General features: G+C 45.2%; 3 protein-coding genes and 1 non-coding gene across 10 annotated transcripts; 2 read left to right on the top strand and 2 right to left on the bottom strand.

The window, feature by feature from the left end:
• Positions 1–10,220: 10,220 nt before the first annotated feature.
• Positions 10,221–29,580, bottom strand: PRXL2A (peroxiredoxin like 2A). 7 transcript variants are annotated; one of them, XM_032423791.1, is made up of 7 exons: positions 29,413–29,580; positions 26,773–26,908; positions 19,319–19,498; positions 17,314–17,405; positions 14,139–14,279; positions 13,323–13,487; positions 10,221–10,540 (listed from the first exon to the last, which is right to left on the bottom strand). In XM_032423791.1, exons 3-7 carry the CDS (start codon positions 19,494–19,496, stop codon positions 10,427–10,429), a joined length of 690 nt encoding a protein of 229 aa, XP_032279682.1. In that variant the 5' UTR covers positions 19,497–19,498; positions 26,773–26,908; positions 29,413–29,580; the 3' UTR covers positions 10,221–10,426. The 7 variants fall into 7 exon arrangements, with proteins under 7 accessions (XP_032279682.1, XP_032279687.1, XP_032279681.1 ...); XM_032423796.1 differs by having other exon boundaries at positions 19,319–19,481; XM_032423790.1 differs by having other exon boundaries at positions 26,798–26,908.
• A 3,862-nt stretch (positions 29,581–33,442) lies between these two features.
• On the top strand, positions 33,443–33,590 carry LOC116644413. Its single transcript, XR_004301736.1, has one exon. It is a non-coding gene; the product is annotated as a U4 spliceosomal RNA (small nuclear RNA).
• Positions 33,591–49,257: 15,667 nt separating this feature from the next.
• DYDC2 (DPY30 domain containing 2) lies at positions 49,258–59,000 on the bottom strand. Its single transcript, XM_032423862.1, has 6 exons — positions 58,919–59,000; positions 54,941–55,023; positions 54,081–54,236; positions 53,615–53,737; positions 50,635–50,734; positions 49,258–49,471 (listed from the first exon to the last, which is right to left on the bottom strand). The coding sequence occupies exons 3-6, from the start codon at positions 54,225–54,227 to the stop codon at positions 49,404–49,406; spliced, it is 438 nt and encodes a 145-aa protein (XP_032279753.1). The 5' UTR covers positions 54,228–54,236; positions 54,941–55,023; positions 58,919–59,000; the 3' UTR covers positions 49,258–49,403.
• Positions 58,991–70,245, top strand: DYDC1 (DPY30 domain containing 1). The gene is made up of 6 exons (XM_032423863.1): positions 58,991–59,072; positions 62,028–62,190; positions 62,869–62,970; positions 68,217–68,309; positions 69,386–69,442; positions 69,916–70,245. Exons 2-6 carry the CDS (start codon positions 62,044–62,046, stop codon positions 70,090–70,092), a joined length of 576 nt encoding a protein of 191 aa, XP_032279754.1. The 5' UTR covers positions 58,991–59,072; positions 62,028–62,043; the 3' UTR covers positions 70,093–70,245.
• Positions 70,246–70,618: the final 373 nt, after the last annotated feature.

Here is a 70,618-nt window from a genome sequence, read left to right as displayed (position 1 = left end):
ACTGCATCCCACAAATTTTGATAAGTTGCATTTTCACTTTCACTCAACTAAAAATATTTTCATATTTCTCTTCAGGTTTCTTCATTGGCCCATATGTTATTTAGAAGTGTGTTGTTTAATCTCCAAGTATTGTGAGATTTCCAGCTATTTCTGTGTTATTGATTTCTAGTTTAATTCCACTGTGGTCTGCGAGCAGACATTGTGTAATTTCTATTCTTTCAGATTTATGAAGTTGTGTTTTATGCCCCAGACTGTGATCTATCTTGGTGAATGCTCCATGTGAGCTGGGGGAGAATGTGTATTTGCTGCTCTTTGATGAAGCAGTCTATAGATGCTCATGATATCCAGTTGACTGATGATTATTGTTGAGTTCAATTATGTCCTTACTGGTTTTCTGCCTGCCACTTCTGTTTCTGATACACAGGTGTTGAAGTCTCCAACTATAATAGTGGATTCATCTATTCCTCCTGTGGTTCTATCAATGTTTGCCTCATATATTTTGATCTCTTCTTAGACACATACACATTAGGACTGTTTTGTCTTCTTGGAGAAGAATGCCTGTATCATATGTAATACCTGTCTTTATCCCGATAACTTTCCTTGCTCTTAAGTCTGCTTTGTCTGAAATTAATACAGCTACTTTTGTTTTCTTTGGATTCATGTTAGCATGGTATATCTTTCTCCCTCTATTTACTTTTAAAGTATCTGTGTCTTTATATTTCAAGTGCATCTCTTATGGATAACATACGGTCAGGTCTTGTCTTTTCATCCACTCTGACAATCTCTATTCTTGGTGTATTTTGACCATTGCATTTAAAGTGCTTATTGATAGGGGTGCTGGGTGGCTCAGTCATTTGGGCATCCAACTCTTGGTTTCGGCTCAGATCATGATCTCAGGGTGGTGGGATCGAGCCCTGCATTGAACTCCACACTCAGCACAGAGTCCACTTGAGATTCTCACCCTCTTCCTCCCCCTCTGCTCTGCCCCCTGCTCGTGTGCACACGCGCACTCTCTCTCTCAAATAAATAAATAAAATCTTAAAAATATAAAGTGGTTATTGATATAGTTGGATTAATATCGATCATATTTGTTGCTTTTTTGGTTATTGTTTCTATTTTTGTCTTCCACTTGTTTTGTCTTTTGTGGTTTTAACTGATCATTTTATGATTCCATTTTCTCTTTCCTAGTGTATCAGTTATTCTTCCTTTTTTACTTCTTTCAGTGATTGCCCTAGAGTTTGAAATATACATTTGCAACTAATAAAAGTTCAGTTTCAAATTACACTACTTCATGAGCGCTGTGAGTACCTTATAATGACAAAATCCCAATTCCTCTGTCCCATCCACTGCATCATTGCTGTCATTCATTTTACTTACACATAAGCATAGATATAAGCATATATAATTGAATGTACTCTTACTATTGTTTCGAACAAACCTATGTTAGATCAATTAAGAATAAGAAAAATATTTTTATTTTACCTTCACTCATTCCTCTGATGCTCTATTTTCCTTTATGTAGATCTGAGTTTCTGATCTATATCATTTTCCTTCTCTCTAAAGCGGATATACTTGCAAAAAGTCCCTCAATTTATGTTTGTCTTAGAAAGTCTTTATTTCTCCTTCATTTTCAAAGGATAATTTCACAGGATACAGAATTTTAGGTTGGTGGTATTTTTCCATCCCAACACTTGAAAAATTACACTCCACTCTCTTCTTGCTTGCAAGGTTTCTGAAGAGAAGTCAGGTGTAATTCTTATCTTTGTTCTTTGATAGGTAAGGTATTTTTCCTCTGATTTTTCAAGCTTTTTCCTTTACTTTTGATGTTCTGCAATTTTAATAAGATGTACATAGGTGCAGGGTTTTTGTTGTTATTGTTTATGTGTTTTTTGTTTTTGTTTTTTATTTGCCATTCTTCCTGCTTGGTGTTCCTTGGGTTTCTTGATTCTGTGGTTTGGTATCTGACATTAATTTGGGGGAAATTCGCAGTCATTATAGTTTCAAATAGTTATCTTATTTCTCTCTTCTCCTCCTTGTATACGTTCTCATTATGCCTATTGTTATACCTCATTTTTAGTTGTCCCACAGTTCTTGGATATTCTGTTCCATTATTTTCAGTCTCTTTTCTTTGCTTTTCAGTTTGGAAAGTTTCTATTGAGACATCCTCAAGCTCAGAGATTCTTTCCTCAGCTGTGTCCAGTCTGCTAGTAAGCTCATCAGAGGCATTCTTCATTTCTCTTACAGTGTCTTTTATCTCTAGTTTTTCTTTTTTATACTTTCATAAATTTCCATTTCTCGGCTTACATTGTCTGTTCTTGCATGTTGTCTACTTTCTCCATTGGAGCCCTTAGCATATTTATCGTAATTGTTTTAAATTCTCAATCTTATAATTCTAACATCCCTACCATATCTGAGTCTGATCCTGATGCTCATTTTATCTCTTCAAACTTGGACTTTGGCCATTTAGTATACCTTGTAATTTTTTTCTTGGTAAAAGGGCTGGACAGGATGCAGTGGGTAGAAGGAATTGCTGTAGCAGTCCTTTAGTAATATGCTGATAAAATTTAGTAATATGTGTGTGTTGGCAGGGGACCATATTCTATAGTCCCATGATGAAGTGTGAGTCTCTTATTGAGCCTGTGGCTTTGGACTGAGAACTTCACATGTGCTTCTTAGTGCACCCCAACTCTCACCAACCCCCATAAATGGCACAGGATGGCCACAGTGGGTTGTGGTTAGGCGTTTCCCTTCTCCTACATGGAAAGCGAAAGCCTGCTGGAGTTAGATATGGTACTCCCTCCTTATTTGCAGGGGATATGTTCCAAGACCCCCAGTGGATATCTGAAACCATGGATAGTACTGAACTCTATATATGCTGTTTCTTCCTGTACATACATACTTATGATAAAGTTCAATTTATAAATCAGGCACAATAAGAGATTAATAATAATAACTAATAATAAAATAGAATGATTATAACACCATACTCTAACAAGTTATATGAATGTGGTCTCTTTCTTTCAAAATATCTTATTGCACTGTACTCATCTTTCTTCTTGTGATGATGTGGGATGATAAAATGCCTATACGATAGATGAAGTAAAGTCACTGACATAGGCATGTGATGTAGCAGTGGGTTACTGTTGACCATCTAATGATAGGTTAGAAGAAGGATCATCTGCTTCCAGAGGATCATCTGTTTCCATAGGTAAATGAAACTGCAGAAACTCCACAGATAAGGAGGACTAATGTATTTCTCTTTCCTTGGGTCAGTTAGGATCTGATAAAACTGCATCAGGTTAGGCTCCAGTTAAATGGTTTTTTTCCCAATAGTTTGTTGGTCTGTTGACTTTGCTTATGGTTGTTATGCCATCCAAGCTCTATTATTTATTGAGTGCCAGGCTCTGTCCTGGCTGCTGGGGAAGCCAGAGTGAACATTTCCCTGCTTTCCTGGAATGTCCAATCCATTGATCCAATGGAGGACGGAACAACAACACAGAGATCTGGGCTGTAGGTTTGGTCCTGATGAAGAACCTGTGGGGCCTGTGGCTACATGGTACAGATGGAGAAAGGGGCCTAGAGAAGGAAGAGGCCAGCCCAAGGTTTCATGGCAAATTGATGGTCCAGTTCTGGAAGCTTAGTTAGAGCTCTTTTCTATCAAAAAGCTGTTCCTGACCAGCATTGGGTCAGAACTCCACAGAACTGCCTTCCATGAAGTGAGGGGGTAGGATCAAGATTTTAACTGATTTGATCTGTGTTAGGGAACATTTAGAGTAGGAAGCAGCCCAGCACATTTTGCTGGATGAACAATGCTGGTAGAGGCCTCATCTGCTGGCGGGAAAGCTCTGCAGACAGCTGCCCTATAGACAGAGCCAGCGAGGCATTTCCAGGGATTTGGCCTCTCCCACACCATTTCTAATTATGGCCAGACCAGCCCTGAGGGAGTACTTCTATAAGGAGAAACTTTTCTCATCAAATCTTCTGTTACTTTGAAGCAAGAAGGGCAGGTTAAATGCTTACCTCTTTTTTCCCCCGGGTTTTATTTTTATTTATTTATTTTTTTTTTTTATTTAAGATTTTATTTATTTATTTGACAGAGAGAGAGACAGCGAGAGAGGGAACACAAGCAGGGGGAGTGGGAGAGGGAGAAGCAGGCTTCCTGCCAAGCAGGGGCCCGACGCGGGGCTCGATCCTAGGACCCTGGGACCATGACCTGAGCTGAAGGCAGACACTTAATGACTGAGCCACCCAGGCGCCCTTCCCCTGGGTCTTAAAATGAACTGATTTTGGGGCGCCTGGGTGGCTCAGTCGGTTAAGCCGCTGCCTTCGGCTCAGGTCATGATCCCAGCATCCTGGGATCGAGCCCCACGTCCGGCTCCCTGCTCAGGGGAGAGCCTGCTTCTCCCTCTGTCTCTGCCTGCCGCTCTGCCTACTTGTGCTCTCTCCCTGTCTCTCTGTCAAATAAGTAAATAAAATCTTTAAAAAAATAAAAAATAATAAAATAAAATGAACTGATTTCTTATCATCATCCAAAAATTTTCTTTTGTTTTTTAAGGATCATTATGAACTTACGGTTTTAAACATATCTGACATGTTTTAATCCATCGTAATTACGATACTCAAACTGCCCCACCTTTAGCAAGAAAGAACCTCATTCCAGTGGATCCTGAGTCTTTTCTTACAAGGCTTTGGTGGTCTTTGAGAGCTTGATTCACATTTGGTACAAGATGGTCTAGGCTTCTCTTGTACACTTTCTGCCCCAAGCCTGCAATCAGCCATTTCTCCAAGGAGTCCATTGGATGTCAGAAGACCACAGGCTGAGCTTGGCTGCCTCGTGGGAGAGTTTCTTCATGTTTCCCGGCTGAACAACATGGAAATCAGGACATGGGTGTCTCTTGCCTAACTCTAAAACAGATACTCTGCCCAGGGGCGCCTAGCTGGCTCAGTTGGAGGAGCATGCGACTCTTGATCTCAGGGTCATGAATTTGAGCCCCATGTTGAGTGTAGAGATTACTTAAATAAACAAACTTTAAAACAAAAAAAATAAAATAAATAAAACATACTGTGTCCAAGGCTTAGACATAAAAAGGGAAAATTCCGTGTGCTTCTCAGATTTCACAGTCATTTCTCAATTTAAGGCAGTGGTTTTCCACCTTGCCTCCATAGTGGAATCCCCAGAGAGCTTAAAAAAAATGACACCTGGGTCCATCCCCAGACATTCTAGGATCTGTCCTGAGCAATAGGATTTTTTAAAGTGTAAAGCAACCAGATGGTGCTCAACCCTGGCTGCACATCATTTATCATCCCATACATGTTTTTACACTTCACTATGTATATATGGAGTTCTAAACAATACTGTTGTACATGTCTTAAAAATTTATGAAAATTGCATCCTATTGAATGTACCATTTGGAAGCTTGTTTTCCACCCTAGCGCTGTTTGGATGCATCCCAAGTTGATACTTACATGTCTGGTCCATTCACTGTAACTGTTGGAGCACATGAAAGCCTTTCCTCCAGCTTATCATCTTCTGTCCCCTCTACTGAAAATTCATGTGCAGTTAGTTGCTCGGCCCCAGATCTTGGAGTCATCCTTGACTTTCTCTTTCATCCCACATCCAGTTGTTGATGAAATCCTCTTAGCTCTGCCTTCAAACATACCTGGCATCTGGCAGTTTCTCACCCCTCTACTGGTACCACCTGGCTCCACCATTATCTCGCCTGGATTTGTGCAACAGCATCCTAAGTGGTCTCCCTGGTGGAACCTTTGATCCTCTACAATCATTCTCTCAAAGCAGTCAGGATAATATAAATCAGATCATTTTACTCCTCTTCTCAAAACCCTCCAATGGATTCCCATCTCTTTTAGTAAAATTCAGAAGTTCTCACCATGACTTGCCAGAACGACATGGCATGCATTTCTACCATCTCCCCACCTTCTGATCTCATCTCCTACCTTTCCTTCTTCACTCATGTTGCTCTTGCTTTCTTGTTGTCCCTTGGACATAACAATGTCATCTCCACCTCTGGGCCTTTGTATGTTGTTGCTGCTTCCTCTGCCTGGAATGTTCTTCCTCCAGTATTCATAGGACTGTGAAAATTAATAAAAAGAAACTTCATTTAAGTAGAGTGGGCAAGCTAGAAGGGGGAGCCATACCACTCAACTACAGGAAAAATGGTCAATAACAAAATCCACAACAGGAAAGAATCATCAATTTCAGGCTCCAACAGGAAAATATGTATATTGCATCTCCTACAAGAAATTGACAACTCCTTGCAACTCAGCCAATGAGAAACATTGCTGCCCTGAAACCTTGCTTTTCTCTGATGGACTTTGGTTCAAAATAACCCCTCCAGCTTCTTCCTTGTTCTCCATAAAATAACATTCCGCCTCTTTGTTGGGCTTGCCTGTGGGTTTTGCCACAGCTTGTGTGTCATGAGTTGCAGTTCTCTGCTACTCCTGAATAAACCCATTTTTGCTGTTTAAAAAACACTTATTTTTGAGGTTAACAAGACCTGCTTTCTTACTTCTCCTAGGTGTCTGCCCAAATACTTTATGAAAGAGGCCCCCTCTGGCCAACTGTCTCCAGTAGTACATCCATCCCATCACTCCCTGTGCTCTTACTAAATTATGGGAAGAACTGACTCCCACTTTCAACTAGTTTGTTGGGTTGGCCTGGACCATCATTACGTAACACAGAAGAGTGACCAGGTATACCCAGGAAGAGCATGTCCTTGAATGGATCCCCCTCCCCCAAATCCAGGGATCCCTCCCACAATCATCCCTTATGGTAATTGCTTTAAAAACAAACTAACCTTAAAAGACACCCTTCTCCTTTAAACCTAGAAAAGGATTTGAACCAAACCAGAACAAGACAACTTAACCTTCCCCATCCCTCCCAAACATAAACTCACAAGTACATACCTGCCTACTTGCCCCATGGGACATTAGCAACTGAGAATAGAGGAAACATAGCCAGGGCTGAGGAGTAGTGTTCAGCTGGACCCTTTGATCCGATCTACCCACTACACACACAACCTCCTACCGCTTCTTCCCCACAGCTCACCTTCTCTACCAGCCCCCCATCCCTCCATCACCCCAAATATGCCTAGCTCTGGGAAAACAGGCACTGCTTTCCATGTGCCCCACCCCCACCCCCAGTAAAATAGTTTTATTTTAAAATAATCATCCATGTGGAAAGGGCACTCCTTTTGAGAAATCCGTATATTGGGCAAGAGGACATTGAATCGGGTAAGCAAAACAGATCACAGACTGCTCCCTGTTCTCCCATACCTACTATTTACCTTTTCTCTCACTATATCTTGGTTCAGGGACTTGATTCTGCCTGAAATGAGGTCTTTATCCAAATCTCCACCTTGAAAATTCAGTTTTAGCCTGACTTCCCCCACATCCATGTCTAAACCATCCCTGACCCTGCCACCTGAAGACTCAGGGATTATCAGGGGCCCCCTGGTTCTGGGTAAGTTCTCCTAAATGTGTGAGCACTGGTCTTCCAAACTTGATACTGAGGTCTTTGGGGATGGTTCTCAACCTTGGAATATTGGAATCATCCTGTAGCTTTAAGAACTGTTGTTGCGTGTGTCCTAGCTCAGGATTCGGATTTAATGGGCCTGGGGGTGTGAACAGGCATCAGAATTTTTTTTAAACCTTCCCAGGTGGTCTTACTGTGTATCCAAACTGAGAACCATCAGCTTTCCGGCAAGGACTCTTTCTTGGATTCTTTTGGTAGTTTGCATTATTATGGATTGTCAATTCCTTTTCAAATAAGGAAAAGGGAACCTGCTAATTAATGCTTGTCAAAGGCTGCTGAAGCTTCGATGTCCAAAGCCCACAGATATTAATGTCTTTGATTTGTAGGGTGTTTTAGATTCTTGCTTCTCAGAGTGTGAGCCATGGACCAAGAGAATGCCAAGACCATCAGGAGCTTGTTAGAATGCAGAAACTCCAACCCCAGCCCAGTCTTGAGAACTGTAAAACTTTGAGCACAAACAATTTTGTCTACCCCCTCCCCCCAACTAGGAGACTTGAACAAACACTAGCATAGTTTCTAGCAGCTCAAGAGTGTTTCGCTGGGACAACCCAGCACCCCTTGAGACCCTGCCTGGGAAAACTCAAGGCTGCCAAAAGAATTTACCATTTGTTTCAGCCAAACACCTGACCATAACCCTCTGACCTCCCTTTCCTTAGAGCATTTACTTAAAAAAAAAATTACAATTGTAAACCCTTTCTCTGTCCCTTTGAGATATCTGTGCATCTCCTGAAACCCAGGAGTGTCTGTCCCAAGGACCTGAGAGTCATCCCTTTGAAGCATAACCCTCAAAACAGATAGGGCTCCATCTCCCAGTCTCTGTGGGAGGGCAGAAGCCTAACTTAATAAGCTAGCTGGTTAGCAGACACAGATAGATTCATCACCTTGACCAATCCCCACCACCCACTTTCAGTAATTTTCCACTTCTCTGACTCTGCTCAAGGCATCGCTTGTCTCCTGCCCCCTCCTTCATCACCCTTTAAAATTCCAGTTATCTCTGCACAGAGCCCAGTTGAGCTCAGTCCCATATGGAGGCCTCTCCCCTACTGCAGTGGTCACCGAATCAATCTGTCTTTCCTGCCTTTAACGAGCATCTGGCTTTTCTTTAACTGTCTCCATTGTAAAAAGATTCTTAGGTGCCTCTGCACGTACATTAATTTTTGAGAAGCACTGTTTTATATTCATCATTCCCTCAATGACTTCTAATAAACAGCCCTGAATGCTAGACAGGAATTACGATGCCCATTTTACTAGTGAAGGAGCTGAAGGTCTGCTCAGTCACACAGTTAAACCGGAAACTGGAACCCACTTCATGGGTCAGTCATGATGTGGTGCTAATGGGAGAGAAGAGCACACTGCACATGAGGGCCCAGCAGCGACACTGTGGGGGAAGGAGTAAGGTCTGTCTTCGTGCACCTTCCCTGCCATGTCCTTGCAGGTTCTAGGCTTCTGTAGTTGCAAGAGAACCGTTTCGGAAACAAGCATTGTCTAGGCACCGGGGAATTCTGATCCGAGTTCTCTTACCTGTGGCTGGAGTCCCCGGGAACACGGCTACTGGGGGATGAGTCACTACACCGACCCTGCTCAAGGACTGAAGAGGGTTGCTCAAAGCCCGCAGAAGCCTAGCCCTTTGCAGGCCTGTGCGCACACGGCGCTGCTGGCTCCGCATGACGTCAGAGCTGCACCCAGCCTTAGTCCTGCACCAGCTGCCCCTACACTCTGCGCTCATTGCTGATGCTCTTCTAGCTCCACCTCCCACTGTCCCCATTCTTGCTTTCCTGGCTAAACACTGACTCCCTCCTCCTGGCCGGTCTGCTCCCGGCCCCTTCTTCACTGGACTCCCATCCCCACCCTCCCACTCCCAGGGCAGAGCCCCCCCCCACCTCTGGGCTTTCGCTGATCTCATACTTACACATATGACAAAAATTCAAATATAACAAATTAATGAATTAAATTATATTTCATCCTCTCTGTCCCTTCTCCTCATTCCCCTCAAATTAGGCTGAAAGACTATCAGTAGGAAAGCAGCTACCAATTTTAAAAACCCGTCATTTCCCTAGGGAAGACAACAAAATCACTAACATGAACGACAGGATGAATTTCTTTGGTCACTTGCAAACCTCCCAGAGCATGAGAACTAGAGGGGCTCCCCCACCACTACCCCTTACCTCATACGCATGGAGAACCCGGATTTTTCACGCTCAACGTCTTTGGCACCAATGATTTAAATTCAGCCATGATTCTGGTAAATATTTTTATTGTTAGTTTTATCAGAAAAACTTGTATTACAGGCAATTTCTGATATATAATTTTATTAGAGCCAGAGATGATCACTTCTTCTAGAAAAACAAACCTCTGAGGTTAGAATGGAAGATGATGAAAAAATAGATTTCACTTCATAATTTACTTTTAGTAAGCCATCCAGTGCCCGCCAATTCCTTTGCGTATTACTTTAACATTGTATAACAGGTCATTAATAGAGAACACACAAGCCCCAAGCCTTCATATCCTGAATCTTCAAGTCAATCATCAACTTTTCTTAGATTTTTGAAAACATGAAAATAAAACCCATTTCCGATAACGGCACTCCCACGCCACGTATGTTATAAGGAGGTGCAGCAGTCAAGGCTAAGCCTCATATTTTCCAGGTTTTAGCTGAAATTACCTTCACTGGTTTCTTAGATTCTTATCAGTCTTGTCTGGGAGCTATTTTGCCTTATTGGGCCTAAAGAGAGCACAGTATTAAAATACGTTAATGATCTCTACTGACAATATGGCATGAGTGGGTTTCTAACTCTCTGGGGACATGAGTGGAGATATGACACATCCCAGGACACAGGTGAGTGCCCCTAGTTATCCCTGAGCAGTTTCACTTGATCACTTTGCCTCCGCAGCCAAAGTCTGGGGTTGGATCTTCCTAGCAGCTTCCAGAACTGAAACTGGGTTCACTTTGTCTCCAAATTCTTTTTCTTGATGCTCGAGAAGAATGCCCTAAAAGGAAACAAGAAGGAACATCAGTCGTCACTCTGAGTCACTCATTCATGGGACAGACACTGAGTGGCAGCTTGGGCAGCAGCAGCCAGAGATCTGGGTCAGGCCTGGCTGTGCTCCCGAGGGGTTCAGTTCTGGTGGCAAAACGGGACCAGGGAAGGTCACATCACAACGGGTGGGCTGTACCAGCAGCACTGTGGGAGCAGGAAGTCAGGAGGGACATCTACGTGGGGCAATATAATGGGGTGATCAGGGAAGGCTTCACAGATGATACAGCATGGAAGGCAGCCACGTGTCTACACGTAGAGGTGAAGTAAAAGAACACGCCAGGCGGAGGGAGAGCTGACAGAGGATGAGCTTCCAGAGAAAAGCCTCGAGGTGTGCAAGTGGAGCTCAGAGGTCAGACTCTGACCATCTGAATAGGGAGACACACCCTCTCTTGACTTAGTTTTCCTAAGAAAGCAGAGGCCGCTCCTGATACTGTGAAGCAAAATGCTCTGAGAGAGAGGATACACCAAAGTACATGAAAGTGGTAAAAAACATAAAATAGTGTGTTTGAGATCAGTATCGAGGAACACTTGTGAAAAACTTCCTCGACCCAGGACATCAGGGAGCTCATCTTAACAAAACAAATAAATAAACAAACATCCATAAATACGTTCGCTGCACCATTACTTATGAAGACTTTTTTAAAAAACCCAAAAAGTCCCACCACACTGAGGTGACTACAGGGAAGCAGATCAGGAAACTATATTTACATGTCTAATAAAGCAGTATGCGGACATTAAAAATACTGAGGAAGAATATATAATGACATAAGAGATGTTCATGATACACTGTTAAATGAAAAAAGAATATCTAGTGAGATTTTCTAAAAAAAAAAAAAAAAACCACAGAAAATAAGAGGCTTCTCAGTTCTGTTCTGTTCTGGCGGGTTGTGCACGGTGGTTGAGCTTACACAACGGCTCTCCTCACCTTCTACTGTTGCGTTTTCAAATTTTCTATGTTGAAAACACATTGCTTCTTTAAAGTAAGCATGCTTTAACGATTACTATTACAAAGGAAATCCCCACTGAGGGGCAGCTGACTCGGGGGACTGCGAAAACTCTGCTCTCCAGAATCCTGGAGGCAGGTCCCGCCGCTCAGCCAGGCCACTCCACCTGCCACCAGAAAGGAAGAAGGCTGCGCTCCAGGGGGCACCAACAAAGTCCAACCACACAGCTAGCAGCACCAGGAATGTGCCAGCCGGGCTGGGGGCCCTGTGAGCACCAGCTGAGTCACTGGCAGGCAAGAGAAGGCTGCCAGCGAGCTCTGCCCTGCCCCGGAGGCTGAGGGAAGGCAGAGTGAGGGAGGAGGGAGGAATCCCAGATCCCAGTGCGCCAGGGCCAGAAGAGGCTGGGCGACTGATCGTTTCGGGCAGGGGCCTGCCCAAGCACAAGGGCATCTGGGAGGGGTCTTTGGGAACCAGTGCTGAGGAGCGGCCTTGGGCAGGGGAAGGGTGGGGTCTCTGGAGCAGGACGTGTCTGAGTTCCTGAGCTCCATTCCCACTGTACCACTAGCACAGATACAGCTGTGTGTCTCGTGGCGGAGTTACTTCATATCATTCATAATTCATTTCCTTACATGTAGATGGGAATAAAAATCCCGAACATCCCAGACTGGTTGTGAGGACGGTATGAGATGGCACACATGAGGACTCAGAACAGGCAGGCATTCGCTGGCAGCCATGATCACTAAGACATTTTGGTATATTTACCAGAAAGGAAGCAAATAGGTTTGTATCATATCAGACACCAATCCATGCGAGATTCTAATACAGACAAGCAACAGCAGCTACCAACGTTTAAAAGGAAGAGATTAGAAGATCTTAAAATTGAAAGATTTCTATTCCTAGTAGCTTTTATTCCTCCCAAACTGAGAGAAGTGTGCAATTATTAACGTTAGCAGTGAGATCCACCCATGCAAATAATACCGTCTTTTTACAGAGGAGGCCTAGTGTTAATGTGATGCCCAAAGTTGGGAAAGACATGACTAGAGATCAGGCCATCAGTCTCGAGGTCCTCCTGTCGGGCCCTTGAAACTGCATCTACTTCACCCCACACCTGCTCTGGCATCTGAAGGCACTGCCTTCCAGCACAGGGCAGCCCCCCAGCTCAAGGCTGCCCACAGTCAACACGGAGCTGCCACCCACCTGCCTCCAGGGCCCACAGGGTCCCTGTGCTGACCCTGGAGCCTCAGAGCCGGGGCCCGGAGCAGCCTGTCTGCGGAGAAGTCTGTTACCTCTCCGGAGCGACACCCCACAGGGAAAAGTGCTGTCTTCCCCCACATCTCCTTGCTACTCCCCCTAATTCGGGTTGTTTTTCTTCCTTCTCTCCTCTTCCTTTTCTCTACTTCCATCCCTGATGACCTGGGAAAACTACAGGGGAGTAAGTTCTTGAAAGAATAAAAACAACACTTTTGTTCAAACGCCCAAGACAGAACTTGACATCAGGACCCCGGATGCAGGCGTGTGCTCACCCACACCTCTCAGTCCCCAGTTACTGGCCCGCAGAACCCCCAGACCACCTCAGGACATTACTGTGATGAGTGAGGAGATTCGAGTGTGAGGTGGCCTATGAGCAGATGTGTGGTAAAGGGTAATTCCCCTCTCTTTTCCGTCCTCACATTCCCTGGCTTTCTGGAAGGAAGGCTGCAAGACTCCAAGTAGGGAAGGTCACTCCCCACATTGGGGTCTTGTGCCTACAGACATCCACAGATCCACACGTGAACATGAGGAATTTACCTGCTTTCCTGATCCCACCACAAAAACTCCCCCAAGGATGAAGCCTTCGCCTTCCAGGTTTCCAGAAAAGCCTCTGTTCCGGGCTCGGAAGAAGTTGTACCAGACACCCAGACGGACAAATCCCATAAACATCATCTTCCGTCTTTGGGGACCGTAGAACTTTTTCTGCAGGAGCAAGAAAGACAGAGCCCCTTGGAGCAGCCTATATGCCTGCCTTCCCCAAGGAGGAAAGGTTCCCAACAGGGCATTCATTCTCGAAGACCCAAAACCTGCTGCTTCATGTCCTCCCCCCAACCTAACCCACACACGGCTCCCATTCAAGAGCACTCTCAACTGCCCAGGGAAAGAGAACCCTGCCAGGCCAACTTCCGATCCCCGGACAGGCCCACGCTCGGGGAACAGATATGCAGCTTTCCACTCTGCCTCTAACCCCCTGCTAGACACACACAGGGCTCTTGTGCCCGACAGGGTGCTAACAGCCCAACATCCTGCACAGGTGAGGGCAGAGGGGAAAGGAATATGGCTGCAATGAAGTAAGGGACAGGGGCTTGTGCTGGTCCCCGCCTGCATGGTGCAAGAACCCAGCGGGGCTTCAGCAATTTCCCAGGCTCCCGTGCCCAGGTCACAGTTCAGGAAGGGCTCAAGTAATAACTGAGAGGACACCTGTCAAGTGTCCCATCACACTCTGCCCAGAGGGCTGCACAAGCTCCTCCACGTCCAGGGCAGCCTCCAGCTCCAGGCCAGACATCCCCTTGGCCAACGAGCTCCCCTGAGCACAGGCCCCACCAGCTGTCAACAGGCTCACAGGAGATGCACCTTTTCATCCAGGAAGATTTCTCCCTTGAAATAAGGCTGGAAGTCCTGCACTTCGGTCCTGATTTGTTCCTTCACCACTGCATACAGGGGGACTCCCAGCTCATCCAGCTTGGGCTTCAGGGAAGACAGGTCCGCAGCCTCCTGCAGAAGACAGGGAACACCAGGGGCTCCCACTGCTGTGGTTCCGCAGCTGGCCAAAGCCCCGCTCCCCTGCAGACCCAGAGCGGGGCTGGCACTGAATGCAGAACAAAAGCAACAAGACGCCTGGAACAATGAAGGTCTGTGGAGCCCAGCAGAGCCTGGCCCAGCTGGGCCCAGGGCCACAGTTGTAGGGTGTCAGGCCCCCTCTTCAGCCCAGGCTTCTTGTTTTCTCCAGGGTGGGAAGGGGAGGCAAGGCTCCTATTATGGGTGTCCTAACCATGGCCTGGGGAGTATCCAGTAACTGAGAGATTGCCCCCAAACACGGCCCTCCACGTGTAGCCATGATGCCCCTCCCCTGCACCTGACCAAACCAGCAAAGCCTAGGAGACAAACCCCATTTGGGCCGTGTGAATAGTTGCCCCCACGCCTTCTCTCAGTTGGCTCCCCACCCCTCAACAACCTTCTTTTTCTCCCACTCAAATCCCACCCTCCAGAAAGGGGTCCCTGTTCTGAAAGTTCTCCCTGGTTCATCCAGCCTGGAGGAAAGCCCCAATTCTCTGTGCATATCCAATCTTTCTGCTTGGAGACTTTTTCGGAACCGAGTCTGTGTGTGATCACCAAGCTGAGCACAGTCACTTAAGTTCCCAAGTGTGTCTTATAGTTAGACGCCGTGTCTTCCATTTCTTGTATCCCTCCATTCCCAGCACACGGCTGGATACATGGGAGGTACCAGATACCAGGTGGAAAGATCTGAAGGTGAAGGTGGGTAATAGGGAGAATGCGGCTGGACTGATAAATACAGACATCCTTGACTCTCATGAATTACATGCTGGATGAAGAAAGGAAACTACATGTGTCTTGGTAAAGCTTCACTGTTCAGAACAAATTCTTCACGACTGGTGTCGGAATTAAAGAAATAGCAGCCCACCTAACTCCAATACAAGTAAGTCGCTGTATGGTAGCAACTACATTTAATTTTTTGTTTATTTTCTAGAACACATGAAAAGGACAGCTAATGAAGCAGAATCCTTTACGATGCACTCATCAAGAGCTTCAGTGAGTGGCAAACTTTGCCCTACAGCAGAGAGGACTACAGGTCTGCTGTGGCCAAAGACCACCTATGTGTGAGATGAAAGGATTTACTCCCTCTTCCTGGACTCTGTACCCTGGTGTGTCACTGCACAAAGCCATGAAGTGGAAACTCAGTCCTACACCTCTGGTCTGGGTCACTAAAATAACACAGACTGCCATCCAACACGTTTTTCACAAAATGCTCTGCCAGGCAGAGACTAGGGCATAGGCCAGCAGGTTGTAATTAGGGAGGGCAGTTGCTCTTGGGATCCCATGGGTTTAACTGACCTTGGGAAATCAAGTCACAACAGGCTTCCTTGTTGGTATTTGAAGGCATCACAGACTTTGAACCAAAAGCCCTGAGTTTTAAGGCCTCACTTTCCTATGGTAGGTAGAATAATACCCATGGTAGGTAGTAGTAATACCATGGTAGGTAGAATAATAATCCACATCCTAATCCCAGGAAGCTGTGAATATGTTTTGTTACAGGGCCAGGGGGAACTAAGGCAGTAGATGGTTGTTAACCAGCCGATCTTAAAGGACACCATCCTGTATTATCTGGGTGGCTCTAACCACAGGGGTCCTTCCAGCGACATGGTGATGCAATAGGAGAAAGACTGGACCAGCCATCACTGGCTGTAAAAATGGAGGAAGGGGCCATGAGCCAAGGAGTGCGATGGCCGCTAGCAGCAAAGAGGAAAGGAAATCACTTACCTCCTGGAGCCTCCAGAAGGAAGGCAGCCCTGCTGACACCTTGATTTTAGCCCAATGAGACCACTTTCAGAATTCGCACCTCTAGAAGTGTAAGCTAATACATTTGTGTTGTTTAAAGCCACCCAGTCTGTGATAATTTGTTACAGCAGCAACAGGAAATTAACACACCTCCCCACAGCAGTGTGACTTTGTCACAACCTCTGTCCCTCCACTTCTTTCTCCGTAAAACAAGCTGTATTTTCCAGGGATACATGGGGGAGACAACAGGCACTAACGTGCCCTGAATGTGAGTACATTCTCTGTTAGCCCAGCCACACAAGCAGAGAGAGAGCTCAAGGCTGAAAGGCAGGCCCCAGGCTGAGGGAGGAAAACCAGAGGAAGGAGGAAGACCACGTGGATAGGGCCAACGCCACCACGTGAGAAGTAATGCTGTCTCATTCCCAGTTTTCCCTCAGGCAAGGCAGATCTCAGAATCTAGGTCTTCTGCCACTGACTGAGTGACCAGGACAGGTCACCAAACCCCTCTGGCCTTCACCTATCTGTAAAGTGACAAGGCTGGACCCTGCCTGTCCTCAACAAGCTTCCTCACTTACCGAACAGGTGATCATGGCCTCCCTTTGAGGGGCCAACCTGGGGACCACCTGGTCAGTGAGCCCCAAGTTGCACCAAACGCAGCCACACCACTGGCATCACTGAGCTGCCAATGCCAAGAGCACACAGTGAGGCAGCCAAGGAACCACGTGCAAATCTGTGGCTCTCAGCTGTCCCCCAGGGACTCCAGGTGGGCTCCCCAAGAGGGAGACAGGTAGGTCCACTCTACAAGTGCAACCTTGTGCTCCCCACCCCCCGCCCTGTGTGTGCGGCACCACAGGTGAGGGCCGCCCATGGCTGTACCAGTAACCGTCCAGACACTGCATTTCAATAAGCAGGCGCCTGTGCTGTGCATCAGGAACACGGAATTGGACCTGGTCCCCATCCCTGATTAAATGGGAAGATGGCCCCGGAAACAGTCCGTAAGAACGCAAGGGCCAGAGAGCACCAAATGAGAGTCAAGTATGTTTGTTAACCCCAGAATGTGGTGAGTTGTTAAATGAATACACACAGGGAATAAATCAAAAGAAATACATAGAGCAAATAACAGCACTGATCGAAGGTCAGAGTGGGCCTACAGACCCTTGGTCCTGGCTGGAAATGCGTTGGCCCTGCTTGCTAGACTCCTTTTCTCTGAACAGATCCTTGACGTACTCACCTCTCGGCAGAGGAAACAGCCTGGCCTGCGCACAGCCATAATCACAGCTCCATTCTTTTCCCAGAGCTCCTTTGCTTTGAAAGTCCTTGGTTCTGGGGAGAAAAGACAAGTCAGTATTCTCTCCTCCCAGCCCAGCCTGGCCCCAATCATGAGGGAGCTCAAAATGGCACGAGCCTAGCAAACGACTTGGAAACAGCAAACAGGAAACACAGACAGGAACTAATCACCATTCAGAGGAAGGACCCCACTGTATACCTGAAAGGGCCCTCCCCCATCAAAATCTATTGGCAAACGTGAACATCCCAAACTGGAACATTTCTGGAAAAATGGCAAATTCCTTTGCTGGTACCAGTGGACATTATAATGATCCTTTAGGGCAGATACATGGCCAAAACCTGAAAGAGATCTTGCAATTTGATTTAAAAAAAAACAAAAACCCTAATTTAAAAAAAAAGTATTCACTGGGAATAGGTCAACAGAAATTTCTACAAAAAAAATTTTTTTTAAGATTTTATTTTTAAGTAATCTCTACACCCAACATGGGGCTTGAACTCACAATCCCAAGATCAAGAGTCACATGCTCCACCAACTAAGCCAGCCAGGTGTCCCAAACTGATTTTTTTTTTTTTAAGTAGGCTCCACGCCCAGCATGGAGTCCAACACAGGGCTTGAACTCACAACCCTAAAATTAAAACCTAAGCTGAGATCAAGAGTCCAATGCTTAACTGAACTGAGCCACCCTAGGTGCCCCCTTACGAAAAAAAGTTTTAACCTAAATATGTTAACGGCACTATTATTTACAAGATAGGGTAGAAGATGCCCAGCAAGGAAATGCCTCAGGGCATTGAGGTTCTGCAGTTCAAGCCAGGCCGTGGTCAGACAGGGCCTGCATCCAGCGGGGTGGCCTAGAGCACGTCTGCTCATCCAGCAGCTCCACTGCGGCCGCAGGGGCATCAAAAGATGGGTAGAAAAATGCCCACCACAGTGTCTGCGAACACAGACTTAGTGAGGGCTCAGCAAGTAGCAACTCTTAACTGTCATAGCATTTCTCAGAGGAATCCGTGTCCCTGTGGGATGTTATGTGGAAAAAAAGGAGCGGGCTGGGGTCTGTAATCGAATGAGATTGGGAAACCTTGGGTTGAACACAGCCAAACAGGGGTCTCTCCACAGGACTTCTTAGTCCTCCACGAAGGTGACCTATGCCGTAAGTCTGCAGTCACAGTGCCTGCCTGTCCTCGACAAGCCTCCTCACTTACCGAACAGGTGATCATGGCCTCCCTTTGAGGGGCCAACCTGGAGACCACCCGGTCAGTGAGCCCCAAGTTTCACCAAACTCATGCCAACTGCATCCACACCACTGGCATCACTGAGCTGCCAATGCCAAGAGCACACAGTGAGGCAGCCAAGGAACCACGTGCAAATCTGTGGCTCTCAGCTGTCCCCCAGGGACTCCAGGTGGGCTCCCCAAGAGGGAGACAGGTAGGTCCACTCTACAAGTGCAACCTTGTGCTCCCCACCCCCCGCCCTGTGTGTGCGGCACCACAGGTGAGGGCCGCCCATGGCTGTACCAGTAACCGTCCAGACACTGCATTTCAATAAGCAGGCGCCTGTGCTGTGCATCAGGAACACGGAATTGGATACACAGTGTTTCTCAAATGCATTTGACCCAGGAGCTCCTTTTTTGTGAAGATCCAGGGGACAACAGCAGAAAGTGAAAAATGCTTTTGATAAGAAAAACCTAAAATGTAAAACATGGTATCCAATAAGATCCCAACTGCATACTATGTACACATGGAAAGGAATGTGCAAAAATAAAAATGAGTGCTGTGTCAGGGTAATGGGCTTATCAGTAATTTAAAAAATGTTATTACATTTTTCCTAATGTTGTTATAGTGCCTTTTCAATTAAAAAAGAGAGAGAGAGAGACTTTTTATAAGGAAAAAAAATGAGTAAGTGCATCCCAGCACCTTGGAAAAGTACTGAGGCCGGTGGGGTCACTGCTTACCCTTTTCCAGGGTTTTCAGGTCTATGTCCTCCAGATATTCCAGCGTCGCTTTCTGGGACTTGGACAGAAACACGTCTGTGTTGGCCAGGAGCAGGGCCAAGGCAGCCGCCCCCAGGGCCCCCGCGCCAATGGACCATATCCCCATGCTGAAGAAACTCAGATCCTGGAGGAAAGACATTTCTGGAGATTGAGAGGAAGGAAGAAGATGTTATTGCTCCCACTTTGAGAGAGCTGGAATCTGGTCTCCATGCAAGCCTCTGGCTGGGCAGCCAACCAGGAGGCCAGAGGCACGGGAAGGGAGCAGAGGCGTCAGAGACGGGAGCGGATGACAGGACCAGGACCAGATGAGGGCCGCTGAGCACCTGCTGCCACAAGAGCTTGGGGAAATAACAGACGTGGAGGTTCCTGCCCCAGGGAGCTCACTCATGGGTCAGGCTGAGAACAGAGAAATGACAGCACTCTGAGATGCCTCTCTTGCCGTTCTTCTCCCATTGGGCTGTGGCCTCCCAGCTCTGTGGTGGGTCCATGCTGGGCCCCCTGGAGGCAGCCTCCTTCCCCTTTCTCCTCCCTTTCAGTGGCTGCTTTTCCTTCATAGTCTGGGAGTCTCCACTATCACCTCCCTGGGGGAAGGGCAGCCTTTTCTTCTTTGATCAAGAAATACTCAGAACACCAATCACACTGTTTTGTTATCTTATCCTTCTTCCTCTTCAGTTTGTGAATCCCTCAGAAACAGAGACCCTACCATTCATCCAGCCCCCAGGCAGTGCCCGGCAGGGCCTCACTCCTGGTAGGCAGGCAATCTCAGTACCTTCTCTCAACTGAGACTAGCTCTATGTTTCATTCATTATACAAATAAAACAGGCTCAGAGTGAAAATAAAACAAAAATCAAAAAAGAAGCAATACATAAATCCAGAGTCGATGAGAAAAGTAAATATCCCCTGAAAATCTAGCAGCTATTGAACAACACAGTTGAACAGAGATGGCCACTAGTAAACACCCGTGTCTAATCTGACATTCTGCCCCGTGTGCCTAGCACTACACAGACATCTGCCGAGAAAAGGGGAGTGGGCCCAGAGAGCAGGCATTATGTAAACAAAGAGCACAGTGCTGGGTGTCTGTCTGCCTCAGAGGGGCTGGCGGAAGAGGTCTGCATGGGCCAAGGGGCTCTGCAGTTGCAGTGGAGTCCCGGGCAGGTCCTGCAGAATCCAGCCTTGTTCCAGCTCACTCCTGAGGGCCTCCCTAAGGCTTCCTCTAGTTGGGTCCCTCGGACCGCAGCAGGTACCCCATCCAGCCTGCCTGCTCCAGACAACTACTTAAAATACTTCCGTTCCAGCCATGGCCCTCCAGCCATCCTAGGGTCTTATACTGGGGACTTCCTCCCTAAGTACCAGCATGACTCTGGGTAGAGGTCCCCGGGAACAGACCCAGTGTGTATGTGTGTGTCCCCAACCAAAGACTTCTGTCTCCCCTCCAGCACTTGGCTGGGGAGAGGATTTCTCCACAGGATTAAGCAAAGGCCCAGAAATCCATATGCCACTGCCACAGGATGGGCTTCGAGGGACCCACTGCCATAAGGTGGGGTTGGGAGTAATCTGGTGGTGAGGACTTTGGGAAGAGAGGGTAGGCCAGCCTTGTGTTAGGCCAGCAGGAAAAGTTCGGATTTGAGTTAAGAAATAAAAGGGGTCTTCCAGGCAGGGGGGTGGGGAGGAGGAATGACCAGATGAAAAGAACACTGCAAAAAGAGGAATTTGGCATCTGCATACCAGAGAAGGGGGAAAGGAAGGGGAGGTGGGGGTGGGGGGTGGGGGAGGAGGGCAGCTAGGGCACCTCTGAGGGGAGGGACTGGAGCTGGAGAGAGGAGTTCCTTACAACGGCACTTTTCACTGTGGCCTCCTGACCTGGCAGCACAGGCACCACATTTAAGTGAAGAGCTCACGCCTTATCTCAGGACTAAGGAATCATCAGCTGCATTTTAATCAGACCAGGCAGGCAATTCACCTGCACACGGAAGTTGGAGAAGCATTGCCTCAGAGCAAAGAATCCAGGATTTTGCGCTTGGTTAGCCATAAGCCGCAGAATAAGGTCCAGTGATGAGGGCAGGCTGGCCTGGGAGAGCTGCGCCCTCCAGCTTCCCTTCTCAGCTCACTATGGGGGACAGCGGGGCTCTTGGTGAGCCCATCTCCATGTTTCTTCCTGGGATGCCCTACCCCATCGGTTCTGTTCTTCAGGACTCTGACAGCTCGTCAAGAAGGCTTCCTGGATGCTCTGCCTACCCTCGCTACCACTCCCAAGAGACACCTCGTACCCAGTACACTTCCTGTGTGGTCCACACAAGATGTGGACATATCTACCTTTGACTCTGTCCCTCAGTTCGTCTCTGAACTGCCATGCCCAGCACAGTGCCTGCTTGGTACACAGTGAGCTCTCCAAAATTGCGCACACAAGTGAATTCAATAGAACTGAACGATGAGGATGATGACTCATGGAGAACCCAAGTTCTTGGGCCAAGCAGGAAAGAACCTTCCAGCCCACGGGCTGGCTTCCAGTTCTTTTACGAGGCAAAGTTACACATTACTCAATTATAACTCAGAACAATTAGGGGTATTCACAGAACAACCACAGCTCTCACCTGTGTGCTATAAACAGGAGATTCCCCAGAGCCTGGAACAATTTCTGCACCTCTATACACGCCCCAAACACCCCTGGATTTCTGACATGTGTGTATGATTCCGGAGCAGATGATGTGGCCTCTGATCACAGATCTGATAACATTTCTGCGGCAGCACACAAAGACCAGCTTACGTCTACTCTACAAAAGGACTCGCTTCAACTCCCAAAACACTTGAATGCATTGCGGGAAGCTTAGAGAGCCTTACACTCAGCTCCACATTCTCCTAACACAGCACTGCTGCTTTAGAGACCAACAGGCTCCATATTCCCACCAACAACCAGTTAGCCTATTTGCTCATGACTGCAAGGGAACAGGACTCAACTAGACCCCACATTTATTTCCAATCATTTATTCAGCACTGGCCTGTTCAATAAATGGCAATTTGGGAGAACAGACAACTAAATGAAACGCAACCCTCAAGGACACACAGGCCTAGCACACAGATAACAGAAATTCAAGTGGAAAGGGGAGGCAGCTTGGGCCAGGTATGGACATGAAGCTATGGGGATGAGAGCCAGCTCCATCTGATCTGGGAAACCACAGAAACACCCAGAAGGAAGTGGCTTTGGGGCTGGCATGGGACTCAGGGGGGCAGAATAGAAGGGCTAGGCCCTGCCTGGGCTGAGTAAGCCTGGGAAAGACCAGGATGGCTGGGGGGGTTGGGGGGTGGGTGGATATCAGTGCTCAAGGCACTTGGAGAATGCAAACTTCTATGTCCCAAAGGCCCCCAACTCCTCTACCTCATGTTCAAGAGCCAGAATACAAGATGTGGGTATTGTTTACCACCCCACTCCCACCTCGAGCTGTGACCCAGAAAGTGTGAGCAAAGAATCACCCCTTTGAGGAGCGTGAACCTCACTCTCAGCCCCAGCAGCACTAAGATGTGAGAGCAGTATTAGCTCCAGGGGTGAGTCAGGGCTCTCCGTGAACATACGCCAGGGGACCTCTAGCAGCTGGCTCTTCTGCTGGGGTTAGCGGTGAAAAGTCACCCCTGGAAACACCTAGAGAATGTGCAGGTCCAGCCCCTCAGCCAAGCCTCCTTGAGCTACGAAGCAATTCCCATCCTGGCCCATCTTGGAGCATGTACCACTGCAACTTGCTGCATAGTGAGACTGACTCGGGCTCCTGGATCACAGCTATTCCCAGGACAAAAAGCGGGGAGGGGAGGGAGACCCTCCTCTCTCAACAGAACAAAGCATTTTCACATGGGCCTCTAAGGCTATTGGGAGAGAGAGGGATTTATTTAGTGTCACTTGATGCTCAGGGCCTAGTTTCACTCACCCAACAGTCCTTAATGCAGATATTACCCTGTTTTACAGCGGACAGCACTGACTTCGGAGAAGTTCAGGACTTCTCCAGGGTCACAGAACCCACAGGCAGCAGTACAGTAACAGGGACCCAGGTCACTAGGACTCTAAAGCTGCAGTCTTCTACTGTCATACCTTGTCTCCCCACACATTCATTTGTGGGTTTCTGCGGGTCACGGGGCATGATCCCCCTTTGTCTTAAAGAGCATTAAAAAAAGAAGATTGACTTGTTTTTTCGGTCACCAAATACAGCCAAACCATTAAAGGAAATTTACCATATGACAGATGTCCCTTCTCTGTCCTCCCCTTCCTAGCCTCATCTGTTAAGGAAAAGGTCAGTTTCTCCGAGAGGTAATAGCAAGGTAGTTTGCAGAAGCCCGCCCCCACCTGATGCGGCTACAGCCCTCGTTTCCCACCGTGGGACTTATCTGGTCTCATCCTCTCCCACAGGAGAAGGTGAAGCATGCTAAGAGCACAGCCGAACAACAGCTGTGGCCGCTCAGAGTGGCAGCTCTGGTGAGGGGAGAGCATGCTGGTGAGGGGGACAAGACCCAGCTGGGCTCCCTAGGCGAAGCTGGGGTCATCCCCTCTTCCAGCCTCATTTTCCTCTACTCCAAAATGATGGGACTGGACTAGGTGAATGTGAAGGCTCCTTAAAGCATCCCAGTGCCATCATGGGGGTCTATCAAAACCAGCTCACTTTGGAGTCTGCACATTCTTGGGTCCCTATCAGAACTCTCCCCCGCTCCAGTTCAGTTTCCAGAGGGCTTCTTCCCTGCAGCCCAGAATGCCACAAGCCACTTCCCGCCCTAGTCCCTGATCCCCAACCTCCGTAGTTCAAACCTGGGAGCAGGGCACTCACCATTCACAGCGGCCACACTCCGCTCCTGCTGACAAAGAGGCCGACTCAGCAGGAGCAGGCGGGAGTCAGGCTGCAGGGGAGGACTGGAGGCGGGGCTCTGGAGTCCCGCCTATGGCCCCAAGCTCACTCTCTCACACCATGGGCAGGACCAGGCCACCCAGAAACCCTGGGGCTCCTTCAGCGGTTAATACTCAATCTCCAGAACATCAAAATGGAGAGCTGCCAAGGCCCCCAGCCCTTCAGATAGCTGAACAAAGTTTGAGTCATTTGCAGTCATGCAAATTGTAACATTTATCAAGTGCCAACAGACCTTCCCTGCTTTCCGGTGCGTGCAGACGAATGAAGTGAAGGCCTTAACACCGCCCACGTGTCATACTAACTGAGATCAAAGAGAGATGTCCCTTTCTCCGTGGCTCCTTCTGCGGCCTGCTCCTTGCCCCATCCATCACCCCACACCCAAGAAGTCAGCAGGCACCACTGAGAGTAAGGGTACTTGCTATCTGTTCCTTACCCCCCTTTGCCTTGACTTCTGGTTCCTCCACTTAAGTGGCTCCTCTCACCCCACCCCTTCCTGGGTGACCTCACCTACTTCCAGCACTTCACTCCCACCCCTTGGTATTGACTTCCAGATTCCGATTGCTGTTCCTGACTCAGAGTTTGCACTTGGGGGTTCTGGAGGTCATCTCTGTGGCACCATGACCAACACTGACCTCCACTTAGAGTCAGTGTTTCTTCTGGAGTTCCCCAGCCGACTGCTCAAGCCAGAAGCTGAGAGTCGCAGCCCGCTCCTTCTCCCTCGCTGCCCGCCTCTAATCAGTCAGGAAGTTCCATCCATCCTCCAAAACATGTTTGCCCCCCACCCCCGGAGGCCCCTGTTACTCCGTGCTGGTCCACTCTGCTAAGCACAGAACAGGCTTGGCCGGAGCCAGGTCCTCTCCAGCTTTCTCTCCATGCTGCAGCCAGAGTGGCAGTAGAAACCCCAACCTGCCCGCATCCTTGCCTGGTCCTGGGCTCTCTGAACTCCTCGGCACGGCCGACGGTGCCCATCACAGCGTTCTGACCACGCCACGCGCAAGGACCGTAACATGTCTTGTTAGGCCTCCGAACCGTTGCTGTGCTGTTTCCTTTGCCCAGGATGCCCCTTGCCGCCATGCAAACGATGTGAAGGCCCAGCACAAATAACACTTTGTCTCCCAAGTGTCTTCCTGAGAGCCCTACTATCAACTGTTCCCTCAGCTCTGATTATATAGCGCGTGCGTGTGGAAACGCACAGGTACCTTTGCACACCGCACAAGCAAATGGACTCAGTGTACTTTAGTTACTGGCGTGTCTACGTACACACTATGGTGGAACAATCTGAGGACAGCGGCTGCTACCCCCAGCACTTAACACAAATCCTGCTCATCAGTAGGCCATCAATGTCCAACGAAATTATCTGAATATCATTCTTTAAACTCCATGTTGGAACTGATTTGGAGGTACCCAATTTCAGCTCAGTACCAGAAAGTAATTTTGGACAGCGCTGGCTTGAGCTTGAATCAAACACTCAAGCCTGGGGTTTAGGTGATCTTGGGTTGGGTCCTAGCCCCACTGCTCAATGGCAAGGCAATATGAGCACCTGTGGCCAGCGCTGTCCTGCGGGATGTGTACATGCTCACTCCCTGCTTCCCTAGGCCTAATTCCTGCCTGTTCAAGGAGCTGCCTCTGGGCAGGAACTGATAAAGTCTTCGTAAAACAAAGTATCAGCACTGAGTGGGATAATTCATGTCTGAAACAAGTAGAGACAGCATCGTAGTCTATACACAGAGGGTACATCTGCCCAGCCCAGCCCCACTGGGAGGGAGGAATCCTCCCTCGCCAGAATGAGCTGGCTTGAGACAGGCCAAAAGGAAGAGAGGGGTGCTGAGGAAGGCAAAGGAAACGAAGAATGCACATGGGCCTCCTTGCCTCCAGCCCTCAGTGAACAAGGCTGGAAGGGACGTTTCATCTTCCTTCTTTGCTCTCCTGTCCCCTCTTCTTCCCTCAGAGCTCTGGTCAGCCCCTCCTTCACTGATAAATGAGGAAACTAAGGCCCAGAGAAGGGGCTATCTAGTCCAAGGTCACATGGGGGTAGGGCTGGTCAGTGGCTGTGCTGGGACTCAGGTCTGGGTCTCCCAACTCCCAATCCATGGTTATTTATCCTGCACTGGGCACTCCTGCAGTAGCTGGAACAGTGTGGGGTAGGGTTGGGGGATCAGGGTTCAGGAAGACCGGGGGTGGGGGGGTGGTTCCTGAAGTCCGTTCGCTGGCCTGAAGGCTGAAAGCAAAATTGCTCCTGAACAGGGACTGGGAAATCTGTGGCTAGAAAGAGCACCAGTCTTTCCCAGGCCCAGTGCTTTGCAAGCAGCTTACAGTGCAAAGCCAAATGTTTTTGTAAGGGTCACATTGCCCATTCTCAGCTGGGAGGCCATTCTGCACCTCTCCTCCCCACAGTAACAAGGTCCTGTCGATCCTGGATGATATAAGGACAGGCTTAAAAATGCCAGTTTAGCAGCCTGGTGACATGCGCACCCAGGGCCCCATGAGCAGTAGGGGATGCGTTCCCACCCACCCTTGTCATCAAGGACTACAGACCTGGCCACTTGCAGTGAGCTCTTACCGACTTGCCTCAGTCTCCCAACTTCCTGTTCTGCTCCTTGGGGCGACCGTCTGCCCAGCTCTGGCCCAGCTGTCCTCTCAGATGCCAGAGTCAGGAAGTTCTGAACAGAGGCTGAAAGTAGAACAAGAGGACATAATCAGCTACTGGGAAACTTTGAGACAAAGACAAATCCTCTGTTCAGGGATTGAAGCTACAACCCCCCAACATATGTGGCTATTCTGCCCCTCACTTGCACGGCCTCCTGACTGGGCTCAGAACACCAGCCCTGTCAAGTTATATGGGTGTGGATAGGAGGGCAAGGGTAATACCACAAAAGACTGTGGGTTTCTACTCTTTGAGAGGTCACCTTGTCCTTCAGTATCTCCTTCCTAAAAAGAAGGGAACTTTGAGGGGTTGTCGAGAAGAATATACAAGAGCAACCTACAACACAATAAAATATTGCAGGACACTTTTATTTTTTAGTACTGCAGAATTTAAGGCAGGATCTTTCTCTTCTTCGCGGGACTCAGATTCACTCGTTCTTTGAGGGCAGGTCATTTGAAGGACATAAAACACTGAACAACTTCTCCAGCTGTGCCACCCCAGCTGGGTTACTACAGGCCTGCCTCCTGGGCATAACTCTGGGTCTGGAGGGAACCCTGGCTGCTCTCAGGCCCCTCTGGCCTAGCTGTCCACTCTACAACGCATCCTCCGTGCAGTGCCTGTCACCAATGCCTTCTGCACTAACAGCACCAGGGAAGGCAAAGGGCACTGTCCCAGTTGAAAACTCCCTGTGCCAAAGGCCACTGAGCACAGAGGTGAGGCTGGTGCCCCCAGCCTCTGGACAGTTGTTGCCACACAAGCCTCAGGAGAGGGAGACTTGGGAGTCTCTCAGCTCAACATTTCAGAGGCAAGAATTTGGCTGGCAGGAGAGCTGCCTTATTTCTGAGATACTTACAGAGCCTGGGGTTTCAAGCCCCAGAATTCTAGTCCTAATCAAATTTTGGGAACCAATTAAGTGACACAAGCCGATAAGGCAATCATCAGAAATGTCTTCTGTACCCCTAGGGAACAATGCATAAGATCTCAATGCCATGCATGCCCTTATGGGGGGGGGGGGGTATGGGAAGAGCCACGCCAAGAATAACTAAAATCTACATCAAATTCCTACAGGTTGTAGAACCTGGACAAGGCACGGTTTTTCCAACAGTAAAATGTGAATGATTCCCAAATTACCTTCTATAGAGTTGTAACAATCAAATGATTAAGTGTACAGATGGTGCAGGGTACCTGGGTGGTGCAGACAGTTAAGCAACCGACCCTTGGTTTCAGCTCAGGCCCTGATCTCAGGGTCGTGGGATGGAGCCCTGTCTGGGGCTCCTGGCTGAGCCTGCTTGGGACTCTCTCTCCCTCTCCCTATGCCCCTCCCTCCCTTTCTAAAAAAAAATAAATCTTTTTAAAAAACGTACAGATGGTGCTTTGTAAGCTATCTTACAGAGTGACATAAATATGAGGTATAATGCTGACTCATTTCTAGATTAGTCAATGATTGCCCCTAAAATGTAGTTTGTACACAAGATGGAGGGTTTCTGATGACTGGCTATGTTCCAAGGAGTCAGGGTTTGCATTCTGAATCCCAATTCTTGGACTCCAGGACTGGGCTGGAGCAGGAGCATCCAAGCAGGTTCCTGGACAATGCACTTTAAAATGAATCCTAAGTGATTTTTTTTTTAATCATCTACCAAGTTCAAAGAAAAATACACTGAAATTAAAAACAACAACAACAACACTAAATTGAAGTCTAAGTAATTGAGCTGTGGAAACAGCATGGTCTGGAAGGAAAAAAAGGCCCAGAGTCAGCTTGGTCTGAACCCCAGGCCAGCTTCTGGACTCCCTGGGTGTGCTCCCTCCCCAGAGCCCTTGTCAGGCTGGGCCTTAACCATTTTTTTCTCCCTCTCCTTCACCTCCCTGCCCCTGCAACAACCTTGAGACTGTCAGATCGGTGCCTTGTTCGTCTTTTCATTCCCAGACTTCAGCACCGGGATTTTAAATGCACACTTGGACTCTTTCCAATTCTGTCAGGCGTGTGTAACTTTTAGGGGAAGGAGGGAGCAGGTGCCTGAGATTCCGAGAAAACCGTGGCCCCATAAAACACAAGACCGTATGGAAGCCCAGAGCCTACGCAAGCGCAGAGCCGGGGAGCCAGCTCCCTCAACTTCTGCCGGTTCACCTGCGGCTGTTCCGCCCGCTACCCCTAGGCAGCCCCCGGGCCCGCCTCAGGCTCGGCCCGGCGGAAAGGACGCGCCAGGGCAGAGTCCTTTTCTCAGTTCTCTGTCCCAACAATTCAGGCAGGTCAGTGTCACCGGCCTCACTCAAAGCCCGGGGACGGGGAAGGGGGAGGGGGGTGGTTCTCCGCCAGTCAAATCGGCGCCGGCCCCGGTCTTCGGACCTCCAACGCGGGGTTCGCCCGCTGACCGTCCGCCGCGGCGGTGGTGGGGGCTGCCTGGGGCCTCGCGGGTGCGGCCGCGCCCCGCCGGCTCAGAGGGAGCTTCCAGCCGGCTCTGGGGCCGCCCGAGGGGTCACCCGCGCACCGCCGACCGGGCCTCGCTCACCCGGCCCTGCCTCGGTTTCCTCACCTGCGCCGCGGCTGGGCTCACCCCCGCGGACGTCATGTGCGCGCGTGCAGCTAGCCCCGCTTTCCCCCGCCCCCCTGCTCCGGGGCCCGGCGCCTGGAGGCTAGTGGGCCAAGCCCTCCCCCGCCCCAGGGGCCCGAGGGGCGGCCCCCGCGCCTGCGCTCCTTGGCGCCTGCGCCGCCTTGCCTCTCCCACGTGACCAGCCCCGCTCCTCTGGTGGGAGCTCGGACTCCACCCCCTCTCCCGGCAGGTCCCCGCCCCCTGTGGGAGGAGCCCCGGCTCTGCAGCGGTCCCACTTCTTTGGCACTGCGCCCGGTGCCGAGCTCGCCTTCGACCCAATGCGACTCTCGGGCAGCTCCACCTGCAGTCCTGCGGTCCCTCGTTCTCACAGCGCTAGCTTAGCTCAGTCCTTCGCGAGTGGTGACCCTAGACCCTTGACTCATTCGTTAGGGGCACTGCCTGGAGCAAAAGGAGGCTCTGGACTGCCTTAGTTGGATCTGAAAGCACCTGCCCCGTAGCCGTGGGCCGCAGACACCTTTCAGCTCAGCGATTTTTTGAGCAGTTTTTTTATGGACTTTTTTTTTTTCTTTTTGGCATAGGGATGAGGAATCTTTACGACCGACGCATTCCGATAAGTGTCCTTCAAGCTTTAGGGACAAATTCAGAATTGATAGCCCCTGACCCCATCTCACATTCTCTTTCACCCCCAAATCCTAGCCATTGGGCAGAGGATAGTGCCTGGTGGCCTGAGCACCGGCTCCTGGGATGTTGTCGGGCTCCTCTTGGAGTCTGAGTAACATGGTCTAGTTTGGCCTACACTTACTCATCCATTCATTCACTCATTCTTTTACTCCTCATATGTTAAGTGTCCACACTGTTTTATGAAAGTAGGCAGTTGGAAGAACACCTTTTCTGAGACAGGAAGAACTCACAATACAACACTTAAAATATCACTAGGACAACGGGGTGATCAGTCACAGTGTTGAATGTTGTAGCAAAGCAGGGCTGACATGCCCACCTGTCAGGGGTGACCATCTGCCTGCAATGCCTTCCCCCCACTTCACCTGGGAACCACCTACTGGTGTACAAAGTCCAAAGGCTTCCCTGATTTACCTCCCTGACCTCCCAATCGGTCTCCAGTTTCTGTGTAAGCTTATGGACCTAAAGGGTCTATTCAAGAGGTCTCTCCTTGACCCAGACTGTGAGTTCTTTTTTTTTTTTTTAAGGTTTTATTTATTTATTTGACAGAGAGAGACACAGCGAGAGAGGGAACACAAGCAGGGGAGTGGGAGAGGGAGAAGCAGGCTCTCCGCTGAGCGGGGAGCCCAATGCAGGGCTCGATCCCAGGCCCCTGGGATCATGACCTGAGCCGAAGGCAGACGCTTAACGACTGAGCCACCCAGGCACTCCTTGACTGTGAGTTCTTTTGTTCATCTACGGGACCCCAGAGTCTGGCCCAGGGCCAGCACCAGGACATACTTGGGAAGTGTTATGAAAAAGAGGGTGTTTCTAGATTGAGGGTGAGAAAGATCAGTTTAGGTGAGCGTGCAGGCTTCTTGCAGGAGTAGGTAGATATTTGATTTGAATTCCCAGAAATATTTGGTATAATTTGGTACAAGTTGGGTATAGTCATAAGAAGACAATTTACCCCCAGATGAACTTTCTCACTCCTGCCTCATTCCTCCTCACCCCATGAGGGGAAGGGAAGAAGGTTCATTTTCTCCACCCTGAAATAGGATGTTTGGTCAACAGTGAGGAAGGTTGCAAGGAAGAAGGGCCACTCAGAACAAAACAGGAAGACATTTCCTTTGGGTTTGGGTCCCCAGAGACTGGCCATTAATGACAGAACCATTCAGGGGTTGGTGACAGCAGAATCCCGAGGTGGGAAGCTCCCTGAGGTTTCAGCTGAAATATAATTACCAAATGCAAAAAGCCATGATTATATTTACACTTCTGTAGCATTCCAAAGCTCTGAACTTCAAAAGCCAGGCTAGATCTGATAGCTAATTAACACACTCCTCACACTCCTGATTTGTCCAAGAAGGTACAGGCTGAACTCATTAAAAAGCAGTCATCAGACCAGAAGAATAAGTTATGGGCAAGTAGGCACAGGAAAGAAAACTTACAAAGCTCAAGGATTAAAAACAAAAACACCGATCTGCCAAGTTTTAAAGAGAAAAGTAATTCTAGCTTTGTAAAGACCATAAAATAACCTAGATTTTGAATTTAAGGGAGTAGACATTAAGATTGACTGGCTTTGTGACAACTTCTATAACTTTGGTATGTTATTCTTTTGACAGGGGCTAGGGAAGTGTTTTGTCCTTCACAAACCCCACAGGACAGGGAGAAAACATTGCTAGCAAGAGGCAGATGTGGATAAAGACTTGTGATTCTTACAGCATCACAGCTACTTCTAGATTCAGCTAGCTTCATCTGCTCACTCAGCAGTGATCCGTGCCAGCAGTATAACACAATTTTTTAAGCTGATTGGTCCTGCAGTATGTCTGGGCTCAGTGAGAACAGTTTATGAAGCAGCTAGCATTAAAGTGAAAATAAAATAAAAATGGGTGCTTGACTTCATTGACTTCATCAGGCCCAGATTCTCATTCTGTGGATATATGAAAGTCTAATCAAGATCTAGAAATGTATGAACCACAACAATGTGCATATATCAGCTGTAAATATCTTTTTACTTGCCAATATCCCTGATTCCCACTCTTCCTGATTTTTAAAAAGAATATAAAGATGCCCTACTTCCACAGTGTGCCTCACAGCCAAGCCTTTAGGATCTTCTATGGGGAGTCCTCAACAGACATAACCAATGGCTTACCATGTGAATCAATGACTGACTGGGGGCTGGATGGTGGGATCACTGTGTCCCCAGGTTGGGGAATTAAGGCTGCCTCGAGCGTCCCCACTCATCATCATTTGCTCTATCCTTTGACATTTACTGAGGCTTCATTTGTCTAGGCAACTTTGATTTGCAAGAAACAGAAAACCGAACTCAAACTGTCTTGAGGTGATCCATAATGTCACCAATGATCCAGGTTCTTCTGCTTCTCTGCTTTATGTTATCCATGTGTTGGTTTCATGTTAGGGCTGGTTCCTCTTGTGATCATAGGATGGCTTTCAAGATCCAGTAGGGGGAGGGGCAGTTGACCCAGGAATGAACAAAGCCCAGAGCCTCACTCTGATTGGCCAATCGCTGTGGCCGGGGTACTGCCGTACTCTGATTGGTCTAATCTGGGTTAGTTTCCATCTCGTGCATCATTGCATGCACACTTAAAAGGGAAAGTAGAAGTGAAATAAAGGTGTTAAGGTGTTCCAAAGCCGTCTCACAGGCAAAGTCTAACTCTTTTCTATCATTTTTGGACTCCGAGTCACTGAGGTTTGCATTTGTCACTCAATATTATCCTTTGGCTGTTAGGAACACTGGTGATGGAACATTTCTTAAAGAGTGCTCCACTATTGTCTTCTGCTCAAAGTTGGCAAGAAGTTTTGATAAATAGATGTTTGACATCTTAATGATAGTCTTTGAAAACACATGAATTGATGACACTACCTCTCATTGCTTTGGAATTTATTTTATCTATGTCAAGAGATTTGGCAAATTTTCCATTGCATTACAATCCTTTTGCATGCATCTTAGTAGCAAAACAGAATGGATTTTATCTGTATATAGGGTTGGGGTGGGGGTGGGTATAACTTTCTTTCTTAGTTTTTAAACCTCTTGATCGTTGCTTTGCAAGAAAATAGAAAAATGAAGTAATTTCTCTGATGACAAATTTCCCTTACTAATATTAAATTTAGGTTCCACTGCTGCCTATGTGAATTTCTTCATTCACAGTAACTTTTTCATTTGAGTGCCAAACCGTAATGTAATCTTTTGGAAGATTTTTATACAGCAATTAAACTTAACTCATGGAGCATAAACAATGTGCATTTGTAACCGAATGCAACTTAACTAATACAGAATTCAGATTTTATAAGGAAACATAAATGTCTGAGAGTAGTTATGAAAGATACATGAAAGAGCTTTGCGCAGTGGCAGTATCGTAGCCAATGAGGTTTATCCGAGGCGCGATTATTGCTAATTGAAAGATACATGAAAGAACAATGAGGCAAAATTTGCCTTACCAAATATCAAAATATACCATAAAGTCATTGTAATTCAAATGAATATGGCTATTGTCTAAAAACTCTGCTTTAGCTGTAGTTTCTCAATCATGGTATGAATTTACTCCCCCCCCCCTTTTTTTTTTTTGGCTTGAATTTAAAAATTGGTAGAGCCAGAGAGTAACAATGGGATTTATGGTAAGGAGACTGAGGTTGGTCACATGAGCAGTCAATCAGGTTCACATGATTGAGTCTCAACAAAAACTGTGGACACCAAGGCCTGGGTGAGCTTCTCCAGTTGCCAGTAATCTGTGTGTGTTTGTCACACATCGCTGCTGCAAAAGTAACTGCTCATGACTCCACAGAAGACAGCTGGAAGCTCTGAGTTTGGTACTTTCTTAAACTCTGCTCTTTGAATCTCTTTCTTAGGCTAATTTTGATCTGTATCCTTTCCTTATACAAAACTATAACCATGAACATAATAGCTTCCGTGAGTTTATGAGTTCCTCGAGTGAATTACCAACCACAAGTGTGGTCTCGGGGTCTCTGAACTTGTAGTTGGTGTCAGAAGTCAGGGTAGTTTGTGTATCGTGCTCCCTCAAACTCACTGTCCTTGAGAAGTTTGGGTGCATCTGGGTTATGCTAGCATGGTGAGACCAGTTAAGAACTTTTCTTTTGATTCAGCTTATAAAATTCTATTTTTCTGAAACAATGCTCATTTCAACTAAGTTTTAAGATGTATTTTTAAAATATTTTATTTATTTATTTGACAGAGACAGAGAGCACAGAGGGAGCAGCAAGCAGAGGGAGAGGGAGAAGCAGACTCCCGGCTGAGCAAGGAGCCCGATGGGGGACTTGATCTCAGGACCCTGGGACGTGACCTGAGCTGAAGGCAGCTGCTTAACCGACTGAGCCACCCAGGCGTCCCTAAGATGTATTTATTTAAAGTTGTTCCCTAATAATTTTCTGAAAGCTCTGCTTTATATAGTTATATCCCATTTCTCAATCCAGGTCTCAATTTCCTTGTCACTTTTTTTTTCTTGAATTAAAAAATTATCTTCAGTTTTAGTAAAATATAAATTTTTATTAAGCTATGGTTGAGGTAAACCCCTTTTAAGTGTTCAATTTGAAGAGTTGTGACAAACGTATATAGTCATGTACCAGCAGCACCACAATCATCATATAGAATATTTCTATTTCCCACTCTAGTTCTCTCATACCCCTTGGTGGCCAATCCCTTTCCCCAGGCCCCTGGCTCCAGGAAACCACTGATCTGCTTTACTACAGTTTTGCTTTTTCGTAGAATCTCATATAAATGGAATCATGCAGTAGGTGGTATTTTACTTCTGGCTTCTTTCACTTACAATAATGATTTTGAGATTCAGCCATGTTGCAGCGTCCATCCGTATGCCATTCTTGTTAGTTGCTGACAAGTATTCCATTGTATAGATATGCCAAAATTTATTTATCTATTCACCAGTTGATAGATATATTTGGGTTGTTTCTAGTTTTTTGGCAGTTGTGAATAATGGTCCTATGAACATTTGTATACAACCTTTGTTTGGACATATGCTGTCATTTCTCTTGGATCAATATCTAAGTGTGGTCATATGGTAAGTGTATGTTCAACTTTATAAGACACTCAGACTGTGCTCCAAAGTGTCTGTATGATTTTCATTCCCACCAGCAGCATATAAGAGTTGCAATGCTCCACATCGTCATTAATATTTGGTATTGTCAGTTGCCTACTGTGATTTCCTCCACTGCTAGCACACTTACCATTAGACCTTGAAGCCACTCTTTGTGCTGTAGTGCATATGGTCCAATCTCTACGAAGATCCTGCAGGAATCCAGAGACTGAGAGGACTCAGACCCTCCATTATGTTGGATGTCTCTAATCCCATCTCTTCCATTAGAAATGTCAACATCCCCATGCACCTGGCTTCTCCAGCCTTTCCTCCCCTCCACATACCGGCTTCTTTCTTCTTCCTGAGGGAATGCGCCAACAGGTGAGTATCCTCCCCTCTGCTGGCTGGAAACAAAAACTCTTACTCCTCTCTCTCTGTTCCCAAGATCCTACTCTTCAGATTCTCTGTCCTGGGTGAACCAGAAGGAATCACTGCCATCAGATGGGTCTCTATCCCTACCTCTGTCTCAGTTCTGGTTCTGTCTCTCTATGTCTACACCAGGCTATGTAGGTCTATATCCACCTGGGGATATTGTATGTGCCCAGAACCAGGTCTAGAAGGAAATATTGCAAATTGGTAATAATGGTTACATTTTGGTAAAGGATAAAACATGAGAGAGAGAGAGAGAGAGAGATTTACTTTTTTAATGTGTACACTTGTGGTTGGCAACAATGTGTTGGCACCTTAAAGCAATGTCATTACAGAGAAAATAACTACAATGTTAAGAAATAAAAGTGTCTTCACACTCTACATCTTGGGCGCATCTGTTCTGGGAGATCTCTATAGTTCTTCCCAGCTCTGCCTACCTCTCATCTAATTATTAGTTATAATTTTAAAAACCATCTCCATTTTCACTGCAGAGGAGGAGGTACTCAGAGCTCCCAGACAAAGAGAGACCTGCCTAGTGAGACAGGTGGCTCCATTCATTAGTGGGCTTCCCAAGACGCTCTCGGTTTCGTTCTAAAAATGCTTAGAGGGAAAAGCATCCCAGAGAGAGTCTAGCTGTACCTAACACAGTCCACAGTGTCTCTTTTCCTAGTGCCGCCTTCAGTTTAGCATGTGTCTCAGACAGAAGAACCGTGTTTGGGATGGGAAGAAAAAAAAAGCATTGTGTCCCAAACCACAGATACCCTGCTTTGGACAATAACACACTGCCACCAGCCAGTCCTTCTGAGAGGAGATGAAAGTCTCCTCCCCGCCTCCAGTCCCCTGGCCGCGTGGACTCTTGGCAATCTCTCAAGGTATCAAGAGCACCCCCTCGTTGGCACACTGTCGGGATGCCCAGGGACCTGTTGGGAAGCTCTTTCTGCATCCCAGGGATGTTGGTGAGCTTTCGGGTCAGTGACAGGGGTGGCCGGGGCTACTTCCTGAAAAAGCAAAGGGATGGGTATTCTCCACACTTTCCTCAGCCTCACCGGAAGAAACATCAGCTCAAAGCTTTTGCCTGGCAAGGTCTCCTCTTCGGTAATTCAGTGTCTCCTCCCCCCAGGTGGCCATCGGAGTGGTGCCTGGGCCACCAGTTAGGCAATACCTATTCTCCATCCTTGGCCCTAGGCACTCAGGCCCACAGGGACAGCTGTGGCTTCTCTCTGGTCAGATGCTGTGGACATCCAGGGAGACCTGGAACTGGACTGGCTCCACAGCAGGCTCCTGGCGGGGGTCCCCACGGGTCCCGTGGCCCTGTTCTGGAGTGCCCACACTTCATGAAAAGGACTTCACACGTCTTTACCTCACGTGCCATCTGTTATTCAGCCATACTGCTGTTCCTACATGTTTCCGAACATTAAGAGATCTTTGCACACATGCTGTGTCTCCAGCCTTGACAGCTTTTCTGCTGTCATACTCCTCTTCGTCCTTCAATGCCCAGGGCAGGTATCATCTGCATTATGCTGCTCTTACAGTCGGCCTGAGTTAGTTCCCCTCCTCTGAGCTCCCATGGCTAGTTCCTTCTTCTGCTACGGCAGCCCCTCCCTCTCTCTGCCTCCCCCACTGGACTAGCATATGCTCTTCATATCCACATTTCCAGACTGGGGCTTGGGACGGTTATTAAGAAGAATGGCTTGGCTTTCCCCATACCACCCTGAGACAGGAATTCTGATTGTGGAAATGAACCCAGCCAGGAAAGGTTCAATGGATCAGCCAGGGTTCATGACAGTTTTCTCTAAAGAGAACTCTGTGATTAGTGATTTAAGTTACTTCGCCACCACAACCAGCAGGAACACTTTTGCTAAAGAATTAATCATCTAACAAACCTCCACCATCCCACTGAGTCATTGTGCTGGAGGGGCAGGTTCCAATACTTAGGAACATTCCTGCAAGCCTGATCCTTGGCCAGACCTTTCAACCATGCTACCTGGAAGAGTTTTTTCCTTTCTTTCAAAGGAAAATATATGGATTCGAAGTGTTTTTCCCTGGGGGTACAGTATACATGACTGAATTTGAAGGATGTTTTTCTGCACAACTGGCATAAAATCTTCCATATTTTCCAACAAGTCAATGCATGGCTCATCCAGCAAATGATTTATATTAATAGATACCCATTATCTGCTGAAAGGGTTTCTGGGATAATGTGACTGAAGTTCATAATTAAGCTACAGAATGCCAGGGCTCTCTCTTCAAGGCCCCGATCTAGAACTGTTCTCGCTCCTTCATGTGGTGCAGCTTTAGGAATTTGTTGAATGTCAGAATATGAGTTTTGAGTGTCCAAATTTCCTAAAATAAACGTGCCCTGCAGCATCTGAAGTGTTCATTTCAATTTGTTCACTCTTCAGGAGGTTCCGTGTTTTTTGGTTTTTGTTTTAAATAAAACAGTAATAAAACATGCAAACAAACTCACTGTGTCTTAAACCTGGGAGTCAAGCAGGATCTCAGAAAGATATTTGCACACCCACATTTATAGCAGCATTATTCACAATAGCCTAGATGTGGAAGCAACCCAAATGTCCACCTATGGGTGACTGGATAAACAAAATGTGGTGTATATATGCATCGGAATATTCTTCGGTCTTAAAACGGGAGGAAATCCTGTCGCATACTACAACATGGATGAAACTTGAGGACATTGTACAAAGTGAAGTAAGCCAGTCACGGAAAAACAAATATCGTATGGCTCCACTTATATGAGGTATGCAAAGCAGTCAGGCTTCTAGACAGAAAGTAAAGCGGGGGGCAAGGGAGGGGTGGACGTGGAGAGTTGTTTAATGGGTATGGAGTTTCAGTTGTACAAGATGAAAAAGTTCTGAAGATCGGTTGTGCAATGAATGATGTGACTATCCTTAGCATATTGAACTGTATGCTTAAAGATGGTTAAGATGGTAAATTTTATGTTTTGCAATTTTTTTTTACCACAATAAAAAATGGAATGACAACAACAACAAAATAAACTCTGAAGGCCATTCAGGATCATCTGGTCTGTCCTACTATTTTGCCGATGACACAGAGATCTGCTCAAGATCTTCATCCATTTATTCAAGGTGACCCGACTCACAGCTGGCTACTCGTTGTGCTCCAGTAGCCTGTTTTTCCAGCAGCTCTGTTGAGTTTCCTTTCTCCTCCATTGGGGAAAGGAGGAACCCAAGGTCCTGTGGTGCTCCCAGGGTAGTGGGGAGAGGGCCTGCAAGGCACTAAATTCTCATGGCGATCACCCTGTTTTTTCTTATACCACCATCAGCCGCCTGGGTGGCTCATTTTTACTGGGTACAAGTATAGATAATTATGGAAACAAGTCACGTGCCCCTCTGGGTCCTGAAGATGACAGAAGCCCAGAGTGTTGCCAAAGAATGGCAGAGTGAGCATCCCCAGTACCTGGGAAGCCTTTTCCTGTGCTCTGGATCTGGAGCCACACTCCCAGCAGACACCATCCTATCTCAAACATTGGGTTGTTTGTTGGCTTGAGTCTGCAGGCACCTTTCTATTCAGGCTCAAGGAGACTCCACCACATCCTTGCAGACCTCCAAAATGTTCTCACTACAGAGCTTTAGCATCACTGAATGTGACACTCTGCTAGGTATTCGAGGCCATCCGTGACCTGACCCTAATGTACTTTTCCAGTCATATCTCACTGGAAGCTCACATTCCATAATGACTTTATCTAGGGATTGGGGTCAGGGTTGAATTCCGGTTTTAACAGTCTTTCTCTCTGAGACCATAGTCACTTATCTCACTAAACCTCTCTTAAAGAACAGAGATGATAGTATCTAGTGTGCGGAAGATATGATGAGATAATGCATTCCAAACCTGAGCCCAGAGCCCTTAACAGTGTAAGCAGTCTTCAAAGAACCTGGAACTGGAGCTCTTGTCAGTGGCACAGGCGTCCTCTGCTCCAGCAGATTAGGCTCATTTAGCAGATCTAGACACAATCTGTGCATTCCGACCTCTGCCTTTGTCTTATTTGCTCTTCATCCTTTCTAGAACATCTACCCCAAATCCCACCAAGGCCCAGATGAATGCCACCCCCTTCTTGAAGCCTTCACTGACCTTCCCAGGAGCAAAGTATCTGTACTCCTGGTTGACTTGTATGGTTCTGGGCTATAATTAGCCATAAGGAAACTGTGTTACCCTGTGTTACAGGGTCTTGCTAAATGCAAGAAGTTCCAGTACCTGAGATAAGTGCTTAGTCTTTCTCTCGGCACTTTGGAAAGTTCTCAGAGCAAAGTCCACAGTTCCAATCTCTTCAAAGGAATTCTGTGAGACCTCAGGGAGACACCTTTGTGACCCAGTTTGTCAGCTACCCCAAGCCTTAGGGAAGAATGAGGCTTTCTTGAGTATATTGCATGGAACCTTATAGCAGGCTGCAGGCTGTGTTCTGATTTATTCAGCAAATGGAACCCTGGGTGGTGGGGTTGGCTTCCCTCTGCACCACCTTGTGTACATGGGGCTGCCCCTCCGTTCCCTACCAGTGTTTAGATCCAAAGGTCTAGGCTAATTTTCCTTTCCTACCTTCACAGCAACTTCTCCTGCTTTGGATTCTCTTGGGACTTGGGGTTCCTCTCTTGGGACATGATTCCAGCCAGTTTTGAGTAATTATTATTTGGCATGTGATTTGCTCCTTGATCGGATTAGAAGCTCCTTGGGGGCAAGGATTATGTTGGACCAATTTCTCTATGTGTGCAGAGCCAAGCATGGTACCGGCTCATGCTTGGTACCTAATGGTCTTGTGTTAACTGTTATCACAGTGAAAACAATAGCTACCAATTGCCATATACTCATGACCTGTCTGACCCTGTTCTGCGTTTCACATCCATGACTTTAGGAATCCTCACATCGGTTCTGTAAAGAAAGCATTACTATTCTCTTAGAGACAAAGATTAGGGGCACCTGGGTGGCTCAGTTGGTTAAGTGTCTGCCTTTGGCTCAGGTCATGATCTCAGGGTCCTGGGATTGAGCCCCGTAAAGGGCTCCATGCTTAGCGGGGGGTCTGCCTCTCCCTCTGCCACTCCTCCTACTTGTGCTCTCTCTTAAATAAATAAAATCTTTTTTTTTTAAGACGAGGATTAAAAAGTTTCAATGACTTGGTTAAGGTCATAGTGGTGCAAGGAAAACGTAAAGATGGGGTTATAATTCATCTCCACATGAATGGATAGATGCATGGATGGCCAAGTGAAACACAAATACAGACACATCATTGCATTTGCAAAATTTCCACCTCACACCTGAAACCAGCTGCGCAAGCCTGAAGACAGCTGGCTTCCCCCAGACAACGTGGCCCAGCATTGGGACGTGGGCTGCCTGTTTGGGGGCTGCCGTTTGTCCAGACCCAGGCTGGGGCTGCCACATTCTCAAGCTGCCACACTGAACAAGACGATCTGCACAGGGGCTCCTGTGCCTTCTCTAGCTTCATCTTCACGGTTGGCCTCAGTTTACTCTGTAAACTCCAGGAGGGCAGGAACTTTCTCCCCTAGCACAGTGCCTGCACCAGGGAGGTGCTCAACAAATAGCCATTATTATTTGCAAGTTGCCCCTTGTACCACGTCTACGTATATTTTCTGAATGAGAAATACGGAGGCTGAAGCAGGGGTATTTTACACAAAATTAAGTGGTAAGTAAGCTTCTATGAAAGCAAACACAAAAAGGAAACCTGTCTGCCACCCATCAAAGGTCCCTCCCTCGGTGCCTGGTTCTTTGCATAAGCAGACACGTGAGCCTGGGGAGACTCCCCACAGAAAGGCCTTCTCAGAGGACAGTGTGAAGTGCTGGTGACACCCTATGGCTGTGAGAGGAAACACAGGGCTTTCGCCCGCGTGGAGGGGGGTGGGGGAGGGCTGGGGTGGGGACCCACAGCCACCAACACCAGGACAGATTTAAAAGGACGTGAGTTTAGCCCCACACCAGCAGGAAGGGCAGCAGCAGCTGCTACTAGGGAGGATTTCCCACGTCTGGGAATGAACTTGTTTCCGTGGCGCCGGGGCTAGTGGAAGCTTGCAAAGGCCGTTCTAATAATTCTCATCTGAAGGGCAGCATTATGCCAAGAGAACAGTTTCAGTGGGTCCTCCTTCTCCTATTTCAGTGGAGTAATGGTGTATTTCAGGTTAGGTAACCAGCTAAGCTGAAGAAGGTGGTCATGTCTCCCAGCTCCCTCCACGGGACTGACTTGCCCACAAAAAACTGCAGGTAGAGAAGCTGAAACCCCGAGGAAGAAGATGGGCAGAGCCTCTGACAAGGACCGACAGGTTCCCGAGACCATAGGGGAGGAGACCAAACAGTGTGACCTTGAATGCACTTAGTCTGCCCAGCAGAGAAATAGGACCCCACGGTGAGCAGGCACATGACAATCTCAACCACTAGAGAGGTCAGTTTTCCTCCCAGGGGAAGGACTGGTGGAGAAAGTAGTCAGAAGAATTGCTGTCCCATTCTGGAGGCTGGTGCGGAAGAATCCTGTTCAACCAGGAAGACCGGGGAACGAGGCAACACACCTTACAGTCAAAACGGAGAAGGCTAAGGCCATAGATGTATATTTCAGACTTCCTACAGTAAAGAAATTGAGCTGCTTCGACTCATACGGATAAATTTTATTTCCCCAGTGGAAACATTGCTTTACTTCTTTTTAATTTTACAGCATTCATGATCATTATAAAGAAGTTTAAGTAATACAGAAAAGTATTAACGACATAAAAATTCAGCAGCGATCCTATCACTCCAATGAGCGTCTTTCTATATAGTTCTCTGTGCACAGACACGTGCACACATACATTAACATATGTCCTGAGATAATACATTTGCTATGTCCTCACATATCACTCTACATTATTGCTTTTAACGGCAGCGTTATAATCATACCGGAATGTTTTCGTGATGAATTCCAGTAATGCCGCTTGTTCTATCTACCTATCTGAAATACACAAGACATTAAATACCAAATCAAAGTTCTCTTTTTGTAATCCGCTCTTAAAATCGTCAGTCTATGTTTATATGTTTTTGCTTTTGTTCTGTGAAGTTATTCAGGAAATGTTCCTATCTTTGTTTTAAGAAAAGGTCAGATGCTAAGCATAGTGGAACCTGGGATACAATACCGCAAGATTGTGGAGTTCGTTCTGCCAGTTATGTAAAACAAAACCCTTAGAGGGGAACGTGGGCATGCAGGACTTGGAAAAGTTCCCTAAACCTGGAGCCCCTCCCGTGCACCTCTGTTCTGCTCCTCCAGCCTGTGATACTGCCCCCTGGTGGTGCTAGGGCCCGGCAACCTCCAGTCGTGTCTTTTCCTCCTTTTTCCCTTCACTGGAATACTAAAAGGGCACTACTTAGGGAGGAGGAAGAAATACTACAAGACAGAAAAGCTTTATTTTTAGTTATGTGGATTTTGAGTCTTATAAAATAGTTTTGGAATAAGGTAAAAGAACCCGATCCCTTTTATAACATCTTTGCAAACCCCTCATCTTTCTCCCACCTCTCTCTCTCTCACACACACATACACACACACACACTCATACACATACACATACCAAAATCATATGATCACTCACACATACTACCACGTTCCCCCTATTTGTGGGCATTCTAATTGCTTTGGGTTTTTCATTACTACAAACATACTTTGCTGTGCAACTTTGTACATACATCTTTATACATCTTGATAAATTAACAAGGACTTTCTTGTGCCTCACTTCCTTTGTAGGAGCAAAGGGGCTGCAGGAGGCACAAAGTGGCAAGAGTTTCTTTTCCCTACTTGTACCAGAATGCCCCAAAGGCTCAGAGCTCTGCCTGGGGACTATGGTGAAGCTTCAGCCCTTGGAGGCAGCCATGCAGGTGCAAAGGAGCAGTGACTGATTGGCCGCAGGCACCTTCAAACCCCTCTTCAGAGAGCAGAGGGAGCAAATTCACTGAGCAGGAGAGACACTACATGGTATTGGATATGCGCTCAGTGACATATCACTAGGGATGACACAAGTAATCTAGGGAGGAATCTGAACTAATAAGCAAAATAAGGTCACTAAAATATGGTCACTAAAATAATCACTCTTAGTGAATAGTTTTCAGAGGCCGTATTGAGCTGGGAAAACATGACAAGTAGCTTCGGTTTATTGAGCACTTATACATGTTACCTCATGGAAAGCCCAAAACAATCTTACATGGGAAATCCTACAAGTGTGTTAATTTTAGGGGAGGCAGGCATCTGGGGCACAGAGAGGTAAGCAACTTGCTTACAGCCATGTGGCTAATAATTGCCGGGGCTTGGATTTGTAAGCAAGCCAAAATTGCTTGCTGAACCCAAAATTCTTACTCTTAATCATTGTTATGCTTCTTTCCAATTAAAAAACAAATTACTTGGGGCACCTGGGTGGCTCAGTTGTTAAGCGTCTGCCTTCGGCTTAGGTCATGATCCCGGGGTCCTGGGATCGAGCCCCGTGTCAGGCTCCCTGCTCTGTGGGAAGCCTGCTTCTCCCTCTCCCCACTCCCCCTGCTTGTGTTCCCTCTCTCACTGTGTCTCTCTGTCAAATAAATAAATAAATAAATTCTTTAAAAAAAAACAAACCAAATTACTTGAGGGGAAAATCAAGTAGAAATTGACCAACCTCATTATCAATTCTTTTTTTGTTTTGTTTTGTCTCCAATCCTCATTGAGCTAAGGGCCTACATGCCTCTCATTTCTTCATTAGGTACCCATATAGTCATTTACTTTTTCTTCTGGAGTTTCTGAAGTATTTGATACACCTTTAGGCCTGATATTTTGTTACACTTCTTATTGATAATCTATTAAGAAAGTTTCTTAGCTGATTTCACCATTATTCTTTTTTCTTTTCTTTCTTTTTTCTTTTTTTAAGTAGGCTCCACGCCCAACGTGGGGCTTGAACTCACGACCTTGGGATCAAGAGTCAATGCTCTACCAACTGAGCCAGCCAGGCGCCCTTCACCATTATTATTCATGTCTAAGGAATATCACTTAAGCACAGTAGAAAGTTATAGTTACCTATAAAATAACCACTTTTGAGAAGGAATTTGAAGCAGAGTAGGGGGATATGAGGAGCAATTCGGTTTTGATTAACAGCCTCCAAGGAACTTATCTCTTGTGATGAAACTTCCTCGTGAAGTGTGGCTGGGTTCTTTCATCTCTTCTCAGTGGTGTCTGTTCCCTGGCCTTTCTTCCAACATCTATCTACTTCTGCTGGAGAAGCAATTCGGTAACATCCCCACTCAGCTGCTGACTTGTTTCTGAAGGCTGTAACACTTTGGGAACTTCATCTCTTTCTAAAGGGAAGTCTTTAGGAGTCATTCTTTGGGTGCTTCCTTCTGACTGACCTCATTCTATGGCACCATGACTTTCGATTTTGTTTGCTGAGATGTATCGTCTTTGTTAATCTGAGTCTGGAGTTCTCTCTTGTGAAAACTTTTAAAAAAGTTTTTACTTAAGTTCCAGTTAGTTAACATACAGTGTAATATTAGTTTTAGGTGTACAATGTAGTGATTCAATATTTCCATACATCACCCAGTGCTCATCATAGCAAGTGTCCTCCTTAATCCCCATCACCTATTTCACCATCCCTCACCCACCTCCCCTCTGGTAACCACCAGTTTGTTCTCTGTAGTTAAGAGTGTTTCTTGGTCTCTCTCTCTCTCTCTCTTTCTCTCTCCTTTTTTTCCTTTTGCAAGTTTGTAATGTTTCTAAATTCCACATATGAGTGAAATCATATGGTATTTGTTTTTCTCTGACTGACTTATTTTCCTTAGCATAATACTCTCTAGCTCCATCCATGTTGTTGCAAATGGCAAGATTTCATTCTTTTTCTACGGCTGAGGAATATTCCATTGTGTGTGCATATCACATCTTCTTTAGCCTTTCATCAGTCGATGGAGAATTGGGCTGTTTCCATAAACTGGCAATTGTAGATCTTGTGAAAACTCTTGAAAAGATTGTCTTTGAAGGACGAAAGGTAAACAAATTAAACTTGAAGTGGAGAAAAACTTCATGCCTTCATGGCCATATAGGAAGGGGTCATAGAATACTGAGGAAGACCCTCCACTAAAGCTTTAGCTTGGGTAACACTGACTATGGAGTTTGCACTACAAGATGACATCTGTGGGAATACATGCCCTGGAACTTTTTTCGGGAGAGGTAATTTCCATGGGAGAGACAATGCTGAGCACTTCCTCCTGATGGGCCCAGGCAGATGGTATTGTAAGCTCAGTGGCAGGTCAGCCTTCCTCCAAACTACTCCCGATTCCTAAGACATTTGTCTTGGCTATCTTTCTCTAAAGATTTTTTTCCTTTGGTTAATGTTTGCCAGGGAACTTCACTGAGCTGGATCCTCTCCATAGATTTGCTGACAGCATATGCTGGGGAGAATTGCCCTGGCTCAAAGTATTCATTACTTGCTCCTCTTCTAAAGAATCGCTTGGAAAATTTTTATCCTGACTAATCTTATACCTGAAACTTTTAATCTCCAGATGGCATTATTTGACCAGACTTACATATTACTATTTGTGGTGACATTTGCTGAGAAATTTGTTCTTTATTTAGGTTTTTTTACTTAGTTGCTTTACCCATGACAATGGTAATTCTTTTGATATTTTGTTTTGAAGGGATCTGGAGATGGACACTAATTTGTTTAAAGTCATATTCTCTGGGATACTGTCCTGCAGAACCTCTTTGGTAAACCTGTTGTTCCTGAAGAGTAATCCCAAGAAACTCTGCCCAGGGGCTTGCCCTTATATGCATTGGTTTAATTCCTCCTGATTTCAAGATTTACTTAGTTTTGTCATTTCTCAGTGATTCAACAAACCATCCCTCAGAGCTGGCCTCTTTTGAGGTTTTGTTCTGAACATCTTGATCTTTGGGCATTATTTTTCTGCACGAATTTTCTGAATGCCTTCTTTTCTGGCCAATCCTATTGGTGGAAGCTTCTTTTTCTAATGCCATTTTCTCTGTAATTATGTCCTAAAGGGAACTCTTCTTTCAGACCAGAATTTTGGGGGGAATTTCCTTCCAGATTTCTGTTAATTGGGTTTAATTGCTCCTGAATAGACTTGTGAGAGATCATATCTTTGTCATCATCTTTTCTACATAAGAGCCTCCCCAAGGGAGCGGCTTGGGGAACTGGTCCCAGTCACATTTGCCCACTGATGAGATATCCATTGATGTCACTTAAAGAATGTGCCCCAAGTATGTCTCTTTAAAAAAAAGAAATGAACTACACACACACACACACGCACACACACGCACACACACGCACACACACGCACACACACTACTTTAAAAAAATTTTCTTAAGCAGGCTCCATGTCCAACATGGGGCTTGAACTCATGACCCTGAGATCAAGAGTCGCATGCTCTACCAACTGAGCCAACAAGGCACCCCTACATGTACTACTTTTTTTTTTTTTTTAATATTTTATTATTTATTTGACAGAGAGAGACACAGCGAGAGAGGGAACACAAGCAGGGGGAGTGGGAGAGGGAGAAGCGGGCTTCCCGCGGAGCAGGGAGCCCCATGCGGGGCTCGATCCCAGGACCCCGGGATCATGACCTGAGCCGAAGGCAGATGCTTAACGACTGAGCCACCCAGGCGCCCCTACATGTACTACTTTTTGAAGAGCCTTGTCTTGAATATGTTTCTCCAAGGATCTCAGGCCTCCAAGAGACCCTCCTGGGCTAATTATTTTCTGGCTAATTTTATTCATAGAATCTCTTTATTCAGAAACTGATTTTTGAGGAGTCCATAAACACTGATTTTACGTACTGATTATGACAGTGATGACTATTGAGGAATTTTTCCTGGGCTATCTTTTCTCATAAAATTGGTTTCTATTGGTCATTATTCATGAAGGTTTTTCCTTGGTCAGGCTCATCTGTAGAATTTATCTCCCCTGGTGATAATTCTTGCAAAGTCTCTTCTCAGCTATTTGCATCCATGGAGTTAGTTTCTCCAGACAAATGATCTGGAGATAGTTCATTCTGGCCCATTCTGGTTCTGGAATATGTTCCCAGGAGTGACTTTTTGAGGGGAGGGGTGGGGAATGATTGCAGTCTGGCTGAAACAGCCATGGGTTTCATCATTAGGAGCAATGATTTCTCATGAATTTCTACCTTCTTGGCATTATATGTGGATTTTTCTTTTCTAGTGCCTCTTCTGGAGTAATTTTTGCCCCAACGACCCCTATCTATGAACCGTACATTTCTTGATATTGATATTTTTGATCATTCCATTTCACTTTGCCTAAACTTATCTATACGTGTGATATTTTCAGACAGTGATATCTTTGGACCCTCTCATTTTATTCCTGAAGGTTATCCTTTTGGACAATGGCAACCAAAGAATTGTTTCCTTTTATAATCATTTCTTTGGATGGGTATCTTTTGACCATGATTCTAGAGGACAGCAGGCCCAAGAAACCCCATCTGGTCCCAGCATGACTTCTGACCATGGCTTCCAAAGATCTGCTTTCTGGGAATGCTAACTAAAATTTTCTTCTTTCTGTGACATTTGGACTTGCCTTTTGCTGAAAGACATCAGAATAAGTTTCTTCTTGACAAACAGAACTCAAACATGAAAGCAGAAAGACCAAGAGGACTTTCCCTTTACTAATATGAGACATGAAAGATGACTCAGCTGTAAGCCTCCTTGAGGAGTTGTTGGCTCAAGCATTGAACTACCTTCACACAAATCATAAATTTTAATCCTACCATGAAAATCATTCACCAGTTTTTCTTTGTTGACAAGCATCTTCTTAAAGCCACATTGTTGGTTAATATAAGCTATTTCATTTTCATATTCTGAACATATCTGGTTGTGAGAGCATAGCTTTTGTATTTGTTCTTCAAAAGTCATCCTTCTTATTTTCTTTCCAAAGATAGAAAAGGGGTATTTATTTCCCCATAGGATATTATTCCACCTTTTGAAAAATACTTACAATATACAGAAATATAAGAATGACATCAATCAGTACTAATTACCCAAAAGAATATTTTTACTAGAAGATGTTATTCTGTCACTGGGAAAAACTTTAATTTATGGACTTTATGATTTTCATGGTTATAACGGTATCTCAGAAGGATCTAAGATGAAGTTCTGAAGTATCCTGTTTGGGATCACAAATGCTTAGAGCATCAGTTAATTTTGGCTGATAATCAAGACAATAAAATATGCATGAGTGGGCTTAAATGCTTCTGGATAGCGATGATCATTTGAAAGTTCTTTGAAGATTTCATTTCATCTAAGAGGTAAGAAAAAGACTGTAATTGACTTCGAGCAAAATGTCCATGGACAGGGGAATTAGACTTCCTTTATCAGTAAGCGTGAGGCAACACAGCCTAGCAGTCAAGTGTGTGAGCTCCTGACAGACCCGAATGCCACCTCCCATGACACCCTCCCTTTGAGCTTTACTGTCATTGGAGCTGTTTTAAAATACCTGTTGTCAGTGACACAGGCACACTCTAGGACATGTGTAAACACTCTAGGCCAGACTGGAAAGTTCACCTAAAGTCAAGACTTGAACACATGATGAGATGGATGTGTTTTCACTGTCTAATACAAAAAAAAAAAAAGATAAATCAAGAGGAAAAAGTCTTTTGGTTACTTATTTGAAATCCTTATGAGTTTATTTTATCCTATCAGTAGTTCAAATGCTTACATGATTAAGGGGTTTTCATAGCTACCAGAACAGAACCTCGGCTGGAGAGTCCGTCCCCCAAGATACCTCCTTCCACAGCCCCTCCAATCTTGGTTTAATTCACATAGTTACCATCTTCAGGTCAGGGCCCTAGCTGGCCATTTTCTCAGTTTGTAGCTTTGAGAGAAGCGTCATGAGAATCATCCACCTTTTGATAACTTAAGAAGGAGATTTGGACAAAACCTCAATGAGATACCACCTCACACCAGTCAGAATGGCCAAAATTAACAAGTCAGGAAATGACAGATGTTGGCGGGGATGCGGAGAAAGGGGAACCCTCCTACACTGTTGGTGGGAATGCAAGCTGGTGCAGCCACTCTGGAAAACAGTATGGAGGTTCCTCAAAAAGTTGAAAATAGAGCTACCATATGATCCAGCAATTGCACTCCTGGGTATTTACCCCAAAGATACAAAAGTAGGGACCCGAAAGGCTACATGCACCCCGATGTTTATAGCAGCAATGTCCACAATAGCCAAACTGTGGAAAGAGCCAAGATGTCCATCAACAGATGAATGGATAAAGAAGAAGTGGTATATATATACAATGGAATATTACGCAGCCATCAAAAGGAATGAGATCTTGCCATTTGCAACAACGTGGATGGAACTGGAGGGTATTATGCTGAGCGAAATAAGTCAAACAGAGAAAGACATGTATCACATGACCTCACTGATATGAGGAATTCTTAATCTCAGGAAACAAACTGAGGGTTGCTGGAGTGGGGGGTGGGGTGGGAGGGATGGGGTGACTGGGTGATGGACACTGGGGAGGGTATGTGTTCTGGTAAGCGCTGTGAATTGTGCAAGACTGTTGAATCTCAGATCTGTACCTCTGAAACAAATAATGCAATATATGTTAAGAAAGAAAAAAAGAAGAAGAAGAATGTAGCAGGAGGGGAAGAATGAAGGGGGGGAAATCGGAGGGGGAGAAGAACCATGAGAGACGATGGACTCTGAGAAACAAACTGAGGGTTCTAGAGGGGAGGGGGTTGGGAGGATGGGTTAGCCTGGTGATGGGTATTGAGGAGGGCACGTTCTGCATGGAGCACTGGGTGTTATGCACAAACAATGAATCATGGAACACTATATCTAAAACTAATGATGTAATGTATGGGGATTAACATAACAATAAAAAAATTAAAAAAAAAAATTAAAAAAAAAAAAGAAGGAGATTTGGAGCCAGGATGCATTTGAGGAGCAATTTCATGCTGAAAAGCCTAGGAATTTATTTCTTGGGGAGTTTCGACACAGAAGTCAGTCTGGCCAGAAGACTCTCGAGAAGGAATCTACTGAGGCATTCCTGGAATCATATTGGAAGTACCTGGCAGAGATTCCTGCTTCAAGGCATCCTTCTCAAGGGGTTTTGTGTTCTCTTGTATGAATGCAGTCTTCTTTGTGGAACTAGCTAGAGATACCAGGGGCTAAACAAAACAAAAAAGCAAAAGTCATTAGCAGAGACTGAAACACACTCAGTATGCCAAGAACACAACACTGCCATTTTTGTGCCCAAGACTAATAACAAAATTGTAACAGATCTGCTCTAGCAAAGTATAAAGCAAATCAAGGATTAAGGATCAAGATGATTCACCAATAATTCTACTGCCTGCCAGAACAGAACTCAACACCATCTAAAGGAAAGCTACATAATCTAGACTCCCTACAAAGTATCATCTACAATGTTTGGCACACAAGTAATAATTACTAGACATGCGAAACATATTCTAGAAAAAAAGTATTTAATAGAGACCCCAAAATGACAATGATCATGGAATCAGCAGACAAGGACTTAAAACAGCTATGACAAATATTTTCAAACATTTAAAGGAGAAAAAATGGGCATAATGAGTGAAAAGTTAGGGTAGATAAGCAGAGAAAATGGAAATTATAGAAAGAAACCAGATAGAAATTATAGAATTGAAAAGTACAATATCTAAAATGAAAAAGTTCACTGACTCCCTAACTAGCATGCTGGGCATTGTAGGAGAGGAGGTCAGTAAACTTGAAGGCAGATCAATAGAAATGATCCTAACTAAAACAGAGAAAAACGATTGAAAAAATAAATTCAGTCTCAGTGAGCTATAAGAGGATATCCCATAGTCTACATCTATGTGATTGCAGTCCCTGGTTAGGGAGGAATCTCTGGAGCTTAAGCTCTCCCAGCCACTTCTACTTCCATTTTGTGCACTGTCCAGTGGATACTATGTACAATGGATCCTGTGGGGCACTGCAGAGAGGTCTATGAAATATTTGTCCATGTGATCTGTAAGACCCTTCTAACTATATGCAGCAAATCTATGTATCGACCCCATAAAAATGTATTTATAAAAATTTGTATGGCTACATCTTTATAAAACAAAGGGACTGTTTTCAAACTTAGAATCATGGCTGACTTACTCAAAACTGCCTCAGCTTAATAAAGAGAAACCAATACAAAGGCAACTTTTGCTAGCTTTCTTCTAGGTCTGACTCAAACGTTATCTCCTCTTCTTGAGTGCTATAATTGGATGTGATTTCTACCACACATAGTGCAGTTTCTACTCCTCTTTTTGACACATCCACTGGGGTACTGAAAGGCTTTCTAAGGTATATGCAAGCAATGATGGTTTTAAGATATGAAGGGAAATTTTGCAAAGATTTGCATATGTGCATAAAAACCCATCAGCAGGCTGGCTGAAATCTTATGCAACCCATCCTGGGCCTATTTGAGACCAGGTTTCATAGCACTAGTGACTCAAAATCTGAAAATGACCAGGAGCAAGGAACAGTTTGCAATTTGCCTTGAGCCAAGGAGAAATGAAAACTTAGAATCTCATCTTATTTGAGGGATCTTCACTTCTTTGCCCTCTACCCAGTTCTTTCCATTTTTATTATGAGAGTAGCTCTCCCTGGTAAGTTTGTTTTAAGATCCCTGTTGGACCTCTCTGTTTCCTTCTAACAAAGGGCATCAACTTCCATAATCACAATTTGTGGATGAGTTCTTTCTTAAAAGTGAGAACTTGTTCTTAGTCCAGGCATCCTGCTGGCTCTCATTCCCAACTTCCCTGACAATGGCCTTTGTCTCACACTTGGCGAAAGAACAGCATACCTTTTACTCATCTAAATCTTGCAAAGGAATATTGCTACAGGGTGTAAAACCTCCAGGGTGCAACTCAGTGGGACAATTCCAAACATTAATGTGAGCAAAGGTTTCTTTAATAAAGGCATCATGAAACCAGGGTGGAGTTTTGGAAGTCTTTCCCTGACTTATATATATTGATATTTCTGTTAACAGGGAAGCATGGTGTTAGGAAGGGGCAACAAGGAGATGACAACTTCCGCGTCCTGACCTCCCCTTTATCGTCTTCCGGCACCTGTTCAAAGAATGAACTATTCCTGAGTGAGAATTCCCTTAGACTAGTGACAAACAGTAGTATGAAACTACCTTTCTTTTGACTTAATTTACCCATAAAACATCCAGACTTGGAGAATAAATGTATGAATTATTGAGGAGAGTCGAGCATATTAGCGTGAGTATACATAAGCTAAGTGGTTTCATGTCTCTTCATCAGAGGCGGCTTTGGAAACTAGCAAAAGCTAGTGAATTGTACGAAACTGCACTGAAGATTTTAATGCATAGGATATAGTGATAGTTGGAAAAATGTCAGATATCAAGCCCCGTGAATCGATTCCCTGTCTGGTATCATGCACTTCGTAGAAAGCACAACATCGGTATGAGGTGCTTTTCAGAAGATGGTGGCAAAAGTCATGGGAGATAAAAGATACGCTTGTCAGGCTAATGAACACACAGCTGTTTCCAACTACAAGAAGGTAATAATTTACAGCCAGTATTACAGCATCACAGAGAAGACACGATCTGTGGCTTGATACATAAATAAATAGCACACAGTAACTAAAACACTGAGGTATATAGTAGATAATAAAATAATATACCTGAATTATACACTGATAACCATATTTGTTTTCTGAAATACTGAATAAGTTTTGAAAAGGGTTCAAAGGATCTTCTAAGGAAATATATTCGTTCCAAGTGACTTATGAGTTTTTAAAAATCTGATTTTTTAAAACGAGTAACATCTAAGGTATTTCCTGAAATCTAAAATGGAATTGCCTTTCGACATTTCCTTTTTTCCTTGATCAGGATTGTCAATAAGATTGGTGGACATATAAACATAAGAAGACGGAGAGAAGCAAGCTCTGGGAGCCTCAGTCCGCTGGGTGCTGCAGCCTCGCTGGCCTGTGGATTTCCTGGTATCCCGCTCTGGGCTGTGCACCTACCCGCTGCTGGGTTCCTCCCTCCCTACCTTGTGGCACTTTGCATACTGCTGTTGAATCTGACACTCTTCTTGCTTCAGCATTTCTGTCATTTTGGTTTCTTTGAGGCTATTGTCGTGTTCTTCCTTCAGCTGGATCATCTCTTGGCTCTCCTGAGGTGAGAGGGGAGCTGAGTCAGGTCGACCCCTGGGAAGCCTGTACAAATGGGCTTGCTCTCACTGGCACAGACCACAGGCCTGGGGCCCTGTTTGCTCCTGTGACCAGCTTTTGCCTGCTAGTAGCTCCAAAGCCACCAATCCCTCAACTCCTCTGAGTTGGAGTCCTTCTTCAGCCCCCAGACTCCCCACTCTTCAGGAATATCTGGGCCTAAGGGATCTCGCAAGTCGAACAAACCAAGAAACTTTCTGGGCTAGCTCTGGAATCTTGCTTTGGATTTCAAATTACCGTGAGAAAGCTGGAAAGCCCTCCCCAAGATGGCTCTGAGCACATACACACCTCTTCTTTTGCTTTAGTGGTTTTTCTGTAATGATAAAGCCAGTGAGCCAGGTACTCGACGGGGTCACTGGGCCGAACTTTCACCACCTCTGCCAGTGCCTGGCTCAGGCAATTGCCAAAGCACCTCTTCAGGAAGTCCGTTTCCATCCTGGGGGCCTGGCAAACAGCACAGCGGGGTCACACTACTTTATAAATCGAATCTGATTTTTAAAATAGACACATTCTAGTCAATTCGGATTCATTTCAGGATACATATGAGATACTTCTGGATGCCACCCTTCCCAAAAGAAACAGTAAATATATACTTGCCAATTGCTCTTACATTTAAATGGACTTTTTTTTTTTTAAAGCTCTCCGACTGTCTTAGGTCAGATAATAAATAGGTCCTGGGGGTCATGAGGCCGGAGGGGAGCTTGATATAGTTGTGGTTAGGGGTGGCTAAGGTCTCCACTTGCCCACACATCTCTAGGGAGGAAATAATTTCGCAGGCAGGAGGTCCCAAGAGGGGCTCTAAGGACCCAGCAAGCTGTGCTATTGTGAAGTTGGAAGGTACAGTCATCTGTGACATAGATAAGAGAGTCTTAGTTATTTCAGAAGGGGCCACGGAGCAGCCCTGGGGAGCAGAGGGAGGGAGAATGGCAGGCACTGTAGCTACCCGTGCTCATGAGCTCTCCCAGTGCGTAACACACTATTCTACTCTAGTGCTCAAGCAAGAAACTCCTTGAGGTTGAGCTGATGCCCCGGCATTTACTATTAATCAGATTTCCAGAGCTGGAGGCAATGTAGCCTGAGTCAGACCGTAAGTTAGGGGTGGCCGTGTAGAGCCGCGGTCTGAACACAGACTCCGGGAACAGACAGACCAAGTTCCGGTCCTGGTGCTGCCGCTTAGAGCTGTGTGATCTTCAACAAGTCATCCGGTCTCTCTGAGCCTTGGTTTTCTCATCTGTAGAACAAAATAATAAAGATATGGGCCTCATAATTGTGGGGATTAGAAGAGATAACAAATACATGTAAAGCACTTAGCCTGGCACATGGTGTTGAATAAATATATACATATATATTTTAGATTTTTTACTTATTTGAGAGAGAGAGAGAGAGAGAGAGTGTGTGAGAGAGAGCACGAGCACAGGGGAGGGGCAGAGGGAGAGGAAGAAGGCTCTCCACTAAGCAGAGAGCCCGATGCAGGGCTTGATGTGGGGCTCCATCCCAGGACCCTGGGATCATGAGCTGAGCCGAAGGCAGACTCTTAACCGATTGAGCCACCCAGGTGCCCTGGTACGTGTTTAATAAATATTAGCTATTATAGTGGAAGACTGTGACATACAATGGACTAACACCTATTTCTGACCACCTCCATATTTCTGAAGTTTACACATTTTAAGTCCAAAAGAGTTAATAATAAAGTGAATGATAAAGGCTCGGTTCCAGTCTTAACATTTTCTGGAGGTGTTTTTCAGTTTAAGGAAGGAAAGATACATAGATATGTATATAGAAAAAAGTTATATATTTCCAAGCTCTTTTCATTGCAAAAGCCTAGAGGCAAAAACACTTAAGTAGCAATGAGCACACTGAGCATAGGGAACTTGCTTTGAAATAGCCTTCACCACTTAAGAGCAATCAGGGTTCCTTGGAGAAATGCTGAATTCTAAGGTTGGGGCAGGAAAGGTCCAAGAAGCCTGGAGCATTTTCTTGTCCCACAAAGTAGAAAAATGCTAGAAAATAAGTGGTTAAGGACACAGGAGCCAGCAGATTGGGCGGCTACTCGCCCAATCTAGCGCAATTAGACCATTGAAATAAGTATTGGCTATAATGGATTATAACTAATTGGGGAAAATAAAAAATCTGTGAATCAATATAAGAAAAAATTGGTAAGTGAGTGAATGGGAGAGAAGGCAAGTTCTTAAGGTAGAATGTCAACTAATAAACATGGGAAGAACAATGGAGTTTAAAAAAAAAAATCAACATTTTGTAACCATCATAGCATAACTGCATCAACCCAGAATCAACAGTGAGTTCCAAAACTCAATGAATATTTGATAGAGAATAGGATATTCATATAGCCTCAAAGTTTCTCCCCACAAATTATGTATTAATTCCAAAAGGAAATACAGGAACTTCACAGTGGTGAGACCCACCCGATACAACCTTTTTTTTTTTTTTTTTAAGATTTTATTTATTTATTTGACAGAGACAGAGATAGCGAGAGCAGGAACACAAGCAGCGGGAGTGGGAGAGGGAGAAGCAGGCTTCCCGCCGAGCAGGGAGCCCGATGTGGGACTCGATCCCAGGACCCTGGGATCATGACCTGAGCCTAAGGCAAATGCCTAATGACTGAGCCACCCAGGCGCCCCCACCCGATACAACCTTAATCAAGCGATCTAAGGAAACATCACTAAGAAAGCGACAAAGTGACATCATGTGTCTCCTGATGGGATGCACTTCTTAGGGGGATGAAATATATTTCTGTGGATTCTTGCCCAAATGCAAAACTGGAATCTAACTGAGGAAATACGAACAAAGCCAAATTGAGACAGTCTGGAACTGGCCTGTACTCTTACAAATGTCAAGATCGTGAAAGACAAAAAAAGAGGAGGAACCATTCCAGATCAAAGGAGCCTAAACAGGCCTAACAAATGCATGGAACACATGATTCTGGATTGAGTCTGAACTAGAAAAAAGAATTTTATAAAGTGTTGTTGGGGAAACTGAATGTGAATTGTACGTGACATAATAGAAGTGTATCAAGGTTGGGGCACCTGGTGGCTCAGTCAGTCAAGTGTCTGACTCTTGATTTTGGCTCAGGTCATGATCTCAGGGTCGTGAGATTGAGCCCCACTTCAGACTCTGTGCTGAGTGTGAAGTCCTCTGTGCTGAGTGTGAAGTCTGCTTAGGATTCTATCTCTCTTCCTCTGCCCCTCTCCCTGCTTGCCCTCATGTCCTTTCCCCCACCCTCCCCGCCCCCCAAAAAAGTGTATCAAGGTTAAATATCCTGGTTTGGGTCACTGAAATATGAGTAAGAAAATGTAATTTTTCTTTGGAAATACACAGTGTGGTTGGACTGAGTAATGGCTTCCCAAAGTGTCTGAATACCTGGAACCTATGAAATCTGTTACCTTGTCTGGCAAAAGGGACTTTGCAGATGTGATGAAGGATTTTTATATGGGAAGATGATACTGGATTATCCTTGGAGGCACACTGTAATCCCAAGGGTCTTTATAATCGGGACACAGTAAGGTCAGACAGGGAACAAGGAGATGTGATGGTGGAAGTTGAGAGAGAAAAGGTGATGTGATTCAGGGCCTTGAGCCAAGGATTGTGGGTACCCTGTGAAGCTGGAAAAGGCAAGGACATGGATTCTCCCCTAGAGCCTGTGGAAGGAACCAGCCCTGCTGACACTTTGGTTTTAGCCCTGTAAGACTCATTTTTGATTCTGGCTTCAAAAACTGCCAAGAGAATAAATGCGTGTTTAAAGCCACTAAATTTGGGGGGCACCTGGGTGGCTCAGTTGGTTAAGTGTCTGCCTTCGGCTCAGGTCATGATCTCAGGGTCCTGGGATCGAGCCCCCTTTCACTCCAAGTTTGGTCCATGATCTGCAGCATTGCATCACCCGGAGGCTTGTCAAAATGCAGATTCTCAGGTCCCACCCCATACCTACATATTCAGATTCTGCATTCTAACAAAATCCCTGGGTGATTCAGTTACAGATCTACAGATCACCAACTCTGCATTCCGGAAAAGCTCTCCACTTCCCAACCCTCGAATGCCTGCTTCTCTGTGTAGGTATGGCAAACGCTTTCTGGAGTAAGCCTCTGCTCTAAATTGCACGTTTTCAACAATGGTCTCAATGAAATAGGGGACCTGACAGTTACTAAAACTTGATGCAAAGACAGTAGAGACAGAATAACAGAGCCACAGTGTGAGGCCAGGAGAGGGAGGGGGCCAAAGGGATGCCTTTTACAGTCCTCTCTCCACAAACACCAGGCACACTTACCAAGGCGGACGGAGGGGCCTATTCTTCCCAGAGCTCCTCTGGGAGTCAGCTTAACACTGCCCCTCCTTGTTCATGGCCTTGCAACTCGGTAGGCAAGGCAACAAGCATAGAGATGGTCTTTGTTCACACTATATCCCCAGTGCTAGGCACACAGTAGTTGCTCAGGACATATTTTTTTACTTAATCCAGTGAAGGCTCTTGCTAACCCAGGCAAGAGCCCAAGCTCCCGTCCATCTGTCAGTGCCCGCTCTGGTACTTACTGTCTCAACCAAAGTTTAAGGAGGCTTCTCCTGCCCAGCATTGCCCAACATAAATTAAAACAGAACGTGGGAAATGCTAGCAGAGTGCTGTACACAAAACACTAGGTCAGGGAAGACTGCAGTGGCTCTGGCTTGGTGGAGGTTGGACAGCTTCCCGGAGGTGGGGGCGCCTGAGCTGGTTCTGAAAGGAACCAAGCGGAGGTCACCAGCAATCTCAAAGGTGCGAAGCCGTGAAAATCCCGGGCCGTCGAACTCCGGGGATCGTCTCCTCCGGCCGGGGGCTGTGGGGGTTTCCCGCCCTGGGTGAGCAGGTGGCCCCCCTGCGGCTCCTCCCCTCGAGCCCGCCGCCCCTCTGTCTCTCCCAGTGCGCGCCGGCCTCCCAGCCGGCTCGACTCTTCTTCTCGGCCGCCCCCTCCTCCCAGCCTCCAGGTGGCGAGTCTCTGCTCACCCACCGCGGCGCTCCCTCCTCTGTGGGGCGCCCCCGCCACACCTCGCGCGCGCCGTCTGCCCGCGACTGTCGCGCCCCCTCCTCTCCGCCGCGCGTTCTCCACCCCTCACCCCCTCCCGGCGCCCCACCCCGCGCTCACCCCTCCGCGCGCCCCTGCCCTTGTGCAGTGCGCCGTCTCGGGTTCTGAGGCGCGCGCGCTCGTTGCCTAGCGACGGGACGCGACTCGCGGGGCGAGGGTAGGCGCATGCGTCGGGTGTGCGCATCCAGAGCGCTGGCGTCCTTCGCCCAGGCAGGTACTTGGCGGGGCTCCCGCCGGGGCGGCGGTTTGAGCCGTTGGACCTTGGGAGCGGTGTGGGGCTCAGGCTTCTCCGGACGGAGAGAGGTTTTAGTGCAGCGCCTGGGGAGCGCCTCCTCCCCCCCCCCCCCACCCCTTCTCCTCCGCTGGCCTCGCCGCTCCGGATCGAGGGGACGGGGAAGGCGGGAGTCCCTTCGGTAGACCCAGGATAGGAAAATGAACCCAAGCGCCCCCAATCGAGGGTTGCCAGATAAAACACGGGACACCCAGTTCACTGTGAATTTCAGATAAACAACGAATGATTTTGTATTATACTACACTGTACTAACACGTCCTTCCTTCTTTCTCTGAAATTTATGTTGAACTGGGCATCCCGTATTTTTATGTGCTACGTCTGGCAATCCCGAATCCCGAATCCCCTCTTTTCCCACTAGGCTGGCGGGCTTTCTCCTAGGCATGGGTAAAGGACCTCTTTCTATTTCTTGTGACAACCTCTCCAGGCTTGAGGTAGCTGTTTCTCTGGGAAAGGGCTTTCTTATATTGAGCCGAGATGCCTGTTGGTGTATATGAAAATTAACATTCCTTACAACAACCTGTGAGATGGGTATTACCTCCATTTCATGGACAGGAAACATGAGAAGTCAAGTAACGAGCTTACCTGGGTTCGTCTAATCTATGCATAGATCTGAGACAGACCCTCGATCGGATCGGATGCTACTCTCAGGCCAGAGGTTTCTCCCTTGGGGACATGGTCCCTTTCCCCTGTATTATCTTTCTGGAACAGCAGCAGGAAACCTGTTTTACGTTTCAGATGACATTGAGATATCACTGCAGTTATTTTTGTCTTGAGAGTATATCCTATTGAAGAAGCACAGTGTAGATACTGTGTCTCAAACTCGTTTGTAATACTCTAATCCTTCTCTCTGTATGGTTAGACACCAATGCCAGCTTGAAAGGAAATTCACTTCATTCGTGCCAGTTTGTAGAGTTTAAGTTTTTATGACTACATTTATGTACACACATACACATTCCTTTCCCCACTGCTGTTAATACAAAAGGTGGCATACTATCTACAATTTCTGCATCTTGCTTTTTTTTCACTTCACCCTGTGTCCTAGAGATCACTCCCTGTTTTAGAGATCTTCTTCATGTCTTTTATATAATATACATGCACAGTAATCCATTGTGTGGCTGTATCTCATCAGTCCCTTAAGGATGAACTTTTGGATGGGGTTCCAGTTTGACTATTTTAAGTAACGGTGCAAAATAACTATGTGCATATATCATCACTCTGTATTTTTGCAAGTTAACATGTGAGAAGTGAGATCGATGGTTCAAAGGGTAAATACCTATGTAATTTTCTAGATACTGCCAAATTCCTCTCTGTGGGGGCTATACCAATTTATATGCTCACCACCATCAAGTGAGAGAGAGCACTATTGGGGTTTATGAACCTCAGGAGGTTGTTGTTTCTGAAATTTTATGCAGAATGTTCAGTGCATTTATTTGTATAGGGACAGGACTAGACATGCTGGCATTCTATTCCTTCATATTCAGCTCATGCCTGACCTATAGTAGGTACTCAGTATATATTTGTTGAATAATGAATACATTTCATTAGATTCTTAGAAATGACTGGATACCATAAGGGTAATTTGAGGGTGATCAGTTTTTTCAAAGCACCCTAAGTACAGTGGTTGCTACATTTCCCCTTCCTTTCTTCCTGCCTTCCTTCCTTCCTTCCTTCTTTACTTCCTTCAAATCTGGTCTAAGATTATTCCTGTCCATCTTCATAACTGAATATACTGGAACATTACTGGGAGAGTGGAGAAACTCACTCACTTGCCTCCATGGGAAGCCAGTGTGCCCACCCTGTGATTAAAACACACTCCTTGAGGAGCTGGAGGAACTTGTCTTGGGAGGACAGATGTGTGTGTACACAGATGATTCTCAGGTTGGATGACAGGTGCTGTGTGAGTTGCTTGGAGAAGGAGGATTTCCTTTGCATTGCTTGGGAAGGCTCAGGGAATGAGAGATGACCTACATTTTGCAGATGAGGAGATAAATCTAAGCTGGGAGATAGTGAGGAATAATTATGTGCAAAAGTCTTGGAGATGGAAGTGTGCAAGGTATGACTGGCAGAATGGCAGAATGTTCAGTGTAGTTAGAGCCCAGGATATGCTGGAGGCAGAAGAGATGTCTGGAGGTGAGCCCGAGAAGAAATTGGGGCCAAAGTGTGAGGAGCTTCATATGCTATTCTTTGATGGTTGAATTTTTTTTTTTTTTTTATCCTTTGTCCTTGGAGATTCATGGACTTTTGTGGTTTTTTGAGGTGGAGTATTGTGATGTTTTCTAAAACTGACCCTCGTGGCTTGGGAGGAACATCTGAATCATTAAGATAATGACTCTGGAATCACGAGTTGGATATGCATCCCATGTTCACCATGTTGACTTATAAGCTCTTTGTGCCTGGGCTTCCTCATCTACACAGCAGGGGTAATGACAGTGATTTATTACCCACGTTGTGAGGATCGAGTGAGACCTGCACTGCTTGGCATGTAGCCATCTCACAATAATGACGGTATCCCTTTTTCTGACTCTTTTCTTTTTCATTGTTTTTTGTTTGTTTAGTTCCTGTATCATTTATTTCTGCTCTAATCTTTGTTATTTCCTTCCCTTTGCTGGTTCGGGGTTTTGTTTGTTGTTCTTTTCTGACTCTTGGCCTTGAGAGCCATCAGGATTTTGAAAGTACATCTTAGTGGTAGCTGTTGTGACATCTGTGGAGTCTTTTTGGAAACTGTTAGAAGCTTCATGGAGCCAGCCTTGCTTGTGTCATGCCTGATGGGAGGGTGCCCATGACAGGGTGCAATGCTTTGTTGGCCTCATTGGACTCTACTTTTATTGTGCTTTATTGAACATTCCCTGCATTAATGCAAAAACATTTACCTTTTAGAAGTCAGAGGTGAGAAATGGAGTCGATATATCTTCAAAAGTGCCTTGGGACATGTCTAACTCAAGGTCTTGCAGAAGTGGCAAGAATTCGCCCAGCGGATCCAATAGAATATTTAGCATTGTGGATTTACAAATATAAGGAAAATGTGACCATGGAGCAACTGGTAAGTAGGGATCTTGTTTTAGAAAATTAGAAGCATAGGGGCGCCTGGGTGGCTCAGCCGTTAAGCGTCTGCCTTCGGCTCAGGTCATGATCCCAGGGTCCTGGGATTGAGCCCCGCATCGGGCTCCCTGCTCCGCGGGAAGCCTGCTTCTCCCTCTCCCCACTCTCCCTGCTTGTGTTCCCTCTCTCGCTTTGTTTCTCTCTGTTAAATAAATAAATAAAATCTTAAAAAAAAAAAAAGAAAAGAAAATTAGAAGCGTAAAATAATTGTTCCCATTTGTCTGCTTTTTTAAAAAGTTCAATGTTATTTCTATTATAAAAGTAGTACGTTTATTATGAAAAACTTGGACAATATGAAAAAACAGAAAGAAGAAAAAAATACTTCACAGAAGACCTCTTTTTAGATTTTTAGGTATTTTCTTCAAACCTTTTTCTATACATTTGTAGACTTTTTTTTTTGCACAATTGTGATCATACCCAGGGTATAATTTTAATTTTATGCTCTTTGTTCAAATAAAACACACATTTCCCCAAATTATTACACATTTTCTAAATGGGGTAGAGTAAAATTTGCTTCCCCTTTCCCTCTTGTTGGTGATTAACATGTTTTCAAGATTGTTTTTATTATAAAATTGTTCTATCAAATTAGTCACGTGACATTGTTTTTAAACACTGCTAGAGACAGAAGGAAATGATCGACTTGGAGCATGAGAGAGAACTAGCTGTGATAGAGCAGGAAATGATGGAGAGGCTCAAAGCAGAGGAGCTCCTGTTCCAGCAGGTGAGACAAGCACGGGAGTTCAGGGGTGACTGGAGTTAGCGGTGTCTGCCTCAGTGTGGTGCAACCCAAATGTTGAAAAACTCCCTATCTCTAATGAGTTAGGAATGGCTCTCTTATATCTTCTTGTTTCTGTATTTATGTATCTGTGTCTTCTTTGCTGGAGAAACAGCAGCAGTGGGGTGGAAAGAATACCCAGGGAGTGTGCTCTCATGGAGGCCATGGGGAGAGACCCAAGGAGTCGGCCATGCCTACTGCTGGTTGAGTGAGAGCAAGACGGCAAAGTGCTCATTCAAGACCACTGGTGACCTTGGAGGGAGCAGTGTGCATGGGGTGGGGTGGAACAGGGGAGATGGTGAGTGCAGGTAATGCTTTCAAGGAGATTTTCAGGGAAGGAGGTTGGTATTTTTTGGGGGGGGAGCAGAGGCCAGAGGATGATTGATGTTAAGAGATAGGGAGAGGATGGTCTAGGTACATGTGGATGTATAGGTTTTGTGGCACAAGGTTTAAAACAGTTTCTGTATGACTCTTTCTTCTTTATGAAGTAGGGACCGTGATCATCTTCCAAGAATGAGGTGATAAAGTGGCAGGTATGAGGAGAGCGGGGAGGGTTTGAAATGGTAACTTTGAAGAATGGTAGAGTTGACTGGGAAACTTAGCTTTACTTGGTAGCATTGACTACCCTGTCAGAGTTAGAGACCAGACATTTATAATGTTGCCATTTGGTCTGGTTTTACGATTCTGTGATTTTCTCCACTTAGGCCTAGAGATTTGAGTGACGATGTGGAAGGGGCAGAACTTTTGATTGAAGTAGGTTTGGGGTAGCAAGATTGGGGAGCTGAAGATATTGGTAAGAGAATGGTTTCAGGGATGAGTCATGGATTGTAAACTAGATAGGGAAAGTTCCAGAGTGGCTTTTGGACTAATTTATTTTATGGAGAGCTTCTGAAATTTAAGTTATCCCTTTTGTTCTACCACATAGTACTTAACCCTAGAGTCTCGACTCAAATCTATACACTTGTAAAAGAGAAAGAAGCCTGTTATTTGGGTGTGTGGATAAAAAGGAAAATATAGACATGGCAAATAGCTTCTCTGCCTAACCTCTCGTCCTTGACACTGGGGTAGAACTTTCTAGGCACCCGAGATGGATATGGCTGTTGAAAACTTTACTGCTCCTGAATCTTCATTTTTCAACTGTTTGGTTTATTCTTATGGGGAGGTTGCAGAGTATTGAGTTGGGTGTCAAACAATCATCCAAATAGGTGAGCGTCTGCTGCAGAATTGCCCCAACTTTGAGTGAGAATCTACCCTTCCTCTTATAGCTTCTACAGCTAGTATCTGTCCCCTGTCAGAATGAGGAGAACTCAGCAGTTCTTCCCTGAGACAATTCCATCACAAATGTGGGGGTACTTGACTTTCTTTGGCTTATCTACTTTATCTCACTTAGGTAAAATTTGGCAATAGTAGAAATCAAGCACTTCTCTAGCTGTATTGTGTTGATCAGTATGAAGGGATCCCCTGGGCACTGAACCCTGAGCATTGGGTCCAGAGTGGAAGATGGCAATAACAGTCTGCAGAAGATTTTATGACTCATTAAAGAAACAGTGTAGTGGCCAGAAATAGATGAGAGAAGGAAAAAGGGACCTGTGGAGAGAAGGTCCACTGGAGAAGAGCTTAAGAGAGAGTGAGCCGGAGATGCAAAGAGACAGGTGTTCTGAGCCCACCATTGAGTCAAGTGAGCTGGGGTGTCAGGACTCTGGTCCCCTCCCTGTTGTTCTCACAGTCAGTGCCATTGACTTGAAATTCCTTCAAAGTTTAGGCACTCTCCAGTAAGCCCAGGGCCCTGTGAACAGAGAAGTACTTTGACTGCCATTTTCTACCTAAGAGCTCACTGAGGAAGTAAAAGCTTTTTGGTTTGTTTGTTTGACTTGTTGGAGTATACTTCTAATGGTTTTACTCCTGTGTGAAGAAAGGAATTGAGCTTTGAAATTTTCCTGAAAATGTTAAGAAACTGGTTCTGTTGACCAATGTGGTTGGTATTTAACAACTGCATTTTGCAGTGCTGTTGAGAGATTAGTCATTTCACTTCCTCCACCAGTTTCTGAAAGTGGATCGAATGCTATGTTCTTGCACTTCAACGATCTACCCCATCACTTTTATCCCAGTGTGGATAATACAGGGTTACCAAGAAATTCCCTTTAACAACCTTCTGTAAATAAATAGTAACCACTGTTTATTATCTCTTTATTTATAAAAATATATTATTTTTTAAAAATGCATTTGCAAGACATACTGGGACATGTATGTATTATGGTATATTATGTAGATATAGCAAGAGAGAACAAATTTCCACAAAAGTTTACATCGATGAAATAAAAATTTTTTAAAAATAATAATTGAATACAATTTTCCTTTTAGAATATAGGCTTACTGCTGAGGAGAATTAAATTATTATTTTAGAGATAACATTTCATTTAGTTGGAGTTCAAAACGTTCCCTATCATCAAAATTGATTGAAAACGTTTATCTGTTAATGCTGATCTGTAATGAGATTTTAGTATTTCCTCTTTGAAAATAGCTGAGAGATTAGTCCTGCCAAATGCTGATATCAGTCCATGTGCATATAATTTTGACCACATTTATCTCTTCGAATGCATATGTAGAATTCTATTAGATTTTTATCTTGTTTTGCCTTTTGGCATGTCATTACCTTGTAGATTAATTACTTCCAGTTGAAGGTTGGTAAAAGCTTCTCAATTACCCAGTTAACTGGATTTGGGGATATGGAAATTTCATTTGCACTGAAATCAAGGCCACAAAATACTCTGGGCCTATAGTTTGAGCTCGGGAAATATACCTGCTGCAGATTTGTGTGGGAATGGGGGGGATCTAGTTTCTTGTTTTAGGTTTTGACCACATGGGAAGTGTATAAAGCAGCTTGGCATTGTGATTCAAACATTGGTTGTTGAAATGGCTTTCCCCAGGTGTTAAGTTTTACGTTTAAGTGCTATTTGCCTTGTAAGTTTAGTTTGAATTGACTTAAAAATATTATAAGTCTGCAGCAAAGCTTATTTCCAAAGCCATTTAAGGTTTGATAATAGTGATTGAGAATGATTCTTCTCATTCCGAAAAATTTCAGTCTTGGTCCTGAGCCCCACAATGCACAGTAACACGTCAGCACTGTGAAGCCATGGGCAACCGCTGTGTGCTGGGGTAAGCCAAGATTTATGCAGTTTCTATTTCTGACGAAAATCCACAGAACTGATGATGGTTGCATTCATAAGAATGAATGAAGGACACTGTCGGGACTGCTGGCTCAATAGCACATGATAGATTCAAGCATTTTCTGCAGAGCACCTGCTGTTGAATAATACAATGAATACCCTCAGGCTTTCAACACTGCATTTTCACAAGCTTTGTAAATTTGTCCAACTAAGCCTCTTTCTGTTCCACACACATTTTTTATCACCATTGGTTGTAACACATCTTAGCAGGTTTCACTGCTGGTTGTACTGAATTAATGTTTCTCAACTTCTTTGGAAATATTTCTTGGGGCGCCTTGGTGGTTCAGTCCGACTTTTGATTTCATTCATCTCAGGTCATGATGTCAGGGTTGTGGGATCAAGCCTCGGGTTGGACTCCACTCTGAGCGTGGAGCCAGCTTAAGATTCTCTCCCTCCTTCCCCTCCACAGTGCATGCATGCACTCCCTCTGTTAAAAAAAAAGGAAAGAAAAAAGAAAGAAAGAAGATAAAGAAAGTATCTCTTGCCTGTAGTTGTCCCATGAAGACTATTCATAGAGGCTGATCTTTCAGTCACTTCAAACTCAGCATTAATACCAGTAAACAACAACAACTGAACAGTGTTGGGAACATTTGTCTACCCATCAAGAGCCAAGGAAAATTGCTCAAAATAATTTGCCTTGTTTTTAATTGACTGTTGATGTTGCTCCCAGTGTCATCAACTCTTTGAGCAACTGTTTTTGCCAAAAGGCTAATAATCTTAATTTAAGTTTATTTTTTTCGGGAACACTGAAATCAAACATGTTTTAATTAAATCACCATTGGGAAATGAACTTCTTTGCTTGGCTAACAAATGAGCCACTTGGAAACTTGCTTTCATTGCAGCCTCATTTTTATTTTTAATTTTTGTGAAGAAATTTTACTATGATGAAATAATTCTGTTTAAAATATTCTAATATGTCTGACCTTTGTTTTCATGTGAGTTGAGAATACTGTGATGGTAAGTGTTTAGTCTGGGAATATTGATGTTTATTGCATTCTTTTAGTAAAGTATTCTTGCTTAATAAACACCATACTTTGCCGTTTAATTTGGTAATAAAATACTCTCCACTGTATCTTAAAGGGGCACCATTCAAAGTCCACTTCTTCTCTTGTTATGGCATGATGGGTACACACCAATTTAAAAACTGTCATGGTGTTGGGATACCGTGGCACTCCAAGAACTACTGAGATAAAACAGTGTCACTGTGATTTGTAGCACGCTGAGCAACAAAGTGATGAGAGCACCATCTATGGTCCCTGTTGCAACCACTCAGCTGTACTATTGTGCAAAAACAGTCACAGGCAATAAATAAGCAAATGAACATGATGGTGTTTCAATAAAACTTCATTTATAGGCACTGAAATTTGAATTTTTTATAGTGTCAGGAATACTATTATTCTTTCAATATTTTTCAACCATTTGAAAAAGTAATACCTTTCCTAGCTCATGGGCTGTACAAATACCAGATTGGGTCAGATTTGGCCCACAGAATTTAGTTTGCTGACCCTTATTCTAGTGTGGCATGTATGTTGAGTTGGGACCAGTATATTTTTGATTATCTATAGTTTCACATAATATACTTAAGATTTTCTCATGCACTCTTCTGCAACTAAGGTTTGGCTCTTTGAACACCCATCTATGCTTGAAAGGATTTTATCTAAAAAAAAAAAAAAAGTACTGCAATCTCATTTGTTGCTTCAGGAAGAACAGAGAAAATAACTTGATTTTATACAAATTGTGCTTTGCTACCAATTAGCAGTTAAAGAAGCTTCCTTTTTTATGTTAGACTTCAGGAAATATTTGTAAAAGCTAAAGTATTAGGCTGCTGTGATTATTTATTCTTGTAAGCTTCTGAAATTTAGGTAGGTATAAACTTGATTATCCGGGGACATTTCAGAGTGATTAGAGTTAATTCCTTGCAATTGATCTGACGCTAATATGACTTATTTATTTCTGAATATTCAGCAACAGCTGGAGTTCCAGCTGGAGTTGGAAATGCAAGAGAAAGAGAGACAAAGAATAGAAGAACTACAGACAGCTCAAGAACAATTAGAGACGGTAATTTGAAGTTTTATAAAAAAAAAAAAAGAAAGAAAAAGTCTGTTTTATTTAAAACCTCATAGAACCCTCAAAGTATTTCTTGCAGCTGTTATAACGTGGGATTCAGAGACGTGCCACCCACTAGCTGCGTGGGTGAGACAAGTCTTACAACTTTTTCAACCTCAGTTTGCCTTTTTGAAAAAGAGGGATAACAGTGTAATATATTGCTAACAGTCTCTCACTGGTTTGTTGTAAGGCTCAGCTACAGTCATATGCGTGAAACTGCTCTGCAACCTTCCAGTCCAGGCACAGCTGTTTGTAACTGGGGTAGCAGGTGCGCAAGGTTAAGTTCTTTGCAATAGTGAGGGTATTTGGCTTAACCGGCCGAGCCACCCAGGCGCCCCCCAGCCGGTCGGTCTCTCTTGTTCATATGTGACTCCTCTATTTATTCCATAATTAAGATTAAAAACAGAAGTAGGTTTTATAAAATATGGGTATTCATGGCTTAGACGAGAACATCATTATGTAAAGCACTTTTTTAAAAGTTGGAAGGACGAATTGAATTAAAAAAATGAGATTCTTAAAAAGAGAAATTCAAAGCTGTATACATAGTTTAAAAAAACATGTAGTTAACAAAAACAGGGATGTCGAGCTTATCTTAGTCGGAGTGCGGTAGGGTGTGCTAAGATATACACGCATGCGCACATGCCCATAAATCCATGGAGATATAGACCCCCTTTCTCTTCAGCGAAGATTCAGTGATGTAAAATGAGAGAAGAAAGGTTTCTGTTTTGTCACTTGTCACATTGGCTAATAATTTGGCTTCAGGTTTAACGTTTCAGATCATTTCATTTTTTAAGGCGTTGTGTTTAATTATAAATAAAACATAGCTTTCTATTAGTAGCGAGTGTTAAATGAGACTGCGAGTTGCAGTTTTGTACTAAATGTATCGCATCACCCCTTTAAGAGTGATGACCTATTTGCTGTTAAATTGATCATAGCATTATGTAAAAATAAGACTTCTTGAAAATAAAACATGGAATCAAAACAGAGAGTGTGTTCAAATATTTTTCTTCCTTTTTTATATATTATAGGAGATGAGAATGAATATAGAAAATATAGCTAAGAGTGAAGATAGTTCACATTCAGAGGTGAGAAGGAAAAGTTATTCTGTGTTAAGTGAAATGAATGAGTGTCCTAGAAGGCAAAGCTTAACATTGATGCATTAGTAGCTAAACTTTTTATAAGGAAATTATCAAAATTGATAGTCCAAGTGTGTGTTCTAGTAACAAAAATTCACAAGTACGATGTGCTTTAAAGCAATATCTCAAAGTGGATAAAAATGGGACGTTCGGTTTCTGTTTGTATTTTTAAAAACCAGAATGTCATGAGATATTCATTGACCATATGTTTACTTACAATGATATATCTTAGATTTCTTAATGTACTTTTTAATTAAGTTTTAGCATTTATTTCTAGAATTCTCTATTAACAGGTCGTGGTGCATTCCGTTAACATTGAATTTTGATGTTATAATTCAGACATTTCTTAGCGAAATCAAAAGAAAATTAATGTCTTACTTTTGAACTTGTTTAAAATTAGAAATGAATTTTAACAATTGTAGGATGTAACATCAGACTCAGGCAAAACACTAGCTGAAATTAGTGATCGATATGGGGCACCTAACCTGAGCAGAGTGGAAGAACTTGATGAGCCGATGCTATCTGATGTAAGTATCTTCAAGAAAGTGGTTGGCGAAAAACAGATTTTCTTTTGGACTTTGGGAAAGCCTAGTGCATAGGAGGCCAGGGTTGGTTGGCAAATGGGCCCTTAGTGTCAGAGAAAGAAAATCAGTTCCCTGGGTGCTGACCATCTATTCCTGATGGGCCTTCTGCCCTTTGGTGAACGTGTGCCGCCAGCCACAAGGGTCAGGGTGGGTACATATCTGGCTCCTTGCAAATGTGTCAGCGCTGATAGGAGAGGAGCTGGTCACAGTGTGCCCTTGGGCAGAAGGTGATTTATATATTTTGGGCTTAGGCTTTGAAAATCTCAAAATTTCTTCAAAATATATATTTAAAATCCTTTGGTGAAATACATAATCTTTAAGTTAAATTTCCGGGATGGGGGTGGGACAGCTAATTGGTTCTTGGTGGCAAACACTAGAACCAGATAAGTATCCTAATGAAAGTGCATGCTTTTACAGTATACAAGTACATTTGCTTGATTAATAAACATACAGTGTTTTCTATGTACCAGGCACCGTGCCTGATGCTGTTGTGCATAAAACACATAGTTATTTACCTTGTCTGGGTAAGGGGGGGAGGGGG

This window comes from Phoca vitulina, unplaced genomic scaffold (assembly GCF_004348235.1).
Source record: "Phoca vitulina isolate PV1807 unplaced genomic scaffold, GSC_HSeal_1.0 scaffold29, whole genome shotgun sequence".
Taxonomy (NCBI): Eukaryota; Metazoa; Chordata; class Mammalia; order Carnivora; family Phocidae; genus Phoca; species Phoca vitulina.
The sequence above is the reverse complement of the archived record's forward strand: the minus strand, read 5'-3'. Positions and strand labels throughout refer to the sequence as shown.

Coding starts and splice junctions, on each gene's coding strand:
- PRXL2A (XM_032423791.1), bottom strand. CDS start 19,496: ATGTCTTTCCTCCAGGATCTGAGTTTCTTCAGCATGGGGATATGGTCC. Junction 17,406..19,318: donor CCTGAAAACCCTGGAAAAGG/GTAAGCAGTGAC, acceptor TTTTCTCCCCAG/AACCAAGGACTTTCAAAGCA. Junction 10,541..13,322: donor TGGTGGGATCAGGAAAGCAG/GTAAATTCCTCA, acceptor GTTTCCTTTTAG/GGCATTCTTCTCGAGCATCA.
- DYDC2 (XM_032423862.1), bottom strand. CDS start 54,227: ATGGAAACGGACTTCCTGAAGAGGTGCTTTGGCAATTGCCTGAGCCAG. Junction 53,738..54,080: donor CCACTAAAGCAAAAGAAGAG/GTGTGTATGTGC, acceptor CTCTCACCTCAG/GAGAGCCAAGAGATGATCCA. Junction 49,472..50,634: donor GAAGCAGGAATCTCTGCCAG/GTACTTCCAATA, acceptor CTCCTTCTTAAG/TTATCAAAAGGTGGATGATT.
- DYDC1 (XM_032423863.1), top strand. CDS start 62,044: ATGGAGTCGATATATCTTCAAAAGTGCCTTGGGACATGTCTAACTCAA. Junction 62,191..62,868: donor ATGTGACCATGGAGCAACTG/GTAAGTAGGGAT, acceptor AAACACTGCTAG/AGACAGAAGGAAATGATCGA. Junction 69,443..69,915: donor AAGATAGTTCACATTCAGAG/GTGAGAAGGAAA, acceptor TAACAATTGTAG/GATGTAACATCAGACTCAGG.